General features: G+C 41.8%; 2 protein-coding genes across 2 annotated transcripts in view; both read left to right on the top strand.

The window, feature by feature from the left end:
• Nucleotides 1-20,961: 20,961 nt before the first annotated feature.
• On the top strand, nt 20,962-50,794 carry NR1H4 (nuclear receptor subfamily 1 group H member 4). The gene is made up of 9 exons (XM_075274622.1): nt 20,962-21,046; nt 26,513-26,878; nt 34,503-34,643; nt 35,187-35,320; nt 37,417-37,518; nt 40,761-40,854; nt 42,119-42,265; nt 49,180-49,293; nt 50,555-50,794. The coding sequence occupies exons 1-9, from the start codon at nt 20,962-20,964 to the stop codon at nt 50,791-50,793; spliced, it is 1,422 nt and encodes a 473-aa protein (XP_075130723.1). The 3' UTR covers nt 50,794.
• Nucleotides 50,795-60,554: 9,760 nt separating this feature from the next.
• Nucleotides 60,555-72,089, top strand: part of GAS2L3 (growth arrest specific 2 like 3) — a 19,153-nt gene continuing 7,618 nt past the window's right edge. Inside the window, exons 1-5 of the mRNA XM_075276348.1 lie at nt 60,555-60,620; nt 68,485-68,544; nt 69,317-69,360; nt 70,620-70,788; nt 71,550-71,668. Coding sequence (XP_075132449.1) covers nt 69,343-69,360; nt 70,620-70,788; nt 71,550-71,668 — 306 coding nt within the window. The 5' untranslated portion in view covers nt 60,555-60,620; nt 68,485-68,544; nt 69,317-69,342. The remainder of the gene's footprint in view (nt 60,621-68,484; nt 68,545-69,316; nt 69,361-70,619; nt 70,789-71,549; nt 71,669-72,089) is intronic.

The following is a 72,089-nucleotide window of genomic DNA, read 5'->3' as shown; positions in this document are numbered from 1 at the left end:
GGAGAACTCCTTTAATCCTTCTGAAAGCCACCAATTGACAATGACACCTTGTTTGTTTTGTTTTAAATTCTCATTTTATTGAAATGTTTTGAACAATTTTAAACATCCAAAGTACAAAGGTAAAAAAGCATCCGTTATAATCATACATCAAAAACAATTGAAAAATTGTAAAGAACAGTTACAAATAACATCCTGAAAACAAAGGCATCAGGTATATAGGGGCCTATCGTCCAGGCGGCCCTAGCGTCACATTATGCCAAATATAGCAATAAAAGGAAATAAACTGTCTAATGACATATAAAGAGTTTTTTTTATAAGAGTGAGTGGGATTAAACAACCAAAAAAAAAAAAAGGTAAATAGGGGAGGGGGGGAACAGGTATATTGGAGTGGGGAGGGTGAGGAGATCAGTAGACAATGACACCTGTTGAAGAAATGGGATATACAGTATATAGTCACTTCTTGAATTGGTAATTTTAAGGATCTGAACAATTGTTACAAGGATCAAATTATGAATACAGAACAAATGGAGCACAAATTGTTAAAAAAAAGTAAATTCTGGTTAAGATTGAAAGGTGTCAAAGCACCCTGGGGGGGGGGGGGGTTATATTATTCAGCAGCAGGTCTATGGTGTAGAGGGATGATATTTAGGCACATGTTTTATACAAGGTCCTTTCCTGCACCATATATATGCTATAAGCCCCGATCTGTGAGCTAGAATGGAAATGAATGATGTTAGTTACAATGAAAATCTACACCAGTTCTATGCCACAGCCACTTCATAAATCTCTGCTCCCCTGCACCAGTCAAGCCATTGATTAAGACTGGTGTGCAGTACGCCAGTCTTAATAAATTTACCCCATAGTGTAAGACAGCTGTCAGCATATGGAGCACATGAGGATACAGTATGGAATAATAGGCAGAGGCAGGTGATTTTAATTGTATGACCTATAGGTGTACATCAGTTGTAAAGATAAAAACTGTAGGATTTCTTAGTGAGTCTATCAGGTCCATCTGATCAAACCCCCAATAATGCTGTGTAGAGTCCTTTACTAGGAGAAAAACATGCCGTGAGTGGCCACAAACTGATGAATCAATGAAGAAATATTCGAAGAATATATCGAAGAATATTTTCCATAGCTCCTTGGTCACTTTTATGCTCTGTCATTCATTTCAAAGTCTATGGGACTGACATTACAGCATTGTCAGGTTGTATTTAGCTATCTCCATCAGTCCCATAGAAATTGAATGTAACAGCAAATACATCCAGAATGCAGGACCCCTACCCCATTCTATTGATCATGGGGGGCACATCAGTCAGATCCCACCTCTGCAGAGGTGCTAAATGTTTATAGTAGGATAACCCCTTTTAGGGCCAAGGAACTTAGACTTGACCCTAAAATATACAACAAACTATATTCCTAGAAATTGCACTGAACACGAGATGAAAGTGCAAAGTATTTCCACATTCAGGAACTGGTATTTGTAGAAGGGTTTGCTGACGTCACATTAATATTACTGTGAACTACCTTTGTGGAAAAGGTCAAGTTATCATATTAGTCCGCTCACAAAAAAAGTTGTATAGATTGTGTAAACATAGAAGTAAGAATCTTTATCTATTCTATATAATATTATATGACAAGTCTGTCAGTCACTCGGATGTGCTCCAAGTCTCAGACTAGATGAAGGTGGATATTCTTGTTATTGTTACATGTAAATGTCAAAGCTGATTTTACTATGTGAGTGACATTGTACAATGGTTATTTTAGGGATGAAATGTGTTTTATTCATTTATAAATAATTGGGCTTATGTATTTATTATGGAAGTTTATCTAGCACACACACAAGCAAATGCAAAACCTTATCAAACGCATAAAATGGCTACAGGTAGCGTGGGCAACAATAACTGTTAAAGCCTATGTGTTTCATACCTCAGGATTAGGGTTGAGTGATCGTGTTCAGCAAAGATCGGATTCCGATCGGCGATCGAGAAAATTTCACGATCGCGATCGGAATTCCGAACACAATCTTTTTAGCTGGGAACGAGATCAGTACTATTTCCCACAATGCTTTGCTTAGCCTTCACACTGAGTATACGCTCCGCTCATTCTGAGCAGAGTGTATACTCAGTGTGAAGGCTCCGCTGCGGTTCATTAGGAATGAATGGAAGCAGCTGGCACACAGCCTTAATCTCCTGCGCGCCAGCTGCCTCCATTCATTCTAATGGGAGACTAAACTAACATCTCTAGTAGCTACTTACCTGCAGAGATGGCTGCTCCAGTGCCCGGTGTTCTTCTTCGCCTCGCTGCCGCTCCACGCTGCTCTTCTCACCTCACTGCCGCCGCCTCCCAGGTTAATGTTTAAAGAGCTAGGAAGGCGGGGCTTGTGGCTTAGGAGAGTGTGGGCGCACTCCCCGCCCACACTCTCCTAACCCGCCCACACTCTCCTAACCTGGGAGGCAGGGGGCAGTGAGGCGAGAAGAGAAGCGTGGAGCGGCAGCAAGGTAAAGAAGAACATCGGGCACTGGAGCAGCCATCTCTGCAGGTAAGTGGACACCAGGGGGGACTAAGTAGCCAGAGGATTAAAAAAAAAAAATCCTCTTGCTACTTCATGATTCACTACACAGCGTGGATTATAACAATTAAAGCGTTCATGCTGTATAGTGAATAGGATTGCTTTTAAAATCCGATTTCCGATTAATAAAAAAATCCCATTGACTTGCATTGGGATCGGAATTGGGATCGAGATCGAGTTCGAATGAAAAATGATCGGAAATTGGATTTTAAAATCGATCCTGAAAAGTCAAGATCGGTTCAACCCCACTCAGGATTGTCCTTGGTTATGATTATAAATGCAGAATAAAACCATTCAAAATGTATAAAGACACATCAATGCAGTGTACAAAATGCATCATAAGTAAAACCTGCACTGGATCAATATCAAAATGACATCAACACAAAATCATGGAAAAAACAGCAGTCATTGTTACCAAATTATAATAGAACATGATATATCTCATGATACAGGAAAGAGGCTGCAGATCCAAAAACACAAATGTAACATTACTCAAACAGAAGCATTTATAATGTAACATTAACCCCCTCCATCCTTCGCCTTCAAGTTAATCCCATTGGACATTCCAGTATCTGGAGAATCCAGAATGCTTCAGGGTTAAGTAAGACATGTTGGATATTTTCCCCATGGGTCAACATCCTCACTTTTCAATACCCATGAGTTGCAAAAATTGTGTATTACCCCCATGTTTCACTATATTGGAAATATTACGTGTGCTGGGGTTGGTGATATAACTCACACGCTCTAGAAATCAAGTTTTTAGTTTGTAAGAGATACATCCAACTTATATTTTGGGAAAATTGAACATGTAACCATATAAACGACACCCTCGATGTTACAGTTAATATACCCCCTGGTGGGAAAAAGATGAGCTCTAGAGGAATTAAAGAATGTATTAGAATGGTTCACATATTTACATGTTCAACACAGAGTATCTGTATTGTTCATTTGTCCATGTGCTAGATCAGAGTTTCCCAAACTGTGCTCCGCGAACCATCTACAGGTGCTCCGCGATATGGCGATAATAAAGGGTTAACAATAAAAAAATAGATAAAGGTGAAGGGTTTCAAAATTAAAATACTCGTTCACATGCATTCCTAATATCCTACCGGCGCAGTACTACGGTCTGTTCAGTGAATATACAAGGCCGACGGATTAACGCTTCACAGTCAGGCGGCACTTACAAACTGGTCTCGGACCGCCCATTCTAGCTTAATACATTGTCTTGTATATTCGCCGAACAAAGTGTACCTACGGACGGAAGTGCTTTAGTCATCTTTTACGCTCATATTGCGCGGTCACTCGATCCTTGCTGTGTCAGGGTTTTTCTGTCCGCTTGAGAAGTCGGACATCTTCTCTTGCGGACAGGAAAGGACGGGCACGGAGTGCAAAAGAACGCACCCGATGCCCATTCAAGTGAATGACAGGTGTCACGGACACATCTAGTGTCCGCTCTTAGTGTCCGTGACAGATTTTGAGCGGACACTAGGAGCGGACACTACGTGTCGGACACCGACGGTACTGTGAACGCCCCCTTAGTAACGGCAAATGCACCAGAAGTGCTCAACAAACGAAAATGCAATACCTAATATCAATTTGTTAGAAATCCCCCCCCCATCGCTAATATCATGCGTTATCTTTGGCATCTATGTAGGTTTTAGGTAAAATATATTAAGTGCTCCCTACAGAATTTCTGTCCTGAATAGTGGGAAACGCTGTGCTAGATGAAAATTTCTTTGTGGATTTGTCACTGGACGGTGGAGTTGAGCACTGGTTATGTACACCGGAATTTGGTGGTGTGATGTCTGAGCTGGTCATTTCTCTTTACTCTAGAACGAAACAGAGAGGGCATATATAGGGGGCAAATATATACCAATAAACTATGCAGGGAGTTAATAGCATACAGAATTATATGATAAACAAAAATTCAGTTTGAAGTCTAATATCTGTAAAATATGTGCAAACATTCGTTTAACATGTTCATGGTTTAAATTTCTTGGCTGTGGACTTCCGCTTATACTGAATAGTTGACAAATCATGCTGAAGCGTCCAACAGTAGTCTGCCAACATCGCTGCACTCCCCAGACCCTGATAGCGTGACTGCATCACCAAAATATGTGGAATGAAATGGAATGAAAATACGTGCCTTTCTTTGTGCATCACCAAAATGTCCTGGTGGAAGCGCTCGCCATGTTCATCGCTGACTGCGCCTAGGTTTTCTGGGAAGAAGTCCAGATGCGAGTCAAGTAAATTAATTTTCAGAGACATATTGCGGCCAAGATGTTTGTACGCACTAATGCATTTTTGTACAACATTCACGTAGTCAGCACTTTCTTTTACCTGGGGACTTGTTGCGCAGGTACCGAAATGCATCAGTGTCGCTGTCTAATTACTTGAAAAAATTTTTCATAAGTCCCAACTTTATATGAGGCGTGAGAATCTTGTCACGATCAACCAACGGTGGATGAAGAACGTTTTAATTTCCTGGCTGCATTCTGTCTCTGATTGGCCAATTCTTCTTGATGTAGTGTTACTTCCTATCTCTGCTGTCTCAATCGCATATGAAGCAGCAGTACTTTTAATTATTATTATAATTATTATTGTTTATTTATATAGCACCATTAATTCCATGCTGCTTTACATTTGGGGGTTCATATACGGTACACAAAAGGTACAAACAGATATAATACTAACAATGACTGACTGGCACAGTGGGGTAGAGGGCCCTGCCCGCGAGGGCTTACAATCTATGAGGGAAGAGGGGTAGAGACAGAAGGTGATGTGGTGACAGTAGCGTTATTGGGGGTTGTAGGCCTTCCTGAATAGGTGAGTCTTCAGGGCCTTCTTGAAGCCTGTGATTGTGGAGGTCAGTCTTATGTGTCTTGGTAAGGAGTTCCAGAGTGTGGGTGATGCATGAGAGAAGTCTTGGAGATGGTTGTGTGAGAAGCCTGTCTGCATTCCCGTTAGAATAGCTACTACTTTTAAGTCACCACAAATACTCCAGTTGTACGCCGCGATAACATAATTTTTCCAGAAGTAGCTAAATGTTTTTGCGCAATTCATAACGCAACTGCCAACTAAACCTGCATCATAAAATGTTACATCATCTCATAATAAATTATTATAATGCAATATTCTATACTGTCAGACGCTTGTAGGTCCTATTTAAGCAAAACAAAAACATTTATTCAATATCTTAATAGAGATGAGCGAACAGTGTTCTATCGAACACATGTTCGATCGGATATCAGGGTGTTCGCCATGTTCGAATCGAATCGAACACCACGTGGTAAAGTGCGCCAAAATTCGATTCCCCTCCCACCTTCCCTGGCGCCTTTTTTGCACCAATAACAGCGCAGGGGAGGTGGGACAGGAACTACGACACCGGGGGCATTGAAAAAAATTGGAAAAAGTCATTGGCTGCCGAAATCAGGTGACCTCCATTTTAGACGAATAGTGGATTTCAAATCCGGGTCATATGAGAATGTGAACTTTGTGACTATGAGACAGGGATAGCTGTACAGGCAGGGATAGCTAGGGATAACCTTTATTTAGGGGGGAATGTTATTAAAAATAACTTTTTGGGGCTCTATCGGGTGTGTAATTGTGATTTTTGTGAGATAAACTTTTTCCCATAGGGATGCATTGGCCAGCGCTGATTGGCCGAATTCCGTACTCTGGCCAATCAGTGCTGGCCAATGCATTCTATTAGCTTGATGAAGCAGAGTGTGCACAAGGGTTCAAGCGCACCCTCGGCTCTGATGTAGCAGAGCCGAGGCTGCACAAGGGTTCAAGCGCACCCTCGGCTCTGATGTAGGAGAGCCGAGGGTGCACTTGAACCCTTGTGCACCCTCAGCTCTGCTACATCAGAGCCGAGGGTGCGCTTGAACCCTTGTGCACACTCTGCTTCATCAAGCTAATAGAATGCATTGGCCAGCGCTGATTGGCCAATGCATTCTATTAGCCCGATGAAGTAGAGCTGAATGTGTGTGCTAAGCACACACATTCAGCACTGCTTCATCACGCCAATACAATGCATTAGCCAGTGCTGATTGGCCAGAGTACGGAATTCGGCCAATCAGCGCTGGCTCTGCTGGAGGAGGCGGAGTCTAAGATCGCTCCACACCAGTCTCCATTCAGGTCCGACCTTAGACTCCGCCTCCTCCAGCAGAGCCAGCGCTGATTGGCCGAATTCCGTACTCTGGCCAATCAGCACTGGCTAATGCATTGTATTGGCTTGATGAAGCAGTGCTGAATGTGTGTGCTTAGCACACACATTCAGCTCTACTTCATCGGGCTAATAGAATGCATTGGCCAATCAGCGCTGGCCAATGCATTCTATTAGCGTGAACTGAGTTTGCACAGGGGTTCTAGTGCACCCTCGGCTCTGCTACATCAGATTGCTACATCTGATGTAGCAGTGCCGAGTGTACATCAGATGTGTAGTTGAGCAAAACTGACTCAGCACTGCTAAGTCTGCATTCGCATAGGAATGCATTGGCCAGCCTTCGGCCAATCAGCGCTGGCTCTGCCGGAGGAGGCGGAGTCTAAGGTCGGACCTGAATGGAGACTGGTGTGGAGCGATCTTAGACTCCGCCTCCTCCAGCAGAGCCAGCGCTGATTGGCCGAATTCCGTACTCTGGCCAATCAGCACTGGCTAATGCATTGTATTGGCTTGATGAAGCAGTGCTGAATGTGTGTGCTTAGCACACACATTCAGCTCTACTTCATCGGGCTAATAGAATGCATTGGCCAGCGCTGATTGGCCGAATTCCGTACTCTGGCCAATCAGCACTGGCTAATGCATTGTATTGGCTTGATGAAGCAGTGCTGAATGTGTGTGCTTAGCACACACATTCAGCTCTACTTCATCGGGCTAATAGAATGCATTGGCCAGCGCTGATTGGCCGAATTCCGTACTCTGGCCAATCAGCACTGGCTAATGCATTGTATTGGCTTGATGAAGCAGTGCTGAATGTGTGTGCTTAGCACACACATTCAGCTCTACTTCATCGGGCTAATAGAATGCATTGGCCAATCAGCGCTGGCCAATGCATTCTATTAGCGTGAACTGAGTTTGCACAGGGGTTCTAGTGCACCCTCGGCTCTGCTACATCAGATTGCTACATCTGATGTAGCAGTGCCGAGTGTGCATCAGATGTGTAGTTGAGCAAAACTGACTCAGCACTGCTAAGTCTGCATTCGCATAGGAATGCATTGGCCAGCCTTCGGCCAATCAGCGCTGGCTCTGCCGGAGGAGGCGGAGTCTAAGGTCGGACCTGAATGGAGACTGGTGTGGAGCGATCTTAGACTCCGCCTCCTCCAGCAGAGCCAGCGCTGATTGGTCGAGTTCCGTACTCTGGCCAATCAGCACTGGCCAATGCATTTCTATGGGGAAAAGTTAGCTTGCGAAAATCGCAAACTGACAGGGATTTCCATGAAATAAAGTGACTTTTATGCCCCCAGACATGCTTCCCCTGCTGTCCCAGTGTCATTCCAGGGTGTTGGTATCATTTCCTGGGGTGTCATAGTGGACTTGGTGACCCTCCAGACACGAATTTGGGTTTCCCCCTTAACGAGTTTATGTTCCCCATAGACTATAATGGGGTTCGAAACCCATTCGAACACTCGAACAGTGAGCGGCTGTTCGAATCGAATTTCGAACCTCGAACATTTTAGTGTTCGCTCATCTCTATATCTTAACAATTTGACCTGATAGAGCAAAACTGTTTTCAGATTTGAAATCAGCATAAAAAAACTACTTAAGAAACACTTAATGACATTCAAGATATCCACAGCATGTTTTCCAGTGTTATACTTACAGAAACACTGGCATTTTCCATTAGGTATAATAGAGGCAGAAAGTCTGCAGGGGAAATCTCTGCGAAATGGCAATGAAAAACACTGTGGAAAAAACCATGTTGCATTTCCTCTGCAGTTTTCCCTGCAGTGTTATTTTGCTGCACTTCGCTATGTGGGGCTTTTTTTTTTTTTTTACAGATAGATAAAAAATGTGCTGATATACATCATTCTAATTGAGACCAAAGAAAAATGTCCTATCCTTTTGCAGATTTAGCTAACTGACACATTCTCTGTTACAATCACTTCCTTACTTGTCCTGATCATGTGCCATTCATTGTGCACATGACTTCAGTTGAAGCCACACCTATCATGGCGTGATGTCATCACCGATGAAACAATGTTTTTCTAAACTTTAATGACTGCCAGAGCAGCCAGGGGGTCACCAGACAGGCCAGCACCTGATTCACAAATCTAGTTTATCACAGCAATGATTTACACTTCAGCAAGGTAGACAAACACATTTTGTTTTTAAACTATTCTAGCCTCTCCCCTGTCTTGAACTAAATCAGGAAATATTACATGAGCCTCAAGACTTGGTAAATATGGTCCAAATACACATAAAGGTACTCAGTTATGTTTATTCATTCATATAACAAAGATTTCCTGCTGTTAATCACATTTTATTAGTCCAGGAAAACCCCTTTAAGTTTTAGTGATTTTGTTGAGCTGATATGTGTATATGTTTCATAGGATGTAACATAGACATATTTGGTATTGCCATAACAATTGCAAGCAACACAATAATGTCAAAACAATATTTAATATAATCACTAAATGGCATCTATTTGAAGAGATTTTCCCATCTCCCTCTCTCAGCAGCTTTGCCTGCTGTGTCCTCTTCTTACTTCCTGTATTCTTCAACAAGCTGGTGGGCGGGCTTTGACTGTTTGGTGGACACCGTGCACAATAAGTATACTTTGCATATATGTTTTTATGGTTTTATTTTAAAATAGTGGTGGTGGTGGTGGGGTTTAAAATAACATTAGCAGTGCCTGAATAGCCTTTTTAAAGCCTATTCATGCATATGTAGGGCTCATACAGCATAATTTTGCTGATAGAGCCCCTTTAATGTGCTCCATTATACTATACAATGGGTAGACCACAGTTGTGATGGGCATAAGAAAAAGTTAAAAGAGCCACCCTATAGCACCTTATCCTGGGGAAAAGTGGCATTCCCTGCTACCAATATATCAACAATTCTAAGAGTACCAAAACCTTATGTTTTGCTGTAGTATATACAGTATGTTTTCTAGTAGAAACAAGGGGCATACAGGCAGCTCACTGTGATTTTTGCCAGGGTAGATGATAAATCTCCATCTGTTTATGTAGTTTTATCATTAACAACTAAATACATACTATTTGTAATATGCATTTTTACAGAAATGAAGCCAAGCGCTAACTTGGCAGGACTTATTGCTTAGTAAATTCTGTGCTCTCCCAGCTCATTATGGGAATAATGATCGTACAGAATGCTTTCACTGTATGACTGGATTCAGGGTTTGAAGTTAATGGGAAAATAAACAATGGATAATAATAGTTGTAAATGTTATCAAGTTTTTGCTGGATTTAAGATAACATGTATGTGGTAGAAAAGGCAATGATAGAAAGTATGACATGCAACCTCTTCTGCTGGTTAAGAACAGGATATTATAATTGAGATTATGTAAACATATATCTTAGAAATGTGCAACTTGTAACATTCTTAGTGAAAGTTTGCAAATTAGGAATCCAATACTAGAGCTGTAATATCTTACTGTAGAAAGGAAGATCCAAAACTACTTATCTTTGTGTGGGAGACACAAATTCCCTTTGTCCTACTGTCAGAATACTAGTCTAATTCCTGGTAGTTTGTAATCAATAGCCCTTATGCAGATTACATTTACGCAAGGTTCACAGTCTCAAAGGGTTCAGGTCTCAAAAGACAGAGACTCTGCCCGCTTAAAAAGACGTTACCATAAACCAAGGGTAGGCAACCTTTTTTGTTCGGTGTGCTGATTTAAATGATAAAAAAAAATGATGAGGTCCTCGGAGTGCTGCGCAATAATTTTAATATTGGTAACACGTGCTCCCAGCCTCATGCATTTACCACTATTTGGCTTGATACGCCTGTACTTTTCCATTAGAAGCCATATAAGTACAGGTGTGACCCACAATTAGTAGTATGTCTATATAGCTGATAGCAGAGTGAGGTAACACTTGTAGAGCGGTGGCACACTAATATATCTGGATGCTGCATACAGTCCCCGGCTGCCAGTATTTCACTTGTCTGTAAACGCGGATTAATTTCAGCCACATTTAATTCCTGGCGGTGCAGTAACAGCAAAACCCAGCCAGGAATTAATAAGTGTCACACGTACCCCAAAGTGACAGCACTGGTGCCCGAGAACTGGATTTGGCAATAGCCGCACCTTTGGTACACAGTGTGTCACCACCTGAAAAGAAACGCCCTGAGGGTCCATTCACACGGAGGAAAATGGTGAGGAATTTGGTGTCGAATTTTCCATGCTGAAAATAAAGCCTCCCATTGACTTCAATGGGTGCTGCTAGCTTTTTTTCCCACTAGCAGAATTTTCCACTAGTGGAAAAATAAGCTAGTGGAACCCACTGAAATCAATGGGAGGCTTTATTTTCAGCGTGGAAAATTCCACACCAACTTCCTCACCATTTTCTATGTGTGAATGGACCCTGAAGGTTCATTCACACTGAGTTTTTTGGCGCTGATTTTGATGCTGAATACTCGTCAGAATCCACGTGGAAAAAAATGGGTTCCTTTTTCTTCCAGAAAACTCAGTGTGAATGGACCCTAAGGCTGAGGAAAGTCAGCTTTTTTTTTTTTTTTTTTTTTGCAGATTTTGCTGCATTGTTTTTTTTTTTTTTCAACCAAAGCCAAGAATGGCTACAAAAAAGAATGGGAAATATATAGGAAGCTCTTAGGCGGGGGCTCCATGGGCCGGAAACGCCGCAATTTGCCCACGGCGGAAATGCCATGGGAAAAATCGCACTGTTTTACAATACTTACAAAGTGGATGGGATTCATGTGAATCCCATCCCCACTTTGCGGAAAAAATCGCAGCACGGACACTGTGCAATTTCCAAAACCATTGCAGTTTTGAAAATCGCAGCATGTCAATTATATTTACGGAAACGCTGGCGGCTTCCCCATAGTTATAATTGTAACAGAAAGTCCATGGAGCAAAATTCCGTGAACTTTCTGTTCAAAGCACTGCGGGAAGAACAGTAATGCGATCATGGCACGGTTGTTCCCGCAGCACTTTAGCGCAGCGTTTCCGGCCCGTGGGACCTTAGCCTTCTACTTCTATTTTCTGCTCAATCCAATCCTGGCTTTAGCTCAAAATACTGCAAGAAATTCTGTAGTAAAAAAAAGCTGTGTTTCCACAAGTTGGGGCCTTAGCCTAAGGCTGATGCCCCACGTTGTAGAAATGCAGCTTTTTTGTTGCATATTTTGCTGCATTTTTCTGAGTGTAAACCAGCAGTGGATTGAGCAGAGGATAGAAGTACAAGAACTTCTTATATATTTCCCATTCCTTTTGTAGCCATTCTCTGCTTTCGCTCAAAAAAACGCGACAAAATCTACAACAAAGACGTTGCGTTTCTGCAATGTGGGGCTTTAGTCTTAGGCTTCCTGCACACAAATGGCACAGATGTGGTTTTCACTGATTTATACATTAAAAATGAATTGACAGGGCCACAAATGTAGACAGATAGTGGGCCTGCTCCATAACTTGCAGCTCTTCAATTTGGCAAAAATTTCTGCTAAAAGAATGGCCCTGTGTACGGGTCCATTGAAATGTACAGGTCCATACTTTTACCCTCAGTTGAGAATAAAAAGTACAGCCATGTGCATTACAGTTTAGTAACTCCATTTGCCTCATATTAATAGCAGTTAAACCCATCATGCCCCTCACATTAACCCTTGTGCTTTACATAAGGGATACTGATATGTGAGATATATGGAGGTAATAATTAAGTATCTTCATCATTGAGGTCCTTTATTTGTACCCTCATATGTCTCACATATTAGTAACCCTTATGTGAGGTACACAGGGGTTAATGTGAGGGACATGATGGGGTTAATTGCTATTAAGGCACATGGAGTTACTAAAACCCCAAATGCCTACCATTAATAGGAATAGTAATCCTAGTATGTACCTGATGGCTTTTCTTTTTTACTTTCACTTTGCTGTAAGAGCTCTCCTCCTCCTTCTCCTCCTCCTCTTCTTACTTCTCCTCCTCCTCCTGGGGGAGACTTTGCAGGATGCAAATGGCATGAGCAGGGTCCAGGCAGGATCCTTGTGCTATGTTGATTAGCTCCACCTCCATGGCTTTACTCACCCCTTCTCATTGGTGGGCAGGTTGGGCTCTAGCAGAGCACTACAGGGATGCCCCATCTTCATTTACTACATGAAAGTCCCATGCTGGCTGCTGCGCCAGCAAAGTATTCCGTGCATACCACTCTTGGCATACGTGCCGACCCATGCCATAGACAATAATAGGGTCAGCCAGGTTTCCACTGGTTTCATTATAGTCCTTGTAGGACTTTTCTCTCTGCCGATTTTAAGTGGAGCGTGTGGTGAAGTCTCCTTCTGATGGTCCCCACCACTAGGTTATTCTACTGCAACGTCCAATGAGCATTACAGCATTCTGTACCCACTGGCATAATGTCTCTCTTGGAGGGCATGTAGATCTAGGTGCCTCTATTTTCTGCCCCAAGCCTTCTTCCATCTGCTCTTTCTTACAAACCTGTCCCTAGTTCATAGAATAGGCATTCTAAATCTTTCCCAACTAGTCAGTTATCTAGAACATAATTAAGCTTGCTCCATGGTGAACTTCATGCCAAAGCAATATAGTTTCTGACGCTGGGTTCACACCTGTGTCTGGGGTCTCCGTTCTATGGTTTCCGTCTTCTGCATGCCAGAAGACGGAAACCATAGACCGGGTCCGGCCGTGCGCGGCGGTGAGCGTTTTGCGCTCTCCGCCGCGAAACCAGATTTTTTTATCCGGACACAGAGTACTGCATGTCCGACTCTGTGTCCGGATTATAAAACCCGGTTTCGCGGCGGAGAGCGCAAAACGCTCACCGCCACGCACGGCCAGACAGCTTTCTCACCCATTCAAATGAATGGGTGAGAAAGTCTCCTGCAGGTTTCCGTATCCTGCCTGTGTTTTAGGCAGGAAACGGAAACCTAAGTATGGAGACCGGGCCGCAGATGTGAACGAGCCCTGAGCTTGCTAATTTCTGCAAACTGCTACAATGGTTTGATTGTCTCTGTATTTTTACCTTGACTTTTTCCTGACTCTGTGTTTGATTCTGGCCGAGTTCTGCTGATCTACTGTGTTTGACACCAGTTGCCTCTGAGCCCTGAACCTGCCTGTTTTGATCATCTTCCTGTCTATGACTCTGGAAGAAATTTGTCTGTCTTTGATCAGGGCCTGTGTTTCGACTGCTCTGGTCTGCTCTCCTTCTAGACTGGTCTGCACAAAGTCCTGAACTCAACCCCTTTGAACATCTCTTCAATTAATGGAAATGTAGCTTATTATTACCCATGTATATTATATACAACAAGTTAATATACTGGAGGATTCATGGTGAAATTTCCACATCCTTTTTACCATATGGTGTATATTAGTAAGAGTCCCTTTCACACTTTGGAAAATAAATATGAATTTGAGGCCCCTCGAAATTCCACCGCTGGTTAGGCTTAGATGAGTGGGTCTGATCAGGCGGACATCTTGAGTTCTGGACTCTGTTTACAGCATTAGCGTCCTGTTTTTTTTTCTGTATTTCCTTTGGTACACAACACAGTAGATAAATGGGTAGGTAGGACATTCAACCAAACAGTTTCATAGGCACATGCCACTTAGCTCCCTTGTTTGGCACTTGTATATTATAGTTCCATCTTGGCTATGACTAGTTTTGTATAATTTGCTCTAGAATTGATGGGTAGCACGGTGGCTCAGTGATTAGCACTGAAGCCTTGCAGCGCTGGAGTCCTAGGTTCAAATCCTGTCATGGGCAACATCTGCAAGGAGTTTGTATGTTCTCCCCGTGTTTGCGTGGGTTTCCTCCGGGTACTCCGGTTTCCTCCCACACACCAAAGACATACTGATAAGGGAACGTAGATTGTGAGCCCTATATGGGACAGTGACTGATGACTGACAATGTCTGTAAAGCGCTGCGGAATATGATGGCGCTATATAAGTAAGCATAATAAATAAATGAGCTTTCAATTTTTACTATGCAGATCCTTTTTAGTGTTTATCAGTTCAGAACCAATGCCAATGTTTGTGATCAAGGGTCACACAGATATGTTCCAGAGGTGCAAGCTGTGACCTTAAAGGGGTTGTCCCATTACAAGGATCCTATCTATACTGCTAGTTTATGTGGATTTAAGACTTTTCCTAAATGCATTGCTTTATCAAAACTGCTTTGTTTGGCCGCTATCTAATTTATTCACTCCATTGTTTATACTCCATCTCTATGGCCCTTGGGATTATCTGCTCATTTGTCAAGTGATGTAGATGCCTGCTCTTAGGGAGAGAGGGAGGGGCTGGGAGCAGCTCTGAGCTGTTTGTGACTTTTAAGTAGCGAAGCTTTGAGGTGAGAGCTCCGGGATTTCTGAGCTCTTATCAGTCGGTTTAATTGAATTTGGCTGATAAGGGCTGAGATAGGGAGTCCGTTACCTCTTTATGTAATGCAAGCTGACTCAAATCCAACTCTGCTTCATCAGCTTCACACTGTGGTAATTCATTTACAACCAATGCCGTGCAAGTGAAACCCCGCCCACCTATGTGCCGAGAAAAGCAGAAAGTGAAGAGAGCACAACAGCCTGCAGGTTAGTGAACAAGCGTCATGGGAATACCCTTTTAACAGGTGATATTTCAGTATGACTCGACATGGGAATAGAAATACCCGGAACAGCGACTCATGTTATAACTAGAGATGAGCGAACAGTGTTCTATCGAACACATGTTCGATCGGATATCAGGGTGTTCGCCATGTTCGAATCGAATCGAACACCGCGTGGTAAAGTGCGCCAAAATTCGATTCCCCTCCCACCTTCCCTGGCGCCTTTTTTTTTCAGCGCAGGGGAGGTGGGACAGGAACTACGACACCGGGGGCATTGAAAAAAATTGGAAAAAGTCATTGGCTGCCGAAATCAGGTGACCTCCATTTTAGACGAATAGTGGATTTCAAATCCGGGTCATATGAGAATGTGAACTTTGTGACTAAGAGACAGGGATAGCTGTACAGGCAGGGATAGATAGGGATAACCTTTATTTAGGGGGGAATGTTATTAAAAATAACTTTTTGGGGCTCTATCGGGTGTTTAATTGTGATTTTTGTGAGATAAACTTTTTCCCATAGGGATGCATTGGCCAGCGCTGATTGGCCGAATTCCGTACTCTGGCCAATCAGTGCTGGCCAATGCATTCTATTGGCGTGATGAAGCAGTGCTGAATGTGTGTGTTTAGCTCAACTACACCGGTGGAGTAGTTGAGCTAAGCACACAGATTCAGCTCTGCTTCAATCAGCGCTGGCCAATGCATTCTATTAGCTTGATGAAGCAGAGTGTGCACAAGGGTTCAAGCGCACCCTCGGCTCTGATGTAGCAGAGCCGAGGCTGCACAAGGGTTCAAGCGCACCCTCGGCTCTGATGTAGCAGAGCCGAGGGTGCACAAGGGTTCAAGCGCACCCTCGGCTCTACTACATCAGAGCCGAGGGTGCGCTTGAACCCTTGTGCAGCCTCGGCTCTGCTACATCAGAGCCGAGGGTGCGCTTGAACCCTTGTGCACACTCTGCTTCATCAAGCTAATAGAATGCATTGGCCAGCGCTGATTGAAGCAGAGCTGAATCTGTGTGCTTAGCTCAACTACTCCACCGGTGTAGTTGAGCTAAACACACACATTCAGCACTTCTTCATCACGCCAATACAATGCATTAGCCAGTGCTGATTGGCCAGAGTACGGAATTCGGCCAATCAGCGCTGGCTCTGCTGGAGGAGGCGGAGTCTAAGGTCGGACCTGAATGGAGACTGGTGTGGAGCGATCTTAGACTCCGCCTCCTCCAGCAGAGCCAGCGCTGATTGGTCGAGTTCCGTACTCTGGCCAATCAGCACTGGCCAATGCATTTCTATGGGGAAAAGTTAGCTTGCGAAAATCGCAAACTGACAGGGATTTCCATGAAATAAAGTGACTTTTATGCCCCCAGACATGCTTCCCCTGCTGTCCCAGTGTCATTCCAGGGTGTTGGTATCATTTCCTGGGGTGTCATAGTGGACTTGGTGACCCTCCAGACACGAATTTGGGTTTCCCCCTTAACGAGTTTATGTTCCCCATAGACTATAATGGGGTTCGAAACACATTCGAACACTCGAACAGTGAGCGGCTGTTCGAATCGAATTTCGAACCTCGAACATTTTAGTGTTCGCTCATCTCTAGTTATAACCAATCTGATCATTATCTGACTATATGAAGTATTCTGGATAAATGGAAGTTCACATGTCATTTGTTGCTATGGCATTTTTTTGCGCACCAATTCCTATACATCAGGCCCAAAAATCAGTAAGTTTTGTTGCATTCTGTGAGGTGAACCTGAAACTCTAAACTCTACTTAAAGGGGATGTGCAGGACTTGAAAACATGGCTGATTTCTACTTCTTAGGAAGCGACCTCAGTCACGTCCATTGGTCACATGGCAAAGCCCAGACAAGTAAACTCACCTGGGATTCCCGGGGGTCTCATGGTTTTCATGTCCTCTCACCCGCTCACCAGATGAATAGCCTCTTTCACCCAACTGCCGACTCATTAGTATTCACTGAGACCTCACCTCAGGGCAGTGCATATTAATGCAGAGGATGCCAGAAATCCTCCATCAATTTAGAGTTTATTCTTATTTGTTTATTTCATTAAAAAACTCAGTAATTAGTTTTAATAGGAGAATTTTTTTCTTATATCAAGCTGTAATAGTATTGTACTGTCCTATATATTGTATTGTAGACATATCTCTATATGCCAGTACATTGTATAAATAAATATATTATATAATATTATATTAAAAATATATTTTCTAAGCAACCAATGTACTATCATATAGAGATATTTCTCTATCTATCTATCTATCTATCTATCTATCTATCTATCTATCTATCTATCTAATCTCTATATATACTTCTATATAGACTCCGTCTGCGTGTTGTTGGCGTAGATGATCCTCCTATATTCAGCAAATTTCTGCCGTCGATGGTTGTTGTTGTTGATGGTTGATTGCTGCCTGCTCTGGCGTTCTGCCAGCACTCAATCTTTCCTGATGCTGAACTTGTTCCACTAACAGAAAAAGGAACCCATTTAAGTCAATGGGAGGCTTTTTTCCACTGTGATTTTCAGCGCCAAAATCCTCGCCAAACAACTCAGTGTGAATGAACCCTTAGGCTGAAGCCGCACATTGCGAAAACGCAGTGTTTTGGGTGTGGTCGACACGCAGTGGCAAAAAATGCTGCGTTTTACAGTACTTGCAAAGTAAGAGGGATGCTGGCTAATCCCATCCACATATTGCAGAAAAAAATCTGCAGCATAAAAGCTGCTTTTTCAAAAAGCCTGAATTTTTTTTTTTCCAATTGCTGAATGTCAATTATACCTGCAGAAAGGCCGGCATTTTATGTATAGGTATAATAAGGGCGGAACGTCCACAGGGAAAAACTGAAAACAAATAAATGAATGATGTGCATTAATAAACTTGACTATATTGTTCTAGAAACAACTTAGTCCCTAACTGTATATTAGACCCCGTTTATATAATGTGTCATAATTTGATGCCTTTTAGACCTTCAAATGTCTATAATCAGGTATTTTTTGTGCTAATATTTTACTAAAATTCTATTCAAGGATATAGATATGCAAACAAATGTTAAACTTTCACCCTGGAATCAATATGTATTCTTCTGTTGCAGTCCAAAATGTATGGAGATATGAGTGAATGTTGTATTAATGACTATCCTATTAATATTATAAATGTGAAAGTTTGTGAGTTTGGATGTTTGTGGGTTTGTGTGTTTGGATGTTTGGATGTTTGTTCCTCAATCACGCAAAACCCGCTCGACCGATTTGGCTGAAATTTTCCACAAACATAGTCACTACACTCGATTGCGCAATAGGCTACTTTTCGTCACAAGAGCGCACATACGTTTATGCCAGGACCCCCACAAAACCCAAACTCACACCACCATCTCTGCAATCTCACACAGTTTGGACCATAGCAAGCCACAAAATTCATATTGCCCTCTGCAGCCTCGCCCCTAACCCCACAAAATCACATATACATATACTTTACCACTTTGCCCCTCCCCTTAACGATACTCCAGGAGGCTCTCTTTAACGCTCCGGAGCAGCCATGTTTGCCAACCCCCACCGCTCTGACAATCCGCGACACCGCCCACCCATGTCAATACCCCTAGGAAGTCTAATAAATGCAAAAAAAAAGTTTAAAAAAAATTAAAAAAAATATAAAAACAAATAAAAAGGATTAAAAATTCAAATCACCCCCCTTTCCCTAGAACACATATAAAAGTAGTTAAAAACTGTGAAACATATACATGTTAGGTATCCCCGCGTCCGAAATCGCCCGCTGTACAAAGCTATACAAATATTTTTCCTGTTCGGTAAACGCCGTAGCGGTAAAAATGGTCAAAAGTGCCAAACCGCCGTTTTTTCACTCTTTTGATTCTGATAAAAATTTGAATAAAAAGTGATCAAACCAATAACATTTCCCAAAAATGGTAGAACTAAAAAGTACACCCGACCCCGCAAAAAAAGACGCCCTATACATCCCCGTACACGGACGTATAAAAAAGTTACGGCTGTCGGAATATGACGACTTTTCAAAAAAAAATGTTTTAACACAGTTTTGGATTTTTTTAAGGGGTCAAAATGTAACTAAAACCATATAAATTTGGTATCCCCGGAATCGTAACGAAACACAGAATACAGGGGACATGTCATTTTGGTTGCACAGTGAACGCCGTAAAACCAAAGCCTCTAAGAAAGTCGCAGAAATGCATTTTTTTGGTCAAATCCACCCCATTCAGAATTTTTTTTACCTGCTTCCCAGTACATTATATAGAATAATTAATGGCGGCATCATGAAGAAAAATTTGTCCCAAGAAAAATTAAGACCTCATATGACTCTGGGAGCGGAGAAATAAAAAAGTTATGGGGTTTAGAAGGAGGGGAGTCAAAAATGAAAAACCAAAATCAAAAAATGCCATCGACGGGAAGGGATTAACTTCAAATACCTCTGTCCCAAAGTCACTATGTAAAGTTTCTCACAACACCGTATATAGAGCAGCTCAAATACAAAGTAACTTCAACACAAAAGTCTCACGTATTCTCTGAATTATAGCAAAAACAAGATACAAAGTTACATTTCATATCCCATACCTTATACACAGTACGAAAACCTTACCCGCACCTGTATATACCCACTTCTACAATCACCGCAGACGAAGTCGCGGGTACCAGCTAGTAGTATATAAAATCCTTTGATAACATCTGATAACAGAGAACAGCAGTGAACAATCCCTCTATATATGTATATACACAATCCTCTGATAATGGTTGATAACAGAAACCAAGAGTGAGCTAGTGCTAGATATATGTATATTTACAATCCTCTGATAATGACTGATAACAGAGGACAATAGTGAGTGAGTACTGCAATTTTATAATAATGGTGTTTGGTAGGTATTAGAATGGAGTGGATAAAATAAGGTGCTGCCAGGTATGCTGTGGATCCAGTATGTAGCAGTTCCTTCTGTGACTATGAGTAGGAGGAGGCACCACCTGACATATGTCCATGTCAAACCATGTTGTGGGTTAAGGTTGCATATAGGTTAGGTATAGTTAGCCTCTGCTTCAACCATGCAATTCTTGAAAAATGGCAGAGGCTCCGGCTCACACAGCTAACACTCCTGAAGCTAAGGCAGCGTCAGCTACTAGATCCATAACACAACTTATTTCAAAGACTCCATTGTAGACTCAACCAATGGTGTATGTCAATGAGGCAGAATGAAAGATCTGCAAGCTTCTATTGGTTCATGCAGGTCATGTGATGTGATATGAGTAAGGCCACTGATGTGGGAGCCAATGATGCTATATATGCTTTGGTGAATACATTGAGAACAGTAGGTCCTAGAGACCTGAATCCAGGTCTACAATCTTTGGAAGAGCCTGATTTATCCAAGTGCATTTAATCGTGCATAAAAAATAGACATCAGGCAGCAAAAATTCATATATATATATATATATATATATATATATATATATATATATATATATTTTACAATAAGTTAGAACATAGAAGGGATAGAAGGGTAATTTTAATATACTTGTGAAATACAATGATTAAAACTTGTAACATTGGATGTTTTATCTTTCATCCTTAGCTTTATATGTTTAGGACTGTATCAGAAATATTTCTGAAGAGAAGAAAACAGAGAATAAAAATACTTCTGGATGGAATCAGAAATTGATATTGCGGGGTACTGCCATCATCCAGTGGACACAGGAATTTCTTTCTTAGACAGCCAGCAATTTGTTGGTAAGTCCATCTAGATAACAATAGCAGAAGTATCTTTAGTAATGGCTAGGGACTATTGTGCGGGTTACTGGTTGTTACTTCCATTGGCCCCATGCTGATTGTAGGGGTGACATTCTTCCCTAACAGAACCACAGAACAAGAACGTCAGCAATTGGATGACCAGTGAATATTTTGAGCTGACCGCTAACAGAGTACAGTAGAATACAATATTGCTACAAGTTTACTCTCAGCCTGCACTGTGAACAAGCAGACACCGGGGATCCCTGGCTGCGTCCCACGATCGACCCATACGTCCATTGTGATCGACCGGTAGATCGCGATCGATGTATTGGGCACCCCTGATTTAGAGCATTTAGATCTTTCTTATTTACTCCAATAACTTAGTGTTACTTATTGATGTTTGCAGATAAAAGGCATTCTCTGACACTATGATAATAATAGTCTTTCTTTAGGATAGGCCACAGTTCTTTCGCCAGTGTTGGGGTCCATCATCCATTAACTTTGCCAGTTAGCTCAAGTGATACTATATGCACATAAGTGATGAAGGTGGTGGGTCTGCCTTTTATGAATGGCTGAAGGTAGCTTCTATTCTACTAAATTGACATCAATATATTATATATGGTAACTACCTAATCTAAGCATTACATTACTAAATGTCACAGTATTACGACATACGTACGCAATAGGAAATGACAACTGGAAATGTCACAAACTCAAATATGTGCAAACCATTACATCTTAGTTTTTCATTCACAAATGAACCATGAGTCACAATGCTGGATCTCCAGCAAAGTAATATAACAAACACTGCTGCCGACAGTCAGAGACTCCATGTCAGAAAGTCATGGAGTCCACAAGTCATAGAGTCCATGTGTGCTACCTTTATCTTACTTACCTGAAGAAAAGTTTGTGTTACTCAAGTATAAGAAAAAGTTCAACCTCATGTCATTGGAGTTGATGTGTATGATGTACATACTGTAGGCGCTCCATGTTCTGCTGTATGCTGCAATGCTTCTAAGGTGGAATATCTCCACTGCAAGTGTTAGGTTGCCACTATTTTTCTCATGAATTCCTTATTAATCTATGGGGCTATTGGTGCTTTACCAAGGATGCATATAACACCGGCAAGTCTGCACTATGTAGATTACAAGTAGGTGTCGATCTTACAGTATAAGTCTCTCAAGCTCCCAGAATGTGGCTCCCAGACTTTTGGCAGTTGTAGATCCCAGGAAGCACGAGAACCATGGCGGCAAATTATTAAAGAATTTAGGCCAAATTTATGGCATATAAAAGATGCCATTTTAGTGCACATGGGTTTGCTCTAAAAATTGTAACTTTTGTATTTTTTAGGCTAAGGCCCCACATTGCAGAGATGTTGCATTATACAGCACTAGCAAAGTGGATGAGAGTTTGGTTAATCTTATCCATACATTGCAGAAAAAAAATGTGATAATGTGAACATTTTCCCTATTGATTTATTGGTTTCCCAGCAAAAAAAATTTAAATTTTCAAAAAAGGTCTATTAGTTCTATTACTAGGTTAATAAGTGCAACCAAATACCATTAGCAGTGTTTTCAGTATTTTCTGGGTTTCTTTGTGAGCTCCTGGCACCTTCCGCATTTGTTTACAAGGACATCTTTTTGTTCTATTTCCTACAACTCCCATGATACTTTGGGCCAATCACAGCTGATTCGCCCCACCTCCCTCTCTCCCTCCCTCTCTTTCTCACTCCCCCCTTCCTTTCTTAATCACACCCCCTCCCTGCTTCCCTAGCTAGCCATCCACTACTATCCCTTCCTAACTAACTCAACCTCCCGACCCCATCGTACTTACCTGTCTTCTGACCTGGACTTTCTGGGTACAAGACGTCACTTCTTCTAAGCATCCAGCACCTCCTCTTCTTGACATCTGCTGGCCTCCCACGCCTGTGCAAAAAAAGCCAGTGTGCCTGCAACTACACATGCCGGCGCTCCAGCTCTATTGCACAGGTGTTGGCAGCTGGCACCTCTTCTTCTTGATGTCTGCCAAGAAGAAGTGACATCCCATGCCCAGAAGGTCTGGACCAAAGACAGGCAAGTATGATGAGGTGGGTTAGTAAAGGTGACGTTCCTTTCCCCCATCCGGAAATGGAACATCACCTGAAAGTTGGAAAATGTGACTGGGGGAATTTTTTGTAACCTAGGTAATTTAGAAGGTAGGCTGGGGTAACTTAGATGAGAAAGATCGGTTTATCCAAGACGACTCCTTAAATAATGGAAGAGACAATGATGAGAAAGGTACAGCAAATACACAATAAAAAGAAGTTTTTTTGCTGCAGAGTTTTTAGCTTCATTTCGCTATGTGGAACATTAGCCTTATTCTGCTCTTTTCACTTTTAGTGGAAGCAGGGAGTGCCTAGGTGGCATAGATTTCAGTTTCTGGCATACAGGATGGCCCAAAATGTGCCACAAGTATTAAGAGGAGTGTATCTCTTATAGGTTATAACTGGTGTACGAAATGCCAGTCTCAATAAATCCCCCCCTCCCCCACTAAAATCAGTATGACTTCTACTAATCTCTTAGCACTTCTGGAAAACAAGACCATTTTTATCTTTGCCATTTGCTATATAATTTATGACAAAATGAAGCTGATATAAGAAATCACTTCGATCAATTAAAGTAATCACAGCTAAATCTTTAAGGACATTTGGTTTTGCAGGTCAAATGGAAGATATTCCCAGTAATATATACACATTACCTGTATGTATCAGTTATATAAGATATGATCATAAATAGTTATCAATGCAGTGGTATCTGAGCATCCGCTGTTATGTAACAACCATCTACTCGACTGCTCTTTTAAAACAAATATCTATTATTTTATTAAATATTATATCTATAATCAGGTATATATACCAATCTGGCCATAATTCTTGACAACTTATCAAAAATCATGGAATGCCAACAATTTTATCGATACTAAATTAAAACTGGATATACAGTAATGCTATTTGGATGAGATTATCACTATATACACCAAACTCGGTGATGAATAAAGAAATTTGGATACAGCACTTGTGAGTGTGAAGCCTCATATATAATCTCATCCTCTTAATACTTACTAGCAAACTAGTTCCAGGTACTGTAGTGTCTCAGCGCTTCTAATATGTTCTGTGACAGAGTCAAATTCTATATATTTCATGGAGAACTCCAGTTAAAAGAACAGAAATAAAGTCCTGAACATTGTGTTTCTTTCTATCCATAGAAGCATTTATGATTTTCTGGAGTTCAGGTGGGTTAATAAGTAATCTCCATTTAACCTCTGTTCTGTCACACCTTAGCATGTGAGATATAGAAGGAAACTCTCATTTTCAGTGTAATATAGAATGCAAGGGCACCGTTCTCCATATTTAGAGGCCCTGATCTGTGAATAATAAGAGATTTTCTGAGTCTACAATGGAAACGCTGAGGATCAGCAAGACAAAAGGTAGGTCTGGTTTATAGGCATTTGTATAGTCCTTGTTGGTTATAATACAACTTAGGACACAATGTACAGGGACATCCGTAAGAAATAGCAAGAGGCGGATACAGTATATACTACTCATGCTCTGCAATCTGTATGTGGATAAAGTCTTGGATCACAAGTATAGTAAGATATTGATACTCAGTACATTTCTTCTTCATGATGCTATATATATAATCGGGTTACATAGCAGTCTAATATACATTGCAGGAAAACTTTGTCTTATGTAGAAATATTTTCTTAAGGGATTAATATATAACTGATCCTTTATGTGGCCAATATGCAAACTAAGGACACAAAGATGTCTCCAAGTTGTCATGACCTGAGTATATGAGGTCTCTTTGTTACTCTTTATATTGACCTTATCATAACCTATAGATCATGTGGCATTTACACAATCCATATGTTTTATTATATCATTGATGAAAGAGTACATGAATTTTGTGTATATGTTCCCAGGTCCAACAGTATGTGCAAAACCAATAATAACTACTGTCTGCTTAGAATATAAAGAGGCAGGAAAGTTGTCTCAAGCTTTGGTGCTATAGCTCGGGACTGCTCTTTACATATCTGGACCCTGAAACATTATAATCCCAAGGGTTACCTGATAGAGGACATGTTGCCCACTTTACCTACCTTGTACAGAATCTTTGTTTATATATATATTAGTTAGTGCTCCAATCATTCTAGCTAACGTTAATATTGTATTTCAACATTACATCTATTTTTAGACAATACCATAGTGGTCTCCCATGAATAAGTCCCAGCATGCCCTGTCAGACAGAGGTCGCAGGCTATCAGGGCATGATGGGAATTGTAGTATTGTAATAGTTGGAGAGCCAAAGATTGGAGACTGCTGCCCTACCATATACAATGAAAAATTAGAGTATTACCAAGTTTTAATGGAAAACAAAATGTACTGGTATATAGAATAAAATATTATTATTATTTTATTATGCTTACTTATATAGCGCCATCATATTCCGCAGCGTTTTACAGATATTGTCAGTCACTGTCCCATATAGGCCTCACAATCTATATTCCCTATCAGTATGTCTTTGGTGTGTGGGAGGAAACTGGAGTACCCAGAGGAAACCCACGCAAACACGGGGAGAACATACAAACTCCTTGCAGATGTTGTCCTTGGCAGGATTTGAACCTAGGACTCAGCGCTGCAAGGCTGCAGTGTTAACCACTGAGTCACCGTGCTGCCCCACGGTGCCCCCAATATACAGTTTGGTACTATTTATTGGTTGACCCTAACAGTACACATCAATTGTTCCATCCAATATACTGTACTATAATGTCAATATTCTATCAATTCACAACTGTGTATCTTTTTTACCCGTTTTTGTTTCTTTTTACACTAAGTGGTGGTAAACATTATGCTAATCATTCTCATCGGATTTATTTTGGCTGGGTCTGCCCCACTAGTGGGCCCTGTCCTATTCTTGCATGAAAAATGATGATGGTTAAAAAAAGGATTGAGCTTGTCAATAGAAGTGTCAGCAACTTATTCCTCTCACCCCATTAGAAACAAACGCATGTTTATCTCAGCACGTGTGCATGTGTATAGAGGGGTAGGCTCAGCTTTTGTCGCTATTATCTGGATACATATGTCTTGTATTTGGCAAGTGTTGATAAAAGGACAGGTGTTCTAAAACATGGTTTCTTTCTTCTCAGGAAGTGATATAATCTCTGTTGATCACATGGCTATGCTGCAGGCCGGTCCCATTCATTTTAATGGGATAGAGATGTGGTATTACTATGTGGCTAACAGACATGATGTCACTTCCTGAGAAAAAGAAAACAGCCATATTTTAGAAATCCTGCCCAACCCCCTTAACTACAATGGAGAGCCCATCATCCCATCCCATTTTGCCTTAAGCATATATTTTATCCTAGAGAATGACTAATATGTTGTGTATGGTATTACTTAATTTGCTATATTTTTTATTCTGCTAGGCCTACATTCAGTGCATACTCATTCACCAGACCATGACTCACAAGGACCTTCATATACCACTTCCTACAACCACATGCAATTTCCTTCAGTTCATCAACCACTTACATCTTCCCCATACCATGTTAATTCTGGATATTACCCACAACAAGCTGAAGACTGGTGTCCCAGTGGAATGTATGAGTTAAAACGGATTCCTTCTGAGAGCCTGTTTTCTATAGACACTGAAATAGTGGATTTGCCTCCAACTAAGAAGACCAGGGTTAGTCCTTATGGCTGTAGAGTAAAAGGCGATGAATTGTGTGTTGTTTGCGGGGACAAAGCTTCTGGCTATCATTACAATGCCCTAACCTGTGAAGGATGCAAAGGTAAGTAGGACCAAGCCTATGTTATATATTGTAAAATAGCATACTTTTGGATGAACCAGGGGACCAGAGATCCTATGTTATCCAAAGCATTGTGAAGCTGTTGTGTTATACGTTTATGCCATCATCTATCCGACATATTAATCCTAATCCTATGAAGCACCGCTGTCTTCTTTAAGTATGTCTTGTCTTTGTTTCACTATTGTATCTAATCTGCATTTATTTCCTTACAATTGTATTATTGTCTCTTTGTTCTGGGGCAAAGGTTTTTCCTGAATATATCAGCCCATCAGGAGAATTATTATCAGAGCTGTGGTTGGTTAAGTCTAAATATGGCTTGAAGAAAATGCATTTTATTTATAATTTCTCTTAATTCAAGGACCATAATACTATGAGTACAAATCACACTGACAATAAGAAATTTCCACACCCACTGATTAGTAATATACACAAAGCATCGGATTAAGTGTTTGATTTGAGAGCATCATCTGTAAGATAAAATAAAATAATCCTTTAATAGTCCCACATTGGGGAAATTTCAGTGTGTTACAGCAGCATAGTAATACAGATACAGGATAATACACAGTAATATATTACAGAAGTAGGCACGCATATACTGAGAAGAGAAGATATACTAGGAGTCCATAGCAGCTTAGGAAGAGAAGAAAGAAAGAAGGAAGACTTCATAATCATACTCATTTAGTTTTCTGTGCGGGGTGATTTTTGTTTGGTCTGATGTAGATTATACAGCCTTGTCGCGGTTGGAAGGAAGGACTTGCGATAGCGCTCCTTCTCACACTTGGGGTGAAGCAGTCGGTCACTTACAGTGCTGCCAAGTCCATAAAGGTCCCATACATGGGGTGGGATTTATTGTCCTGCATGGAGGTCACCACGGACAGTATCCTTCTGTTACCCGCCACCTGTACTGGGTCCAGGAGGCTCCCCAGGACAGAGCTGGCCCTCCTGATCAGCCTGTCAAGTCTATTTCTGTCCCTGGTCGATATACTGCTCCCCCACACTGAAAAAGATGGCTGAAGCAACCACAGAGTTGAGAAAGGCCTTAAGAAGTGGCCCCTGGACTCCAAAGGCCTCCTGAGCAGGTAGAGCCTGCTGTGGCCCTATCTGTGCAGCGCCTCCAAGTGATCAGCCCAGTCTAGTTTATTATTGAGGAGCACACCAAGGTACTTATAGGTCTTGATTGTCTCAATGCATCTATATCAGGGGCCTCAAGCATGTGGCCCTTGAGGCTATAATCTGCAGCACATGGTCTTCTCCCTGGTTCTTCCTATTCAGCTGGATAGGCCAAACTAGGAAGAAAAGATCCCCGACCCTTTTTTTTAAAAAAAGAAGTAGATTGTGAACCCCATATAGGGCTCACAATGTACATTTTTCCCTACCAGTATGTCTTTGCAGTATGGGAGGAAATCCATGTAAACATGGGGAGAACATACAAACTCCTTGCAGATGTCATTCCTGGCAGGATTCGAACCCAGGACTCCAGCTACAGTGCTAACCACTGAGCCACTATGCTGTCCCTATCCGTGACCCTTTTTTAAAGCTTCCCAAGCTCTGGGCATATTCCCTGTAAATATTTACCTCTTTATTCCCTATTAGAGATGAGCGAGTAGTGAAATATTCGAGATTCGATATTAGTTTCGAGTAGAGCCTCAATATTCGACTACTCGATCAAATATCGAATCCCTTTATAATCTATGGTAAAAAATGCTCGTCTCAGGGGAAATCACTATTCGACTAAAGGAGAGTCACCAAGTCCACGAGTAGCAGGAGGAGAGTGGTTTAGGAGGAGCGAAGTGCAGTTAAAGCGCACGGACCCCATAGACTATAATGGGTCCGTGTGCTTGCAGCGCAATGCCCGCACAAATGATTCGTGCGGGCAGTGCGTGGCAAACACACAGGCCCCATGATAGTCTATGGGGTCCGTGCGCTTTAACTGCACAGCGCTTGCACTTGTGCTGATATTCCATTCGGGGGGGGGTCCTCCTGCGGACTGCTTCCAGACGGGAGGCAAGCGCTAATGTTAACCGGCCCTTACTCGTCCTGCAGAACAATCAATGCTGATAGCATTCGGCATATCAATGCTGGTTCTGCAGCAGGCTCGTCCTTGCTAGTCGAGAGAGCTGGCAGCTTGCGGTTATGCGGGAGCTGACTTTTTCTCATAGGAATGCATTGACCAGCGTTGATTGGCCGAATGCTAAACAGTGTACAGCATTCGGACAATCAACACTGGTTCTGCCAGAGGCTCGTCTGTGAGGAGGCGGAGTCTAAGATCGGACCACAGCAGTCTCCATTGTGGTCCGATCTAAGACTCTGCCTCGTCACAGACGAGCCTCCGGCAGAACGAGCGTTGATTGGCTGAATGCTGTACACTGTATAGCATTCGGCCAATCAACGCTGGTTCTGAATCGAATCTTTACTGCGAATAGTGAGTAGTATTTGAACAAGTACGAGTATTTCGAATACTGTAGTATTCTATCCAATACCTACTCGATCGAATACTACTCACTCATCTCTACTCCCTATCACCTCCCACTTTCTTCCCTTTCTCTGGGGCACACTGCTGTGATGTCTTTGCGCCCAGAGCAAGGGAATAGAGTGCACCCGGGTACTGACTGGGGAGGCACTGAAGGTAGACAATAAACTATATGGGGGGGGGGACTTATTAACATTTTGGGGCCACTGATAGTGGAGACATTAAACTATATGGAGCCACTGTTGGGGGCCATTATATTATTTGTGGCCACTGCTGGGGGTCATTAAATTACCATATTACTTTTTTTTTTCTTCTTTGTAGATTTTTTTTTTCTTCAATGTACATTTTTCCCTATCAGTATGTCTTTGGAGTATGGAAGGAAATCCACACAGACACATACAAACTCCTTGTAGATATTTTGTCCTTGGCAGGATTTGAACCCAGGAAACAGTGCTAGACACTGAGCCACCATTTTGCCCCAACATTAAATTATTTGAGGCCACTGTTGGGGTACAATAAACTGTATGGGGCCACTGCTGGGGTTATTTAACAATAAATTTGTATTATATGAAAATTGAAAAGAACATAGCCCATCAACTTCAAATAATTTATTTCTGCAGCCCATTTGCCTGGCCAAGTTTGAGACCCCTGGTCAGTATGGACACAAATTTAGTACTTTCCAACAATATTACTGAATTATAAAAAATATATTCAGCTGTATAAGTAACCTTGCATTCTGTTCTTTCATTGGCATATAGGGTACTGTTATATCAGAGTTATTTCCCAGAAATCCACCATAATATATTGTGCAGTTTGTAAAGTGGGGGTTAAAACATCTACCCCTTCCCCTAGGTCAACAATACTACTGCTCTCCTGTGGGAGGGTTGAGAAGGATACCTGTCCTTGGGGCCCTGCAGATAGCTACAGTGAGTTCTGCTTGTAATGCAGGTCTAAAATGTGGCCTTCTAGTACAGTCATGACAGTAGACAAACATTTACAGAGAATGTGTATTTTAGCTTCATATATATTTGTACTTTAACATAACTAGTGACCTTCAGAATTATTTCTGGACCGAGGACTGTTTTTGATACTAACTCTCAGCATCAGGTCATAAGTATCAGATCAGTAGGTGACAACACCCAGAATGGGATTTCAGTTGAATGGGAGCAGAGCTGCAGAACTTCTGCATGACTACCGCAGAAGCAGCGGAGGCAGCTGCCACAGGGCCCGGGACATTAGGGGGCCCGGTGACAGCCGCATTTTTTTTCTTTTTTCTTAATAGGCCGTTACTGGCTGCAGTTATTCCAGCTGGTAACGGGCCCTATTTACTTACCGATCCTGGCTATTATTGGCTTTGCAGACCCCCGAGTATAATGATCAGAGGCCTGGGAGACATAAGAAACATAAAAAAACTGTGTTACTTACCTCTCCAGGCTCCAGGCAGGCTTTGGCCTAGTTGTCTGACATCTCTGACGTCACATGAACCCAGCCCACGTCCTGGGTCATGTGACGTCTAACTAAATTGAAGAAGGCCGACAGGGGAGAGGTAACAGTGTTTTTATGTTTTTATTACCCTGGGTCTCTGATTATTATACTCTGGGGTCTGAAAAGACCCCAGAGGATCATAATTGTTTATGGGTGTCCACAGTGTGACATGATACTGTGTGCAGGGGACACTAAGGGATATGATACTGTGTGCAGGGGCCACTAAGGGACATAATACTGTGTGCAGGGGCCACTATGGGGGATAATACTGTGTGCAGGGGCCACTAAGGGACATAATACTGTGTGCAGGGGCCACTAAGGGACATAATACTGTGTGCAGGGGCCACTAAGGGACATAATACTGTGTGCAGGGGACACTATGGGGGATAATACTGTGTGCAGGGGCCACTAAGGGACATAATACTGTGTGCAGGGGCCACTAAGGGACATAATACTGTGTGCAGGGGCCACTAAGGGACATAACACTGTGTGCAGGAGCCACTAAGGGACATAACACTGTGTGCAGGGGCCACTAAGGGACATAATAGAGCGCGCAGGAATGCGGAGGAGGGGTCAGTCGAGGTCGTCAGTGTCGGGGCGGGAGCATGTCAAAAGTTTGCCACGGGGCCCCGCCATTCCTAATTACGCCACTGGATAGAGCATTCTGTTTCCAGCTCCATCCTCTGTATAGGTCTCAGCTCCAGAATCCACCTGGAGCAGTTGTTTGGTGCTGTGTCTGGGTGTTGGACCATCACCTATCTGATACTGATCACCTATCATGAGGTCTCTGTAGACATCAGTATAAGAACTGTAAGTCTAAGGCCCCACATAGCATCCCACAGCAAAAAAGTGCTGTGATAAAAACTGTGGCGGCAACGCATCACGGTTTCTCTCACAGTGGTTTTCACAGAAATTTCGCAGAGGTTTCCTCTGTGGAATTTCTGCTTCACTTATACCTATGGAGAAACTGCCATCGTTTCTGATAATTGACATGCTCTGATTTATAAAACTGCGTCGGTTTGCAGTGTCCACTGTGGCTAAACCATTTAGGGCAGGAAAGATGAGTTCAATTAAATAAAACAAAAAAACATTTACTCACCTTTCCTTGGCTCGACTGGAACATACATCAGTACTTAGTTTTCTTCCTGTTCCGCTCACCATGTTATTCAGAAACCTAGGCCACATGTGGGACAAGAACGTCATTGCGCTTTCACAATGAACAGTATTTACTCTTGAAGTGTTAAATGAACAATATATGTCATTTTAGCTTCCATGATCTATACTGTGTTTTCTTACATTAGTAAATATTTGAACTATGAAATAGTTTCTATGAATAGTATGTTTGCTCAGTTCTTTGGGCAAAATGTTCCTGTACAGCAGATAAGAATGGTTGCTTATATCCAAGAAAGAGAAGTAGAACAGTACAGCGGATCTGAGTTTGCTTCTGAATTTTTTTTTTGTTATTTTGTAAACTCATTACACCGCGTGGGTATGAATTCTTAGTGCAAATTATGTACAATATCAGGTGTCAAATTCAGGTGCAAGATATCAATCCAGCGTTAATATTGGTATTCTACTTGGATCTATAATCGGTGCCTGGAATGTTGTATTGATATTGGTATTGATAAAGAAGTAAATTGCTGAAGAACTGCTACCTGTCACCTGCCAATAGGGGGTGGCCCTACATAGTTTAATACTGTGAGAATTGGTTAAATACTGTCGAAGTGTAGGGACATGCTCCAAAGACAAGAAAAATGGTGTTACCCATTTCTCAATTTATTGATATATGTCCAGGAGGAATAACAGTGTCAATGCACAATGCACATTAAAGGGGTTGTACCAATAGGGTAGGATAGGGCATACCTTCATGACTCCCACTGATCCAAAGAATGAGGCTCTGGACTCCCATACTCATGGAGTATGCGTTTCAATAGCTAAGTACTGGACAATGATAAACACAATACATCATTACTTGGTAGACCACTTTAGGCTAAGACCCCACTTAGTGAAACGCAACAAAAAAAATTGCAAACGGAAACGCAGCAGAAACACATTGCGCTTTTTCTGCAGCGTTTTTTATTGCATTTTTGTAGAGTTTTCCATTGCAGACTCTCTGCCCCTATTATAGCTATATGGAATGTCAGCGTTTCCGTATAACTGACATACTGTGATTTTCAAATATATGAGTGTTTTTGAAAACACAGCATTTCTTTAGCGAATTTTTTTCTGCAATGTGTGGATGAGATTAGTCAGAATCCCATCCACTTTACCAGTATGTTATAACGCAGCATTTTTTGCTGCAGCAGTTTGCAACGTGAGGTTTCCACCTTCAGTCAAGTTACATCATTAGAAATAGATATATTTATTATAACAGGCATTGTAGCAGACCTGACAGGTTCTCTAGATACCAGAAGGAAACCAATTTCTAAATTCTGGAAATCTTATTGGTTAGTTATTGATAGAGACAAACGTTATGGTTGTGGAGTTTGCTTTGTTACTGGCTGAGAGGGGTCCTTGTAAGGTAATGAAAACAGATGATGTAGACCATTATATATGAAGAATTTGTGGGAAGAATCTATAACAATGACAAAAATAAATTAAAGGGGTTGGCCACTTTCAGACCAATATTGACAAACAAATGTACAATAGAAAGATATACAATTTTCCAAAATACTTTCTGTATCAATTCCTCGCGGTTTTCTAGATCTCTGCTTGCTGTCATTCATTCAGTTACTTCTAGTGGATAAAAGTCTGACCATGGTCATGTGATTTACGGTCCATGGTCATGTGATGAGCACACAGGTGCATAGATGATTACCAGGCAGATGTCTGATTACTGTGCTGTGACTGTAATGAACAGCACCTGTGTGCTCATCACATGACCATGGACCGTAAATCACATGACCGTGGACCGTAAATCACATGACCATGGACCGGAAATCACATGACCATGGACAGACTTTTATCCTCTAGAAGTAACAGAATGAATGACAGCAAGCAGAGATCTAGAAAACTGTGAGGAATTGATAGAGAAAGTATATTGGAAAATTGTATATCTTTTTATTGTACATTTGTTTGTCAATATTGGTCTGAAAGTGGCCAACCCCTTTAAGGCTAAGTTCATAATTTCGTTGGCTGCTCCTCTATAAAACATTGTGGATGAAAATGTCCTGCACGTATTTTGTCTAGCAAAATGACATACACTGGAATGGAAGACCAATGGACCCCATTACAGACAATTGGATCTTTTGGACTCTCTTAGTGTCCATAAAAAATGTATTGTTTCCATTGTTCGACAGTTATTGACAAATCAACTCAATAGAAAAAACACCATGTGAGGATCCTCAGGATTCCCAGGAATCAGAAAACTGATTATTCTACAAGTTCACTTATTTTTATAACAAAGTTAGATAAAGGGGCTCTATCAGCAAAATTATGCTGTATGAGCCCTACATCTTAGACTATAAGGGGGTCCACTGGGTGTTTCCATTTTTATACTGAAACTGGCGGAGAGAAAAGTCCTCTGTGCAGGACTTTTCTTTCTATTGCTTTTTGGTGGTTTCCAACAGAGACTCCGCTGCAGATGTGAACCTATTGTGCAAAAGTTAAAAAACTTACTTTCAGTGGCCCCGCTCTGCTTTGAATCTGCAGGATTTTTCAGAAGAAGTATTACTAAAAATGCTATTTACAAATGCAAAAATGGAGGCAACTGTGAAATGGATATGTATATGAGGAGGAAGTGCCAGGAATGCCGCCTGCGGAAATGTAAAGAGAAAGGCATGCTTGCAGAATGTAAGTAAATTAGTAAACTGCGTGTTATTTTCATCCTTTGTACTTATAGTCACCTCTGTGTGACATTGACATGTATGACATGTTTACAGTATATAGCTTACTATATGTGTCACTAGAGTAGTAATAGATAGATATTAGAAGGGTTATTAAAGGGACCAACAGAAAGTAAAAAAAACTAAAAAGTGAAAAAGAAGTACCAAACAAACTAAAACTAATTTATAAAAGCTACTCCCCACTTTTCAATCCCGCACCCCCACCAATCCAGCATAGATGACATGACCACTGCAGTCACATGCCATAGGTATTACTGTTATTGCTTGGTGAGCATTCATGTGCATGCATAATTGTTTCCATAACTCTCATAGTAATGAATGTGGTGGACAGCTCAAAGGTGCAAATCTCCAAAGTGGCATATCATAAGTTTTTAAAGTAAGAATACCCCTTTAAGCTTTTTCCAGAGAACTCCTTTTAGTTATAAACAGGAAAAATACAGAACGCCTTCTTATAGTATATAGCTGAATAATGTTCTGATCAACATCTTAGGTTTACTGACAGAGATACAATGCAAGTCAAAGAGGCTACGAAAAAATGTCAAACATCCGTCTGAAACCTTCTTTAGTGAAGAGAATGATGGAATTGAGATAAAGCAAGTGACATCCACCACAAAGATAACCCAGGTATGCTCTATCGCTCTATCTATCTATCTATCTATCTATCTATCTATCTATCTCCTATCTATCTCTCTATCCATCCATCCATCCATCCATCCATATATCATGAGACCATAGTACTTTAGTAGTAGTAGTTTAGTACTTACACAAAGCCAGAACAATAAGAAAGATGAGCTGTCTATTCAATGGATGAACAGCTAGAATTCCTTTACATAAGGTCAAAGACATTGCAGAAATATGGAAAAAAAAAAATTTTGTGAGTGGGGAAATTTAGTGTCAGTAACGGATTTTTACTATGAGTATTCCCATCTGCCACATTTATGGCATATCCAAGGGAAGTTTCCGGACCCCTGTCTCTCAGAAAGGAGACCAGATGTATTACCCCATGGCTGTATATTTACCTGCCCATCTCCAAACTGAAGACTGTGATCATAACATAATACTATCAGCTGGTGCGGGAATTTTCCATTTATCATATACTGTTCAGGTTTTACATAAATAAAAATATGAATTAAAAATACATTCTGCAGTGAATACAAGAGAAAGCTTTTCCTTTATACGTTTCTATTTTTGGATCCACAAATGACTTTGGATCAAAAACATGCACCCTGTTGTGTAGACTATAGGAACTATCATTCAATTTAGATTCTGACCAGCCCTGTTGTAAAGCCTGCTGGCCAACCCATTTGGTATTCAGGGGTATTTCCCTTCATGAAGAAATTCTATTTAATGTATATGTAATTAATATGTCATTTCTATTATTCACCAATATCCAGTTCATCCTAACTGGCTATTTGTTGATACGTCTTGTGCGTACAAAGAGTGCATATGTTTTGTGTAAGGAGTAGACACCGGCAGCTGAGGGCACTTATACAAGAATGATAACTAGAATCCCAAGTGCTACATTGTAGAAAGTTCAGGACTTGTCATAAAGCAATGACTATTTTGTTTGAAGGGTCTCTATGTGTAGCTTGTAGGATGGACTTTCGTAAACATTTCCCTTGGTGGGTCCAAGTTTTCCATATCCAAGACTGAGTTAATACATAATTCAATAACTACGTATGAACTTATGCACAAATAGATAATAAAATAGCATGATATAAGTACATACCAATCTCTTAATGAGAGTTTTACTGATAATGGTTCAAGCCTTCAATCCTTGAGCAAATATAAGGGTCAAACTTTCCATGTTCCCTTCAGAACTAATATTTGCCTTTTGTCTACTTTCCTTCCAACAAGTTAAAGTACATATATTATAATCTGTTTTACAGAATGCCGATTGATCATCACTATATGTTAATACATTGCCCATCCAGCATATTGAATGTTACCAATAAGTAAAGTTAAATAGATAATCCTCTGTGCTATGACCATACCTGAAACAAATCGTTCCTTAGATATGCCATAACCTAAAGTCAAGATAAATTCCATAGGATGTCTTCACAAGTGGGAGCTTGATGTCAGAAATTTTTGAGGCGAGATGACAAAAAAATCATTACTTTTGGCATTTTTTTCATCACATTCAACATGGAGGTTAACCAAAGGTTTAGTTATATTGTACGGTTTGTTATGGACATGGTGATACCAAATGTGTGCTGTTTTATACTGTGTTTGGTGTTTCAATATTATATATGAAAAAAGGGGCATTTTTTTGTTCCAATAGGGGACATGAACTAGTGATCTTATTTTTTTTATTTTTTTTTAAATGTAGATTGTGAGCCCCATATAGGGATCACAATGTACATTTTTTTTTCCTATCAGTATGTCCTTGTAGAATGGGAGGAAATCCATTCAAACACGGGTAGAACATACAAACTCCTTGCAGATGATATTCCTGGTGGGATTCGAACTCAGGACTCCAGTTCCACAAGGCTGCAGTGCTAACCACTGAGCCACCGTGTTGCCCCTGAACTAGTGATCTTATGATCACTGGTTTAGTACTATACACTCCAGGTCTTCTGTATTGGAGTTGGAGTCTTTATTAAGTAAGACTGACATACTTATTAGATCAGCACCAAAGTGCATATATTTCCATATATTTCCTTATTTCTTTATTGAGTTAATAAATACATTTTCTTACCACCTAGTTCATATTAAAACAGGTCAAAGCAGAACTCACACAAGACCAGATGCAACTGCTCCAGTATGTGATGGATGCTTATAACAAGCACAGACTGCCTCAAGACCTGGCTACAAAACTGATAGTAAGTCATGTCATGTAACTCTTGGCATAATCTTTTTCTATTGGTCTTCCCAAATGAATTAAGTATTTTAATCTTTACTGATTGCATACATGAGAATGTGTTATTATGACTATAGCAGGTTTATAGTTACACTGTTGTATGGAAAAATATTAAAATAAACTCGTATTTCTTCCACTATAATAGTCTTAGTTTCAACACAATTGGTCAAAGTTCTGCTTTGCTTTAGCCTTTTAGAAGGATGCCCTGATATGTCCTGCATGTCCGACTAAAAAAAAAGCATTTCCCGCAGACAGGCACAAGGTGCACACAAGTGAATGGGTTTTAAAACTGACCGCTGAGTTTCCATCCCCTGTCCAGTTATGCCGGTGGTGAAGACGGAAACCCGGCGGAATGCACAAACCGGAGTATAAGCGCAGATGTGAAAGGACCCTGAGTTGATAATATTGCAGAAGATATAATAATCTCTTTCCTTCAAAAATGAAATAATTCAGATAAGGCTAGTTTCACATCTGCGTTTTAATCGCCGTTTGGGGATTCCGTCTCCCGTTCCACTTGAAAAATATGGAGAGAAAAGTCCTGCATGAATTTTTCAGGCGGAAACCAGGCTAAACCCATTATATATAATGAAGAAAGAAGTACGTATCCACAACCCGGCTTCTAAAATTTAACTTTTAATCCATGGTTTTTTAAAAAAAATATAAGGTGAAAAAAGTAGGAAAAAACATACAAAGTGGAAAAGTATAGAAAGCTGGTAAAATACGCAACTCATACTTTGTATGTTTTTTCCTACTTTTTTCACCTTATATTTTTTTAAAAAAAACATGGATTAAAAGTTAAATTTTAGAAGCCGGGTTGTGGATACGTACTTCTTTCTTCATTATATGTTACCCAGCTCCGTTGAGTCCCGGAGCACGGATCGCACACCCCGAAGTCTTCCCAGGTGTATATGGTGAGTGGCAACTGATTTTTCTATTCTTTTAAACCCATTATAGTCCATGGGATCTGCTGGTTTCCACAAGTAACCGCTTTATAAATGGATTGGGATTATGTTTTTTGTGTCCCCAAGTAGACCCGAAGAATGGAAACGCAGGTGTGAGCCTAGCGTCATATGTAATCTATCCAGTTAGAAAACTGTCAAGAATCGCCATACTTACATATGGTTTACCTACAGGAAGCGTGATGAGAAGGCTGGGTAAAAACTTTTATGATGTTCAACCCTCTGATACATTTTCTGTAGTACATACAGATTTTCCAACATGCTACCTGCTGCCTTCCAGAGAAAGAGCAGATGCTTTTTCTGAGCTTCTGAGTTAGCAAACACAGACTTGAAGTATCAGATGCTGGTGACATGTCTGCTCAGCTTCGGCCAGGTTACCAGATTTCACAAATGTGCACAATGTCACCTGAACACCTGTCTCTTGTGCAAACCCAAGCCCAAGCCAGACAAAAAAATAGGCCTGACAGCACAGCAGGATTACAACAAGAGGTATCATGTTAATCCTCTAACGTGTCTTAGTCACTCATCTTTATAGATGTTTATATCAATGGGAAATCTCCATAGAAATGAATGACCTCATATTGTATTGGAACAAGGAAGCAACTATGTGCACACCTTGCTTTGTCTGAATAGATGTCAACAACTATATTAGTACGAATGTTTACCTATGAAATTGTAATATTAGCCCATACAATATACTGACAGTCAAAGGTTAGGTTTATAGTTTCCAAAAAGAAGATAGATATGGGTAATATATGACATTATATATATAGAGAGAGAGACAGACAGACAGACACCGATCTATATGACAATTATGATATTATGACTTTATGACACTGCACCCATTTCCATGAAGACCGGGCTCTATTGCTCATTAACCATTTCTATTAAAACATTGCTTTTAAATCATGTTATTTGTATCTTGTAAATTATCATAAAAATATCTGAGAGATTAAAACAACCAATAAAGAATGGGAATGATATAATAAAATGATAATCCAGTGCTCAGATTGTGGCGACAACTGTTATTTCGGTCCTTGAGGTCTCAGTGACTTTAATAATCCTGGCACAAGTATAAAATCTTATCTTATGCCTATATCTGATTTGGTTTTATTACCCATCATATTATTTTCATATAAACCATTGGATAGGCTCTACTTGTCCAGTCCATGGAGTGAATACGATGAACTACATCATGTATAGATCAGTATTTAAATCATGCTATAGCACATCGTACATTAATCCAGAGTTGGTAAATGGCTTGTACAGACATAGAATATTGTATTGTTTTCTCCCAAATACCGCTTCACATCTATCCGTAGCTTGTGTGTTGTATTGTAGATCAGTTACTTTTACTTCAAAGGAATACAGCTGCAATAACACGTAGAAGCCATGGACATGTAGGTTGCTGTTTTTGGAAGTGAGTGGCAACCCCATCATTGCTCCAGAGTGCTCATTTGAATATTGATAAAAACTACAATAAAACTTGACAACAAAGGCGCTGATTCAGGGGAAAACACCATTTGATTAAAGGGAATTGGTAATTTTCTTACCTGTCCAAGGTTACTGCAGATGGGGTTCTGGCCACGTTACAACCCCCAGGTCATGTGATCTGAAGCAGCGTTCAGCTCCCAGGGTCGCTCCACCCCCTTCTCCACCAATCCACAGGTATTTAAATGAATTATTCAGGAATTACAGTTTTCTGCAAAGAGGCTGGAGAAGGTAAAAAATAAAAACCACTCACCTGTCCCCACTGCTGTTGTGCCCCCCACTCCGGTCTAGCAGCGTTGCTGGTTTGTTGTGGCGGAAGTCTTCTCCTCACATGACCGCTAGTTTGGTTTCTCTACAGATTCATGTACTGCGTTGTAATTACACATATGTATATCTACGTGTGTTATGCATCGCCTTTAAATTCCACATGCTTTTTAAGATGTGTCGCAACATTTCATGAAGGTCACAAAGATAATGATCAAAGATAAGTCCATAAACTAGATGCATATCAGACATGGTGCACTTAGGGAAGGGACACAGTAAATGTGTCACTTAGGCATAAATGTTGGTCTGTGATAAGATCTGCAATCATAGTGAAATCTACAGATAACACGTCTTTAAAGGAATCCCATTTCAAGGTTTTCGAAGCTTTCAAAAAAAATCATTGCAACCAAACAGACATATTGGCAGATATTTCTCAGTTCAAGATGATATGGACTGTAATTCACTAAATAAATGTTTTCTTTTCTCATAGGAAAACCTTAGCACTGATGACAACTTTGTCTTCCTCACAACTATGGCTACAAGTCATGTCCAGATCTTGGTAGAGTTTACAAAAAAGATACCAGGTATTAACATGTAGAATTAACCTAAATTAATTCAGTATTATTGTATATAGTAGAATTTTGTTAGAGTGTCTGTCATTAGGAAAATCAGTATCAACCTAATGTCAGGACCCTGTAGGTCTGCTTCTTTACTTTCCAAAGATGCCTTTCTTATTCTGCATTGCGGCTCCATTTTTAAGAAAATCTGAATTTTATTCATGTGCAAATTAGCTGAAATGGGCTTTAGGGGTATTTCTTCTCCTGCTGAGACTTCGCTGTCTGCTCTAGATAACCACTCGCTAACTGCAGACAAATTGTGGCAAGGTGGGAGATGTCATTCAGACAATGAGGATGGAGCTAGACGGCAGTTGGACCCCAGATGACATTTGGAGTGACATCCGAGGGCATTGTGTTATGCATTTACATCTATGTGTCATCAGACCAGACTGGATTGGAAGCCCAATAGATGTGAATGCCCAATGGATGCACTTGGATAGCACTCAGATGTCACTGTGACTGTCAGCGGAGTGAATTCCACTACAAACTCATCCCCAAATTGGAAGCACACTTGGTTATATGCTTGGAGCCTTACGGATGATTATCTAGAGCACATAGTTAAGGCCCCTTTTCAACTAATCCGGATAAGAATAAAACACAGATTTTCATGAAAATGGAGCTGCAGCGCAGAATAAGAAAGTAATCTTTGGAAAGGGTAGAAGCAGCCCTACAAAGTTCTGTCATTAGTTTGATACCGATTTTCCTGCTGACAGGTTCCCTTTAAAGAAATTATGCATTTTTGATGATCATTTCTTTTTAAAGGGGACTCTGATGATAAGCATATCAGAGGGTGTCCCACTGACCCCACAGGCAGAGGACTTCACAAATGTACTCTTTGTAGATGCTCCATCTAATCTCAAGAAAATACAACTGCACTGTCCCCTTCTACTGAAAGAAGTATTTGCCATTCTCCTACTCTCCTCACTGAGTGAACTAGCTTGATAATATTTCCCGTGGACAGGCCACAAGCGGACACTGGCGGTCACATTTACAAACCCATTCAAGTGAATGGGTTTTAAAACTGACTGACGAGTTTCCGTCCCCTGCCCAGTTTCATAAACCGGACACAGGGCACAAGTGTGAATGCCCCCTTACCTGAATACAGTCCACTTACGACATCACAGAAACCCTAATAGGATATTTGGCAAGTGTTTGTCTAGATGAGACAACCCTATAAGTTTGGAAACATGCAGAGAAGAAACAGTGACTTATTAATGTCTCACTTTTTTAGGTTTTCAGACATTAGATCATGAAGATCAGATTGCTCTGCTGAAAGGCTCTGCAGTTGAAGCAATGTTTCTCCGCTCAGCTGAGCTTTTCAACAAGAAGCTCCTTGATGGACACACGGACATCCTTGAAGAGAAAATTCGAAATAGTGGTAAGTTTATCTTACAAACATCTCTGTTCATGGACAGTTCACAATGTTCTGCTCCAGTCGCCAGAGTTGTCCTTTAGTTTACATTGATACAGTGGATTGTTGCGATAATGAATCAGTAAAGCAATGGGTTCTGTTTTCCTGCCGTTTATCTGTAGATGATATTATTGTGTTTGTTGCTATTCCTGTTTATGAAACATACATTGTTTTATTTGCATAATAATATCCTGGGATTTGTGCTTCAGATCTTTTTACGATTTTGATGCTTTCATATATTTGCTAATTAACCTAATTATAATTTCAAGGATGATGAATGTAAATGAATTCAGTTTGGATAATTATTAATGTAGAAAGAAGCAGAATTATTTAACACTTTAGTTACATTTCTAGGAATCCATCCCTAGAAAATGACCTATTGCCTGTTCATATATCCTTTTTTTGAGGAACCATTTTTCATGGCCATCAAAAAAACCTGACATGCTCTAGCTTTGTCCTTTTCAATGATTATAGACATAGTCATGTGAATATATTCAGACATTCATGGGCTATAAAATGGCCAAGTGATGGAGTAGCGTCATTGACACAGAGCACAGAATCTTATGGCACCTCACTATCCTCTGTAAATCAATAATTGGGGATGATGGGGACTTGCATACATATTAGTAAGCTTATCCAATGCAAGAATGTACTGATAATGTTTTTTAGTTCCCTGAATAATCCATTTATCAGCGTGTATTGGTTATTTTCTACTAATGCCTACTCAATGTAACATTGGTAGAGATGGCTTGTTGCTAGTGCTATGTGCACTGGAGGCAGGGTCAGTAGTCATCTTATCATCTTATGACATCAATGAAACATAATGCCTCTATGACAGGCATGCTCACAACACAAAAGCAGCTTATATTGTGACTTTCCTAATGTCCAGGCATAGTAGCTGCAGCAGCCCAGATAAGTAACTCCACCTACCCAGACAAGAGAGCTGACTCCATCATCATGTTAAAGAGGACCTTACATGTCCTCGGGCACATGCGGTTTTGTATACCGCTAGAAAGCCAACAGTATGCTGAATTCAACTTTCCCGTTATATGCCCCTGGTGAAGAGCTATTGGTGCCGTTACCGTAGCACTTCAGTCTCAGAAGAGCGTTTGTGAGGAACGCCCCTCCTGACAGTAGAGTCCATAGCACCGTACTGTCAGAGGGGGCGTTCCTTACCGCTCAGCCATGACGCTGAGCAGTCAGGAATGCTCCTCCCAGTACTGTTCTATGGACGAGTAATGTGAGGAGACGGGGGAAGGGGGGAGGAGTGCATTCCTCACCACTCAGTGTCATGGCTGGGCGGTAAGGAAACCCCCTCTGACAGTACAGGGCTATGGACTCTACTGTCAGGAGGGGCGTTCCTCACAGACTAGCAGAAAAACTGTTCTGACACTGAAGAGCTACAGGAATGGCACCGATAGCTCTTCACCAGGGGCACATAACGGGAAAGACGATAATGCACTTCATTCAGCGCACTGTCTGCTTTCTAGTGGTATATAAAACCGCAGGTGCCCAAAGACATGAAAGGTTTTCTTTAAGTGTCTGCTTGGTGACAATGTTGTGTCTTTCCGCAGCAAAATCAGCTGTTTGTGAAGAGTTCTGGGACAGGGATGAGACAACCCCCTTAAGTTTCATAAAAGTGATTTGCAAATTACTTTTTAATAGAAAGCTAAGAAAAGTCCTCATTGTCTTCACTATACAGATGTTCGATTCCCTATAGCTAATGCAGTTTTAGACAAAGCAGCTCTGGGGATTAATTAAAGCAGCTGAAATGGGATATGATGGTGTGAATACATTGTTCATCCTGCCATGGAAATATTGATCATTCTGTCATACTGTATTTTACCTACTTGTTCTAGAACTTACAAGAAAATAAAGTGTTAGCGCAAACTCCAACAGCATCATTTGACTATAGGAAAGTAGACCTGTGGTCAGGTCTATATAGTTCAATTGAGTCACAAGCAGGCCAGGAAATAAACCAAACATAGCTGTCTAACTGGGTTCTGAGTCTTCGGTAAACCTACATTATAGCAGTCAGTGGAGTAAATTGCAATTCCATATTCTACTCCTATCACAATAAAGCCTGTGGACCTTTCTACAGACTACTGGCTTCTGAAGCTAGCTCCATAGTCTCTATGGACACAATATAGGTTGCTATAAATGTTAGTATGTTAGTCTATATTCTGCTGACAGACTGACCTGGTGATTATTGGTCGCTTGCATTTCTCTCTTACCTACAGCACAAGTTACACATTAACTGCATTGGCGTCTGCATGACACTGATGCAGTTGAAGTGCATAGTAGAGGAGGAGGCTTCTCACTTTCTTTTCTGCAAATAAGGCCTGTGGTCTACGAGCTACCCTAAGACATCTGTGTCATGCCGCAGATGTCAGCGCGATAGGTACAGACTTCTCCAGAGAGCAGCGGCTTTGGTAGCGGTGGAGGCAGGTGAGTATCATGTTTTGTTTTGTTTTTTCATTTTTACACACTTTGGGGCATTTGTATAGTGGGTGGGATAATACATATAAGAAGGAAATGGGGGCTTTATATTTAAGAAAGGACCTTTGAGTATTAAAGGGCCTTAATAAAAGGGAGTATAATTTATAAAGAAGGTCAGAGGGGCAGTATGAATATAAGGGGGCACTGGGACAGCGTTAAACAGGTGTTCCAGGAAATATTTAAATTTACAGATAAGCTTTAATATTCTTTAGATAACCCCCTTAAAGTATACATTGCAGAGGAGGACAGGGATGGTGAAACATCAAACAAAAAAATTATGCTCAAATGTCCCGAGCACTCCGACGTCCACTGCCTGTGTCAAGCAACGTGCGGTGCCTTCCCCACCGTAAACCCCTGTATGTGATCTCCGTGATGGCTGGGAAGGACTTGCTGATGTCACTCATATACAGCACTGGGTCTTTTCCTGCCACCACTGAAGCTACTGATTGGCCTCAGCAGTCACATGTGGCACAGGCCTTACAGCGGGAAAGGCAAGGAATACTTCAAACGGGCAACAGCAGCGGACACCAGAGCACAGGGAACAGGCGAGTATGATATATATTTTTTTTTTCACTTACCCCAGCCACCTCTGTGGTTTGTCCAATTATTTATGGGAGTAATATTTATATAAGATGGAATCAGGGGCATAAGTTACACAAGGAGATGTATGAGGGTATAACTAATAATTGGTCAAAATTAAAGGGTTGTTTTTTATATGAGGTTGTGGAAGGTGAGAAGAAAAAAAAAAAAACATACCTACCTTTCCCGGGTGCTCTGGTGTCTCCCAGGGCAGTCTGGTCCTACTGCTCCAGTGGTTTCTTCTGGTGGAAGTCTCTGCGACACTGTGATGTCCTGTTTCCCTTTCCATAAGCAGCTGATTGATGTCAGCAGTCATGTGCGGCAGGGACTTCTGCCAGAAGAAAACACCAGAGCAGCAGGACACTGGAGCATCGGGGACAGGTGAGTATGATTTTTTTTTTTATTAACCAAAAAATCCCAGACAACCCCTTTAATTTTAGGAGGCACTCATTAATTAATGATTTAAGGGGGTACACATTATTCATTGAGGTCCACTATTATTTAAAGGGGGCACACGGGGGTATTATTCATTTCCAGGGCATTTTTATATTACATATTTTATAATTGGAGGAAGCAGCAGGACAGGGCCTTTGTGTACAGTAGGTGAGGACAATATGGGTCAGGTGCCTAGAAAACCAAGGAACCAAAGATGTCTGTGCTGCAAACTTCACAGAGACAAGTCACATCTGGAAGAAGTCATGGCAGTCCAGATGGGACAGACGAGAAATGTGACGTCACCTATAAGTCACTACATTGTTCTTGTATTTTATTTACCTAAACGGTCATTGTATAGTAATTATATGAGTATACTTGTGTTGGAGGCCCACTTGTTCGCCCCACCTGTGCTGAGCCCCTAGCTATGCCTTTGATAATTATCGTCAGAAAAGTCTTACTTGTGAAGGTAGCATAGTTATACTATCTATTATGAAATCCCCACCACTCTGGGAAACAATGATAACATCACTATAAAGAATAAAAATAAAAACGGTACATATAGTAAATTATACATTATATGCCAGGTTGAAGCCGATGTTAAGTTTTGAGACTTATCCACCCACTTGCCTGGCATTAATATAAGTCTTCTTATCCATTCCACTGTGTATATTATATCATACAAAGTACTAGAGTAGTAAGGTGACTGTGCATATAGTGCCACCTAGTGGAGCATCATGACATGACTCATTTGTGAAATACTAAGCAATTTAGATAGCAAAACAGTTTAACATATTGTGTTAGAAATAAAGTATGCATTTACACATGTACTGTAACATCTGAGATCCTAAGGATTCCGTATACCACTGTTTCCCAGCCTCTTCAGGCTCAAGTAACCCCTGTGATAAAACCCCTACCAAATACACTCAGTGGCCAAAAGTCACGGGAAGGCGTGTGCCAGTGCTGGTTGTGTCAGATATGACGCTCAAACAGTGTGATGCAATGCAGTTATGGCGCTCATGTCGCCAGGATATCTGAGCAGTCTGATGCAGACAGGTCTTGTGAACATGGCAGCACGTCGTGAGTTAAGTGACTTTGAACTTGGGATGATAATTGGTGCAAGACGCATGGGGCATAGCATTTTGGAGATTACCCGGGAATTTGGGTTTCCAAGGTGAACAGCGTCTCAGGTGGACCTGCAATATCGCAGAGACAACGTTGGCGGTCGCAAAAAACTAGCACACCGGTCGACAACAAGTGTGCGATGAACGGACATCACATCACCTCCGCAAAGTCGTATGAGGCTCTCAAATGGTATACAGTGGGTCAAATTGCTACCGATTTGAATGTGGGGCACCAGGACCCCATTTCCACCACGACTGTACGCTGAGAACTGCACTGCATAGGCTTCAATAATTGCCCGACTCGTGTCCCTTTGCTGATGCCTCAACACAAAGCTCGAAGGCTGGCATGGGCCCGTGACCGTCATTGGACCATGAACAGTGGCGGCACGTGGCATGGTCTGATGAATCCCAGACTGAATGAATCTGATGGTTCCAGCTGTACAGAGCCGATAGGTGTGTGAGAGTGTGGCGTATGCCCCATGAAGCCATGGATCCTGCACGCCAACAGGGACGTGTCCAGGCGAGAGGTGGCTCCGTCATGGTCTGGGTCGTGTTCACATGGTTGCAATTGGGCCCCATTGTCCAGGTGCAGGGATCAATGACCAGTGCTTGATATGTGAAACTTATGGCAGACCATCTGCACCCCTTTCTGGTATTGGAGTTCCCTGATGGTGATGCTGTGTACCAACATGACAACGCAACATGTTATCGCTCGTTGGTGGCATGGGACTGGCTTAATGAACACACCAGTGATCTCACGAGCCTCGATTGGCCTGCCTGCTCGCCCAACCTCAATCCCATAAAGCATTTATGGGATGCTGTGGATACCAGTGCCCGCTCCATGGACCCAGCGCCAACTACACAGGACCAATTGTGGACTGCAGTGCAGACTGCATGGATCAATATCCCTCCAGAACTCTTACAACACCTCGCGGAGTCCATGCTTCGTCGTCTTGCTGCAGTTATGAGATCTTGCGGAGGGGCAACCTGCTATTAACGACGCATCTGGTACCTTCCCATGACTTTTGGCCACAGTGTATTTTTTACCAAAAACTATCTTGAGCATGTGGATAATATTGCATGAAGACATGCAGTCATCTTCCCAACCAAAGCGTCGTGGCCCCCTGGCAGGTTTACAAAGCACCCCTGTTGGGAATCGCTATATGGTATTCTATTGAATGTTAAATTCCACCATATCATACAGGTGTTTATGTAAAAATAAGTGATACAGCAGCACAGATTTGGGAACAGACATTTGTTCTGAAAATTTCCATATGTGACATGCATGATAACTATGATTATCATACAAGTGTATTTTATCGGAGACCCAAGACACTTTTGTAGGCTATGAATACAGGCATTTTGTATGCCTATAGTTAATATAAGTTTCCCTAGAGGCTTTAAATGTTGAAAAAACAGATGTTAAAAACTGATGCAGTGCAATTTTTATGCTTGATTTGCATCTGCAGACTTGAATTTATTGATGAATCTGTGAAAACAGACAAAAATGTGAATACAGTCTGCAAACGTACCCAAAGTGGTTTTTACTTGTAAAAATATTTCTATCATATTAGATAGTTCTATAATATTATTGAATAATATATAGTGGAAAATATAGTATATAAGTACAAGTATATCAGTAGAAAATACTGCACACTATATTAGCAATAGGCTGTATTATAAGCACAATATTACAGGAACTATTTTTTTGCTAAAAAAAAATATTGTTTAGCCCATGTTTAGTTTATGTTATTAGTCCAAACTAAGGCTACATTCACATGACTGTGAATGAACATCATATGGCAGCGTTAAATTCACTGTCAGTGAATGGGGGCTATTCTCATATATTTGAGTGTACGGAGGGATCCGTGACCTATATTTTAATATGCCAGCATAATATCAGGCAAGTGACTAGCCCCTATTTGCATGAATGAATTTTAATGCAGCCGTGTGATGGCTGGTAAGAATATGGTCATCACGCTGCCGGGTATGACATCCACACGAATATAGGTTAATGCAAGAAATCCACAATATAGCTACACAGGCATAAAACTAAATTCCTGTATTCCTATGTATTCATACAAGACTGCGATTAGTGATCATTTTTAAAGAAAATAGCAATTTGTTGTAATTTTTCGATTTTTAATGTAACCGTTAAGTTATCATCAACATAGGAGAAAAGTAGTTGAATAAGCAATAGGTAAATAGTTTTTTTTTCGTGTCTGATTGGGATTTGCTCTTTTCTAGGAATATCCCCGGAATACATTATCCCAATGTTTAATTTTTATAAAAGTCTTGGAGAATTGAAAATGATTGAGGAAGAATATGCTCTTTTGGCAGCAATAGTTATTCTTACACCAGGTATGTTGTCTGCATATATAAAAAATATATTATATTGTTATTTTTAGTGTACAAATGTCAGCCACACATCAAGCCTGCTGATTATGCCATGACTGATGACACATTCAACCTATGTTAGGGAAAAAAAAATTGGACATTTTGGAATGGATATGATGAATTTTAACATGTCGATGCTTTGTTCTGAAAAGAGAGAAGCTGCCACTGGAAATGCTTGGAAGTAGTTTACTTCCCTCTCCTCATACAGAACACATGCACACTTTGTATGTTCCATTTTAGTAACTGAGATATATCAGCCATACTAGCAGGTGAAGTGAATAACATTGCTTATCTTGTCACAATGACACCTGTCAAGGGATATTAGGCAGTAAGCTTTCAGAAGCAAGAAAAAGCAGCAAACCTAAGGATTATAAATACACCCCTTCATGGCAAATATACTTCCTAGTGGCAGTGGTTTGTATGTAGTTGCATAGAAATATCCCTATCCCAACTCTATTTTCAACTATTGATATGTCTGGAAATCATACAAGTAAAACACTGTCATGTGAAAGATAGATTCTACTCTTCCATATGGCACCAAAAGAAAGTTTCTACGATTTATAATACCTGAGATATAGCCATTTGAAGTGACTCTCCCCTACCCTCATTTTCTCTTCACTTTACACAAACTTAACTGAACTTGAATTGTTTTGTGAAGAGGAATGATCCAAAATCCCTTCATCCAGGATCCAGGAACTGATTAAAAGCTACAGGAAGCGACTAGAGGCTGTTATCTTTGCAAAAGGAGGATCTACTAAATATTAATGTCACTTTTCTGTTGAGGTGCCTATACTTTTGCACCGGTCAAATTTTGGTTTAATGCATATTGCACATTTTCTGTTAGTACAATAAACCTCATTTCAATCCTGAAATATTACTGTGTACATCAGTTATTAGATATATCAAACCGAAATGGCTGCTGCAAATACCAAAATATTTAGAACTAAAAATGGTTAAGATTAATAGGGGTGTCCAAACTTTTTCATAGGACTGTACCATGATGACGACAGGTTGGACAGAATTTTTCATGCGATAGGTTCCCTTTAGGTGTCCATTAGGGTTCCTGTATTTTTGACTTCGAGAACAGTGCTGAAGACATTTGTTTATTCTCTCACTCACAAACACTCAAATGAAGGATGAATGATACACTGTACCACGTTTATAACATTTCAGCTGGCTGTTTGGTGACATTTACGAGTTTGTTTTTTTTCACCATTCATTGCAGATCGACAATACATCAAAGACAAAGAGTCTGTTGAAAAACTTCAAGAGAACTTCCTGCATATTCTAGAAATACTGTGCAAGCAACATCACCCTAACAACCCTCAACAGTTTGCTCGACTTTTGGGGAGACTTACTGAGTTACGGACATTTAGCCACCACCATACAGATATGGTAATGTCATGGAGAGTCAGAGATCACAAGTTTACACCCCTCCTGTGTGAAATCTGGGATGTTCAATAATGGAGACCGTTCTATCCAAAAACTGCAATGTCACCTGGATTTTTTTACGCCATGTGTCACCTATAAACTAGACTTGATCATCATTCTAATAGGATATAAATATATTTAAGTACATAAGAATAATTACCATTTAGTTTGTATGTATTTGTAAATAGAATGTTTTTGTCTTTCTACAATGTTTTTTTTTTCTGCTAAAGCAATATTTGAAATGATGAAATAGAATATTAGGATTAGAGATAAGCGAGTAGTGAAATATTCGAGATTCGTTTCGAGTAGAGCCTCAATCCCGCTCATCTCTAATAAGGATATATTCACCTCAGTGATATAATTTACATTATGAATAATTATACTTGTACAAGTTATGAGACCTGCCTACACGGACTATTCCAGCAGTATACAAGCAGTTGATGTCCATAAACTTGGGTTGTACTTCACTTTGGTATCGGGATTTCTCTATGAGAGCAAAAATGTATATCCGGTACAACTTATTATGTTCTATGCATTATGTTACATCATGGCTGCCACACATATACACCAATGTTTTGCAGAGACCCTTTTGTAAAACTGTTGAGGAAGGAACAAAAATGTAATAAACTTGCTTCACACCATATTTTCAATGTTATATTGAATTATATTCAACTAGCATCTGCCCACGAATTTGTCTGCGGGTCTGTGGTAGCGCTGATCTGGTAATATATAGGCATGCACCATTGGCTTGGACCTGCCGTGCGCCGCTACGTCCACCCCTGCGTGCCCCCACCACATATGCTCCTCGCCTGGCCCCACGGCCTCTCTATCTACCGACTGCCCTCATGCTGCTTCCTGCCCCGGCGCCCTCTCTGTTCCCCATGGCCCTGGCTCCCCCCCTTTGGCAAGCCGTGCGTCCCTATTCCATCCGTGGGCACCGTGGCGCCCCTGTCCCCTCCCAGATCTACCTCCCCAGCCCTCCCTTCCCTTGTCCCCCCACTGGACCGGCAACCCCCCCACCCCTCTCCCTTCTCAAAGTCCCCTAACTCACCTGCCGTCACATCACCTCTCCCGTGGCCAAATGACACGGCGGACTGACGACAGCTTGTGACTTGACACTGTGTGGGACCGCAAACATAGGCGACATCCCCGACTGACATGCAGACTCCATAGGCTGCAGCCGCTGCGGGACAGCAGGCTGAACCGGAGTTCCAGAGAGAGGTGCAGGCGACCCCCTGTCCGGCCACGGCAGAGCACTGCGGTCCCGTGGTGAGCCCACACAGGCAGGGCAGCCGATGCACTTCTTGCTGCCCCAGAGTACAGCCACTTGTTCCGGACGCTCCGGACCTCTCAGAGACGCCATGTTCTTCTGCATGCTGGCCGGCCGAATGTTCCGCCCACAGAGAAGCGGCAGCCAACCTGGTGAGCGGCTGAAAGGGCTGGCATGATGTCATTCCAGGTCCTACAGTGTCCCAGGTCCTGCAGCGAATTCCAAAGTGAAAATCACCGGTCACGGGAATGAATTCCGGTGGTGTACGGGAATCTTTCAATCTGGGACCCAAGGTATGTATGTGCGCAATTTCAGCCAAATCCGTTTTCCTGTTTAGGTGTCATTGAGGAACAAGCATCCAAACACACAAACTTTCACATTTATAATATTAGTAGGATGATCAATATAAAGGGGTTGCCCTGTTGGAATGGCACCTTTTTATTCGTCATATTAGGGCTCATGGATATGGTAGAGGGAAGTTTCCTGCTCGAGAATCCATCTATAGGCCAAATCACAGACTTGAAAAGACTATGTATGTATGTTATGTGTGGCTATCCACAAAATGTGTGACAGATTTAGTAACAATTTCTAAGTTATAGAAAACTAATATAAAAATGGTTGGATACAGAAAATGGCATAAAATAACCAAAAAAGCCATACTCAGCTGTTTGATCCTCTACCATTGATACCGATATGCTCAAGTGACCACTGTAGCCAATCACAACCCTCAGTAGTATATGGGCACATTATCACAGCAGCCAAGTAAACAAAAGCTGGTAGGGTGGAGCATTGGGGGATCGAGTGCTCCCGATTCACAGGGTATGTGATATGTTCCTGATTGCAGATGCCACTCAAGTGAATGGGCTGAGCTCCTGTAGAGGATGCCAGCTTGTGCCCATTCTCCATCTTACATTCCTTTTTCGGGCGCTGCCTAGAGCTCATCCGTTGCAGAAAACTGTTATCTATAATGGTATGAAACTTCTTCTGTGACTTATCCAATAGCTATGTGCCAAAACATATAGACAACTTCATACCCAGGCTTGTAATGTTAATTATGCTAATCACACTTTATCTTTGTTTATGCAATGTATAACCACACCTACAATGTATAAAAACCTCACCATCTACCATTAAAGACCAGCATCCATTTAATATATATTTACATATATATATATTTACATAATTGCACCTTGTTATTGTGTGTATTTCCCTGAGGCAGCACATATACCAATTGTACTAATTTGGACTTCAATACAGTGATACTTAAAACCGATTGCGTTCATAGAAAAAGGAACCCATGATGTGCGCTGGAGGTGGTGTGCTATTCCTCCATACAAGTGGACACAGGGGCAACCTGTGCTAGATGTAGACAGTAAAATCTGTTGCATAGTGTTTTTTTCTGTCATAATCCATACCCCAATAAACCTGTGCTGTTCCTCACTGTAGAAAGATTTACAGGGAGACCCAGAGAAATGAACAAGGTGCCCCTGTCACAAATTTGTGTACGTGTATGTTGTAGTAATCAAAAGGAGACCTAGTTCAGACTCTCATGTAACAATGTTTGTAGAAGAAAACAAAACGAGAAAAAATATTTTGTTTCAGTGCTGACTAGGTGAATCAGAAGTCACTCACATATCTGTTTTGTAATGTCTTTATGTTTACAATTTATGTTGCGGTGAGAGTTCAAAGGTTTTCATGTGTGTCTCGTTCACACGGGGGGGGGGGCGCATTTTGACACAGAGAGTGATGCGGGAGCCCACCTGCCACAACCATCGCGGTCGCGGCTTTCCCCTCCGTAGCTGGCTCAAATGAATGAGTCGACAACGGAGGGTGCTGCCGCGGCTTCCGCCTGAGGAAAGGTCATGTCGCTTCTTTTTTGCTAGCAGAAAAAAAAAAAAAAAAAAAGCAATCTCCATAGACCACTGTTGTAAAGGGGCGGATTTTGAAGCGAAATCCGCTGTCAAAATCCGCCCCTTTGTTCACGTGTGAACTAGCCCAAAGCGACAAGGGGATCGACTTAATCCCTTATTTAATGCTCTCGCATTTCTTCTGACTGCTATGTTGATCGAAACTATTTTGTATATATACTAACCTCATTGAATTGTTTGTAATTCGGGAGTGTGTAGAAGTTCTAGAGTATTGAATTTACTTGTAAGGGGTTGTATGAACAAGCTGGTACCATTTCAAAAACTATTAAAGGTTTTTCGTTGCAGGTCCATATTGTTCCACAGGACAGTATGAGAAACAGGGGGAAGAGAATTGTTGATTATGTAGGTAATTTGTTTTCCTTTAGTCCCAACAGCAGCACAACCCTATCCTCAAAAAAGGAGATGTAAAGCTCTTCAGAAGAGAAAGCCTGAAGTTTGCCTACCTTTTGGTGGAAGTAACGGCCAAAACAAAGGTGGTTTTGAAGGCCAGGAATTTCAAATTCACATCCTCCAAGGGTTCGAATGGGGCATCACAAAGGGCCGACAGGACAGAGGCCAGATCCCGCTGAGGCACTGAAGCAGAGTATGATGGTTTAAGCCTCATAGCTCCCTTGAGGAAACTGCTCACCAGGAAAGTTGAGACAAATGCCTCACCAGACAAGCGAACAAAGAGGCAACATGCAACTTTAGAGTTGCAGGAGACAGACCTTGTCCAAACCGCCCTGAAGAATATTCAGGATCACCCCGACAGCGGGATCTACAGAATCAATCCCATGAGAAGAATACCAGGACTTGAAGATATTCCCAATTCTGAGAAAGTTCTTGTTGGTGGTCTCTGCCCTGTCACAGGAAAGGGTCTTCAGAACGGCTTCTAACAGTCCACTAGATCTCAGATTCTGGCACTTCTGAGCTCCTTGAAAAACCAGGTTCTGGGTGGGGGGAAGCCTCCAATATGTCCCTCGACTCATGAGCATGAACTGGACAAACCAAGTCCTCTTTGGCCACAATGGGATAATGGATATCACAGAGACTTGGTTCTGTCTGATTTTCATCAATACCAGTGGTATCATCAAAAGTGGAGGGAATATACTGTATAAGCCAGCCTGGACCTCCAAGGGATGGACAAGGCATCCACAGCCAAGGGATTGACCTCCTGGTATGGTGAACAGAACATCTCCACCTTGGTGTTGAGTTGAGTCACCCTGAGGTCAGTTCTCCCATAGCAGTAGATATCAGCGCATTTAGTTTCTGCACTGATCACAGAGGGAAAGCTGAAAGAGGACCCACCTAAATTTCTAAATTTGCTGCAGGGCAGTGTGATGAGCTGCAGCACAGCTGAAGAAATGTCAGTAACAATCCGTAAAAAGCAGGTAAAAAAAACAGAGGCAGACCACAAGAGTCTGTACTATAAGCATAGATTCAGAAAGAAGAGAAAAAGAAGGCTGGAAAACCAGACTTTAAAAGTAAAAAACACCTTCTTCCAAACCAAATAGGAGGCCACTGAGCCTCCTCCACCTGTCCCATCAAACAGGACAGAAAAAAACACGCGGGGGGAGGTCTCTGTGCCCTCTTATAGGGTTGTATTCATACATATTCAATTTATGTTGATTAAAAGTTCCACCTGTCCTACCAGCACACAGGGGCAGAAATACCCCGCATTGTGCTGCTGGTGGGACATAAGTAAAAGCGCAGTTATTTGGGGGAGTAAAACAGAAAGGAATCCATGTCCTTGAGTTGTCTGCAGGTTTTTTACTCTCACTATATTCGACAAGGGGATAGTAATAGCATTTCTGCTGTCTGCAAAATGCAGAGTAATTTAATATGATACATGAATATAATTGTTTATAACTAAAACCATTGAAAAATGAGGTTTAGAAATGTAGAAAACAATGATCCCATTGTTGATGCAGATTTTGAGTTCATTCTTGTGAGCTCATGAGGAACTCGGAATATTCATTTGACTTTTTGAAAGTGTCCAAGGAACCTGGGAAGTCACTGGTACAAGGGGTTATAGAAATAGCATCGAAAGTGTGAATGGGAAAATCTATGTATTCGGACCTGTCAGAAAACAGAGAAGGAAAAGAAGCCATCAAAGGATGTACATGGTATATTGTTACAGGTCCAGCCTAAGCGCATTTCAATGGCTGGACAACTCAGACTACAGTGTGCATTACACACGCCCCCTAATGTCACCTTTCCACGCTGCACATCACTCAATCCTTTTCACTCAATCTGCACACGGGGAGGATGAACAGTCCAACATCCTATACAAACAAGTATTTTCTGATGACGATATAGAACAACATGATTGTATACAACAAAAAACTGTAGGATTTGGTACTACTGCTAACCTTGATTTTGAGTTCTTGATGGCTCTCAATTTGTCAAGGATGGCAAATTCTGCACTGGACATGCCATTGTCACTGCATACAAGGTAAAACAATCAGAATCATTACCCCCACATGCTTCAGCTTAAAAAGCTTAACTGAAAGCACTCACTGAAAGAGGGTAATGTTTGGTTGACACATCAGTATGCCATCCGTCCGTTTCAATTCAGTTTTTTTTTTTTTTAAATGTAGATTGTGAGCCCCACATAGAGCTCACAATGTACATTTTTCCCTATCAGTATGTCTTTGGAATATAGGAAGGAAATCCATGCAAACACAGGGAGAACATACAAACTCCTTGCAGATGGTTTTTTGCCCTTGGTGGGATTTGAACACCAGGACCCAGCGCTGTAAGGCAGCAGTGCTAACCACTGAGCCACTATGTGGCCCCCTCCGTTTCAATTCAGTTTGAGACTAAAAACGGACTGATGCACATACTGATTGTATACTGACACCTTTTTATGCTGATAGCAAACGCTGTCCATCCCCTAGAGGACAAATAAGAGGATTAAAAGTAGCAATTGTAAACAGAGTAGAGATAATGATATATAATAAATGTCCTTATCTCATATAATAAATGTCCTTACAGTGTTGGCCAAAAGTATTGGCACCCCTGCAATTCTGTCAGATAATACTCATTTTCTTCCAAAAAATGATTGCAATCACAAATTCTTTGGTATTATTATCTTCATTTAATTTGTCTTCAATGGAAAACCACAAAAAGAATTGTCAAAAAGCCAAATTGGATATAATTCCACACCAAACATAAAAAAGGGGGTGGACAAAGGTATTGGCGCTGTTTGAAAAATCATGTATTGCTTCTCTAATTTGTGTAATTAACAGGACCTGTTACTTACCTGAGGCACCTAACAGGTGGTGGCAATAACTAATTCACACTTGCAGCCAGTTGAAATGGATTAAAGTTGACTCAACCTCTGTCCTGTGTCCTTGTGTTACCACATTGAGCATGGAGAAAACAAAGAAGACCAAAGAACTGTCTGAGGACTTCAGAAGCAAAATTGTGAGGAAGCATGAGCAATCTCAAGGCTACAAGTCCATCTCCAAAGACTTGAATGTTCCTGTGTCTACCGTGTGCAGTGTCATCAAGAAGTTTAAAGCCCATGGCACTGTGGCTAACCTCCCTAGATGTGGACGGAAAAGAAAAATTGACGAGAGATTTCAACGCAAGATTGTGCAGATGGTGGAAAAAGAACCTCGACTAACATCCAAACAAGTTCAAGCTGCCCTGCAGTCCGAGGGTACAACAGTGTCAACCCATACTATCCGTCAGCGTCTGAATGAAAAGGGACTGTATGGTAGGATACCCAGGAAGACCCCACTTCTTACCCAGAGACATAAAAAAGCCAGGTTGGAGTTTGCCAAAACTTACCTGAGAAAGCCAAAAACGTTTTGGAAGACTGTTCTTTGGTCAGATGAGACAAAAGTAGAGCTTTTTGGGAAAAGGCATCAACATAGAGTTTACAGGGGAAAAAGAGGCCTTCAAAGAAAAGAACACGGTCCCTACAGTCAAACATGGCGGAGGTTCCCTGATGTTTTGGGGTTGCTTTGCGGCCTCTGGCACTGGACTGCTTGACCATGTGCATGGCATTATGAAGTCTGAAGACTACCAACAAATTTTTCAGCATAATGTAGGGCCCAGTGTGAGAAAGCTGGGTCTCCCTCAGAGGTCATGGGTCTTCCAGCAGAACAATGACCCAAAACACACTTCAAAAAGCACTAGAAAATGGTTTGAGAGAAAGCACTGGAGACTTCTAAAGTGGCAGCAATGAGTCCAGACCTGAATCCCATAGAACACCTGTGGAGAGATCTCTTGATGGCAGTTTGGAGAAGGCCCCCTTCAAATCTCAGGGACCTGGAGCAGTTTGCCAAAGAAGAACGGTCTAAAATTCCAGCAGAGCCTTGTAAGAAACTCATTGATGGTTACCAGAAGCGGTTGTTTGCAGTTATCGTGTCTAAAGGTTGTGCTACCAAGTTCTAGGCTGAGGGTGCCAATACTTTTGTCCGGCCCATTTTTGGAGTTTTGTGTAAAATGATCGATGATTTGATTTTTTTTTTCATTGCAATCAAAATAATTAAAGCTATTAATACCAAAGAGTTTGTGCTTGCAATCATTTTCTGGAAGAAACTGAGTATTAGCTGACAGAATTGCAGGGGAGCCAATACTTTTGGCCAACACTGTGTCTCTACTCTGTTTACAATTTTCTACTTTTAATCCCCTTATCTGTCCTCTAGGGGACGGACAGTGTTTGCTATCAGCATAAAAAGCTGATGGATGGCATACTAACCAAGTCTTAGCCTGCTATGTATTTGGTATAGATTAGAACATGATAAGGTAAGCTTAAAAAGGATTTTCAGACTGTTCAGGTGCTGCTATTAGTTTGTAAAAAGACCCCCCCGTTTTTGTTAATTACCATGGAAATCAATATGCAAATGAGCTCCATCATGCACGGTGGGCGTCCTGTGCACCCCTTAGCGTCATAGCTTCTGCACGCTCACCGCTCTTCCATGTGCCTCCAATCCCTCCTCCTCCTGCTTATTTACTGCCTCCATCGTCGGCGGTTTCTATTGAAATCACGTGCTACTGTGCATGTTCCAGCACCAGCTCACAATGTACAGGAAAATGGCGCTGAAGCGTGCGCAGTAGCACGCCGGAGAGAGCGCTATTGCAACGCGCATGAGGACGCAGATCTGAGTTGAATACATACGCAAGTTGAATGCATCCACTAGCCCCTGCGCTCCGGCTAGTGGATGTGTAGGCGCGATGTGATGACGTCACACCGCGCCTATAACTCCGTTACTGAAACTGTGGAGAAAGCTACGGGGGAGCGTTGGAAGGGTGAGTATAAGTGTTTTTTTGTGTTAAACATTGAGGTAGAACATAATGAAGGGGGCCATGAAACTGGGGGCAGATAAAGGGGGGGGAGAGAACGGCATGAAACTGTGGGCAGAGATGGGGGACATGAAACTGTGGGCAGAGATGGGGGGGGACATGAATCTAGGGGCAGAGATTGGGGACATGAAACTGGGGGCAGAGATGGGGGGGAGATAAAACGGGGGGGGGGGCAGATGAAGGGGGTATATGAAACTGGGGGAGAGATGGAGGGGGGGACATATAATTTACGGGTGACTGTAGGAGGATTATACTGTGTGGGGGCACATGAAAAAAAAAATGAATGTGAATGGGCGGAGTCAACATAAAAGTGGGTGGAGTTCAAATTGCCACAGCACACCGCACATTTTGTCCCTCTTTCGGTTCTTCAAAAGTTGGGAGGTATGACAAAGGGATACAGTCTAGAAAGGGTGGAGCCAAAGTAGGAATGGTGGAGATGGAGGCATAGCTTACAATACAGACTTTGTCCCTATTCCAGTCTGTTGGGAGTTTGGCTATATGTCTCTAGAACATAAAGTATAGAAGCTCTATGGGCTACCATGTATCTTCTGCAGATCTTGAAGAACAGGGCACTCTCCTGATCAGTAGATCCAGAAGTGGGAAGCCATCCTATCATATATTTGTGCTATGCTATAATGGTTTATAGCTGGAATACTCCCCACTTACTCATGATATAGATTCCTGGCACAATACAGGCTTCATGTTCTATGCCCACAATTTGCTCAGGTACAAGAACCAATGTAGAGGTGACCCTTCCTCAACCAGATCCCCCTGATCTCCTCCTCCTGCTGTGCCAGACCTCCTCAGAATACAGTTGATTAACCCCTGCTGTGCAGGGAACCCCTCACCCTATTTGTATCCAACTCTTCTCCCAACAGCCCAATACCTCCTGGGGAATAATTCCTGCATCACATTACAGCACAGCTCTGCACAGCACCCGGCAGCCTGCAGCACCTGCTCACAAGCTCCCCCTCCCCACATTACATTCCCCAGCACAGCAGGCAGCCTGCCAGCTGTAAGTGCTGATACTCGTCCCCCCACCCTATACAGGCAGCAGCAGCAACACATTACTATGGGAATCTCCATCCTCCAGCTGCTGCTCCAGGACAGTACGCAGGCCGCCCCCTCCTCTTCCCCTCACACCTCTGCCCGGGGCCGGGACATAGTAACACCCAGAGCCTCATAGGACAGTTCGAAGCAGGGCAGAGAGAAGGCGCCAATGACGGCGAGGAACGAGGAGAAGGGCGGGGCGGGCGGTTTGTCTGAACTGGGGAGTGTGTGGGAGCTGCGCGGTGTACGGAGGGAGCAGAGAGCAGTGTCCGGGGATAGCGCGCACTACACGGACGTACCCAGTGCTACACACGGTCAGTATGAGAACCCTGTATATACAATGCAGCAGGCGCACGGGTTAGCGGAGCTGTGATTTATAAAGCAGTGGACCAGCAGGGGGCGCAGTGACTGACTGTGCTCATTGCTGGCTTCAGCTGTCACTTCACTTGTCTGCTGGGATCTTTATGTTCTATGTATTTGCTTTATGTGTAGCCTGCAGCTGTCAGGTCTTGTGTGTTATGTGACGTCATTGTGTGACGTCATTACGTGAGCCAGTCTTTGCTAGAGTTCTGCCAGTGAACCGTCTCCCTGGAGGACAAGAACACTTCACACTAGGAATGGGATAGTTGTGTGTGGTATTGATGGTAGTCTAATGGTGTTAGTCACTGTTCACGTATTCATTTTATAAGAGGAAAGTGCTGCAGTGTCAGATCTGCTAACAGGAGTCCTATCACTAGATCAGAACCTCTCACCCCATGTGAATAGAGCCTTAGAGATTAGTGCTGGAGCCTATAAAGGGAGCTTGTCACATGGAAAGTCTATTCTGTAGCTGAGGGGGGAGATTTTTCAATCCCTCGCACTAGTACTCGGGTGGACCTGGCAGTCAGACCCCATAGATGTGACGTGTATCAGACCCCATAGATGTCACACGTATCAGACCCCATAGATGTCACACGTATCGGACCCCATAGATGTGACATGTATCGGACCCCATAGATGTGACATGTATCGGACCCCATAGATGTCACATGTATCGGACCCCATAGATGTCACATGTATCGGACCCCATAGATGTGACACGTATCGGACCCCATAGATGTGACACGTATCGGACCCCATAGATGTGACACGTATCAGACCCCATAGATGTGACACGTATCAGACCCCATAGATGTGACACGTATCAGACCCCATAGATGTGACACGTATCAGACCCCATAGATGTGACACGTATCAGACCCCATAGATGTGACACGTATCAGACCCCATAGATGTGACACGTATCAGACCCCATAGATGTGACACGTATCAGACCCCATAGATGTGACACGTATCAGACCCCATAGATGTCACACGTATCGGACCCCATAGATGTCACACGTATCGGACCCCATAGATGTCACACGTATCGGACCCCATAGATGTCACACGTATCGGACCCCATAGATGTGACATGTATCGGACCCCATAGATGTGACATGTATCGGACCCCATAGATGTCACATGTATCGGACCCCATAGATGTCACATGTATCGGACCCCATAGATGTGACGCGTATCGGACCCCATAGATGTGACGCGTATCAGACCCCATAGATGTGACGCGTATCAGACCCCATAGATGTGACGCGTATCAGACCCCATAGATGTGACATGTATCGGACCCCATAGATGTGACGCGTATCGGACCCCATAGATGTGACATGTATCCTCTATCCTGTGGATAAGTGTCTATAATGATAAGATGCAGGGATCTCCCAAACCGCACTGAACACGCCTGTACCAAACCCACAGCTCTATGTTACTTCAGTACAGTGGTGCTCTGGCCATTTGGGCACTGCAATGTCGGTCTGAAACCCGCAGCCAGACAGACTCCATTATAGTTATAGGGGCCCATCAGGCTCTGTAGGTAACTACTGTTTTAGCAGTCCACCTTTCCATTGATCTGGTCCTCAGATGGACCAGAACAATGGACATCCCAACGCAGATGTGAACTTGGCCTTAAAGAGGATTTTTCCCATCCTCTAGGCACCCATTATATACCGCTAGGAAGCGAACACTGTGATGAATCCAGTGCACTGTCATCTTTACCTATGTGTGCCCAGGTGCAGGAGATGCTGGTGCTGTTAGTTTTGGCACCAATATTTCTCCACTGTCCTGACCGTACTCTTCCATAGCATTGTACTGACACATGGCGCGTTCCTTACCAGCCAGTGATGGCGCTGAGCGTTAAGGCCCACCCTTCTGACAGTGAAGGGATATTGGTGCTGAAACTAACTGCACCAATATCTATGGCACCCGGGAGCGTACCCTCAGCTTTCCGGTCATACAGCTCAATTGAGGCAAAGTGTAGCTTTATATGGTGGCTATCCAGATACATGACTAGCCATGTACTACATGAGCAGCTCTTTGCTACTGGCTATCTTTTCAGTGGTCACTGTTCTATGGCATCACTATGTCTGATGTGACATAGAAAGGGTTTGTTCAGATGAGATAATTCCCATCTCAGAGGTTTATAACATAGAAAATGCAACAAAAATGGCCTCTTTATCCAGACCAGATTCCCTGTGACAGGAAGAACCCTGCCTCCCTCCTAGAATACACCTGGGAAGCAAGCCTCTAACATATTCACTGTCCAGGCGTACAGTGGCATACTTCATGCATAGGCTACCAGGTTAAAAGAAAGTACCCTGCGGTATAATTCTTACCCCTCCCCATTTTATGGAATGCCAATGTCTAATCTAGTGCAGCCAACTATGCTATTCCATACAGCTGATACAAGGTATGCTTAGGCTTGCTGGCACTGCATGTGTTGTACTTCTGGCAGCTGTTTGGTGAATTGTGCGGGTGGGATAATGTTTGATAGCCATCTTTGTATGCACAATGATTTGGGGGATCGCTGTTAGTCACTGAGTAAGTCCGCCCTCTGGACTACTAAGCATCGCATTAGATATTAATGGCAATTTAGACTGAAGTTTTTCCTACAGAATCTATATATCAATCCACTCAGCTTCTGTCCTGTAACACACTGCCCTCTGCCTGAAAGGGTGACAAAACTTCAAGGTGCATCTTCAGCGTTAAAGACAATGGTGTGTATTAGGAGACGGCATGCTTTCCCTTGACCCATTAGAGAGCTGGTAATACTATTAGATGATGTCAACAAATCTATGGTGTACTTTTGTAGTAACATCTAATATAATGGAGCTTTATGGTTTCCTGTGTCGAGTTCCCTCTTTCCTTACTCTTCATCCAGTTTGAGGATCACAGATGTGACTGGTTATTGTCTTGAAAAATAGAATTGGCTCTTGTGATCTCGCCCCTAACATCCGAAGGTTGTAGCTATTTACAGCTTTATTGTGTGATATTTCTACCCTGAGCAGATGAGGATTATATGTTACAAGAACAATACCCAAAATATGTCCCACCGGTGTGTTTCTTTGTGAGTACTAGTACACTCATGAGAACGTATGACAGCTTCTTACTATTTACGTCACATCACTTTTGTTTACGAGCGGCTTCTGAGACGAGGATCCCCTCTAAGACCTCTATATGCTCTAATAGGGACGATGGAAGGGATTGATGAGATGACCCCTTTAAAGACTATCTTGATATGTGTCCCACCTCACTCTGACTCTCTCCAGTCACAGGTGTTGTGTCATGTATACTGGATACTCCCCTTTGACAATATGAAGGGTAATGCCAGTTGGCAATATCTTCCCACATAAAAATCAAAGTGGGAAAAAGTCTTCGGGGTCTTACTGTCTGATCAGATCCACTTTTAACATAGTGAGAGTTTCTCTGTACTGCTCTTTGCGCCCATCAATGACAACAATATCCATGTAAGTTTTAGGCTAGGGCTACACAATGATTTTTTTGCTGTGATTCCTTTTGCACATCCAAAGACTGCCAGATGGTCCTGCGACTCCTTCAGTAATGTTAGTGCTGTGACTGCGACTTTAAAGGGGTTGTCCCATAACAAGGATCCTATCTATACTGCTAGTTTATGTGGATTTAAGACTTTTTCTAAATACATTGCTTTATCAAAACTGCTTTGTTTCGCCACTATCTTAATTTATTCACTTCATTGTTGACACTGCGTTTCTATGGCCACTGGCTTATCTGCTCAGTCCCTCAGTGACTTAGCTGCCTGCTCTCAGGGGGGGAGGGAGGGGCTGAGTGCTGGAAGCAGCTCTGAGCTGTGTATGTCTGACAAGTAACAGAGCTCCTCAGATAGGGGAGGGGGGAGGTGAGAGCGCCGGGATTTCTAAACTCTTTATCTTCAGCTCTCTGTCACAAAACAGTCAACAAATGTTCGACTTGCAGTTGCAGTGTGACTCCATTCACTGACATAACATTAGTGAAGGAGTTGTAGGCGACCTGGTGATCTTTGGTCACACGATAAGAGTCGTGGTTTACATCACTGTGTAGCTTTAGACTGACTAAACTTCTCACTTCTGGTAGGCCTAGTGGTGACTATCTCTCACTGATAGAGGACTTTACTTCTGCTTACTCTCCAGAAGTCGGTCCCTAATTTCTCCATCTTCAGGGCTTCACTGCAAGGACTGTGTAACTATATGAGATTCTTTCCCTATTTTACTATCAGATTAGTTTCTTATAGTCCGGTGGAGGAATTGCTGGCACTTAGAGTGCCTCTGGAGTACATTAATAAGCTGGCCCACATCTGCTACACTGGTGGGTGCCTGACTGCCGGGGTTCCAGATCATCTTGAAAACAGGTTTCCTGAGTCCTTTCTTGGAATGAAGCATTAGGATGGAATGGCAGCTTGCGTGTATGACCATCGCTCCTTTCAAAGAGGAGTTCTCAGGACCAATATTCTTTATATAGTCTGATCGCTAGGACCCCCACTAATCTTGCAGTTATCCCCTATATATTGCTCCTACCATAACCTATACATCTATTTTCAGCACTTTATTACAGTTCTGATGCGATGTTGGCATTTCCCAGTTGTGACAAAGAGATCTCTGTTGTAAAATGTCATAGCGGAGATTTCTGGTCAGGCATTTGCTGTGCTGGTAGTGGTATTCACAATGTACATTCCTACATTCATTGGCAGTGCCCATGTGGGCAGTAGCACTGAATGTACAATACTATTGCCTGAGGGTCTGGCTTCACACTTAGCCCCTTGCCTACATTTTGAAGCCCAATATCTGACATTGTTTGATCGGTATCACTATCTTTATTGATAGCAAGTTAGTTATTGATTTTTATCATACTCCAGCATAGGCTTATGTTCATATCTGCATCACACGGAGTCTGGTTAGGGGTTTTTCCATCTAGTTACAATGTCATACTACTTCTATCATGGTGCGGCACTAAGCAGAGATGTCAGGCTTGTGACTGCTGCAGACACTGTTCAAGTACAGTAGTCATGAAGCCTGGGAAATTGCATTACTCATGAGTCACAATATATACGGTAATATATAGTATATTTTCAATTCCCATCCAACTTTGTGGATCACATCGTACTCCTGCCTGTTCAGAAATTGAGCATTATTTACACCAGGCAGAATATAGTCACGTTGCATGGGATTTCTTATGTGCCATAAGAACGGAGAATGCGGCGCTGAGTTATTGTACAGTAATACAGTAAGCCACAATGGGCATTTTATGTATTTACAGATTTCCCTGCTAATAGTAGATATGATATCTGTATACACAGTATTTTATTTAATATGTCTCTACCCTTTAAGTTTTTGGCTGCTGCTACTGGCTGTTATCCCACCTCTTGCCCAATATACTGCAAGCTCTATAAATCAGTCTTGTGTGAACTTATACACCGTATTTTCAGCTGGTCATTCTTTTGTAGTGAAATGATGTAGCATGTGCATAGAGGCATGGAAATTGTGCTGCCAGAACAGATGTGGTATTATATTCAGCGCTCCATTCCTGAATATCTGACCCTGCGTTTCTCTGATTTCATCCGCTTGCTTGAGTGGGTGTAGTGACATGCATGTTTCCAGTCCAGCATGGGGCTGGGAAAGGGTACACACTTCTTACACAAGGATTTCTAGTGTTTACTACAAGATGCATGAATGGTGGGATTGTTTCACAGAAAGAGGGGAAAAAGAGACTCTGGAAAAATATAAAAAGCTCTCAAATGGAACATAATTGTCCAATGTAGATGAGAAAACACCGCCTCAGTCAGCTTTATGTAATGTGGTCCAACCGAATGTGTCACGAGTGCAGATGGAAGAGGATCAGAGATGTGACACTAGAAGAGCACCTACTCCCCTTCTTCTAATGATCAGTGGTGGTCTCCGGGGCAGGCAGGGGTCTCTGAAATGTTACAGCGGTATGCTGTGCACACTTCATTGGTCCAAAACACTGATAGGCAGCATGTTATAGAGAAGAAGAGGAGTACAGATTGCTATGTTTTGTGGGAAAAAAAGAGTATATCTCATTTATTCAATGAATTATCTACTCTTTGTATGCTTAGATGTCAGAGGTGAACCATTTCAGGTTGACAGTCATAGAGGGGATGCTGTCAATAACCAATATGACCCTGTCTTTGACTTTTCAACACAGATTTCAGTGCTTAAATGTTAAGTTATACTGAATATTTTCTCATAAAGCTATGTATCAGAATGTGCAGATTGGACAGCGTTTTCATTGCATACCAGGCAGAGTGTCATACATTGTCTAGCAGCAACTTCCAGGTTAGGACTTTAGAAAGTTATTCTTTTCATTACGACTTGTGTGGACACTTGTGACAGAGAAATGGACTACAAAGGTGCACTTAATGTCACTGAAAGAAAGAGGTGAAGGATAAAGTAAGATACAGGTCCCAGCAAGATACTGATCATCTACAAAGTTATAGGGATGCCAGGCCTACGTGCACAATACTGGTGAACAGCCAAGGCTTCTGTAATGTGCCATTGGCAGCATGTTGGTCACACCCATAGTGTTAAGTGTGGCAGGCTGCCCATCACCTTCAAATACAGTAGTACATGAGAGTTACATTATCAGGGTTACTCTCTCTGTGCTCTGTATCTTACAGGCAGGGCTGTACAATTCAATTCATTTGAATAATTCGCCACTTTAAAAAACTTGTTGTTCTGCTTTTCACCAGAATTGTGAAATCATTGCTCGCCCTGCCACGGAGTCTGATATATTCCAGGCTTTGTCTTCTTTGCTGCATACAGTTTCTTCACTGTAGTCAGTAGTTGGTTGGTAGGGCGAGGAAGCCTGCATCAGATATAGATGACTATTTCTCCCAGAAGCTCATTGAACTTTTTTTTTATTTCTTTCTTTAAGCAAAAACAAGAAAAAAAAAATCAAGATTAAAATCGAGAATCGCCCTTTAGCTTAAAACAAGTTGAGATATTATTTTTAGGCAAAAACCCAGCCTTACGTAGAAGAAGTGTGCAGAGAGTCAGACATGGATGTGGACCTTGGCGTCCTGTGGTCATTTGTCTCCTGTCAGTTTTCCCCTCCACTTATGGTAATGGAGTATAATGGAGCTGGATGCTAATGTGTGGTCGCACATCACCTCTCAGATTCCTCTCTTGTGTATTGGTGAATTATCCTTAGGCAGTGACCTCCTCATGGTACAGATTTAGTATTGTGTATCTGTATTTTTAAGTGTACATGTTTCTATTTTAATGCCAAGGTCTCATCCTTAATTTCAGCTTTCTAATATGAGTGCACAATACTGGTCAGGTTTATTTTGTGTGAAAGTGTCTCTATCCCAATTCCGGCTGTTTAAAGCTATTTCTCTTCTATTAATAGACTAGTGCATGCTGGGTGTATAGTTAAAGGGGTTTTCTGGGTTAAAAATTTTGTTGACCTGTCCTAAAGATTAGTGTCTCTATCCCAATTCCGGGATAGAGATCTGAGGGGGAGGTCTTACAGCCGACACTTTCGATTGGCATTTCCCAGCGAATGATACACAGAGAATGGAGCAGGAAGCAGATAGCTCTCTGTACAGTAGCCAAACAAAGTCAATGAAGGGGAGCTAAGCTGCAATAACCTGGTCTGCTCACTAGCTAGAACTGTCTTTTTTTTTTTTTTTTTCCTTTCCCCTGCTTGATTCACTGTATCAGCCGCTGAGAATAGCTGATCAGTGGGGGCGCCGATCGGATAATCTTTGTTGATTATTTTGTATTATATGTTGTATATATCTCTGTACTGAATCTGCATTATTTTTTTGCTCTAAAGGTCATGGCAGCCACTATACAACTGTAACACCGCCCATGTTGGAAGATTCCTGAAGAGCAGGTTGGTTTTTCCAACTAATCTTAGCTATTTCAACGTTAAAGGGGTATTCTAGACTGATGTACAAGTTCTAGACAGATGATAAATGTTGGATTAATAGCCATCTGACAGCTGGGACCCCCACTGATCTCTAGCACTTTATTGACAAGCTGTGGTCTTGTGGCTGGAGGCACCGGAGGATCCCAGCAGCCATTCCACACCAATCTAACATGTGTCACCAATCCTGTAGGTAGATGATAAATGCTTATACCTAGGATACCTCTATTTTAGAAGAGAGACAAGACACCCTGATCTGCACATGTTATAAATAGTGATAACATGACATAACTCCGCCACCCCTATCTTTTTTTAGTAATACAGAAGATAAAAAGGTGAAATCTTTACACCAAAGGTCCCTCTACCACATAAAAACCACTATTCTAAATGCCTTTCCCAAGTAGGGGTCCCATTAGAGATTTTGCATTGGGGCCCAGGAGCGTCAATATACACCTGTTTATAAATGTAACACAGAATATAGTTTTCACTCCCAGTGACCACCATCTTCCAGCCCCAAAGGAATGCTAGAAGTCTCTGCACCCTTTGACATTAAATAATGACAATGACATTTAATGTCAAAGGGTGCAGAGACTTCTAGCATTCTCCCTCTGCCCCCTGTATATGCCTATATTGTGTTATTAAAGCACCAGGACGCCTATCAAAGGAAAATGTGATATCTGCATTCATTTAGATTGGCTGGTAATTGTGTATTTTTGTATCCTTTTTTTATTTATTTTAGATACTGGGCATAATCTTCAGGAAAATATGAATCCCGCAGTTCAGGTAAATATTGCCATCCTATCCTGTTACTTCTCCATACACATCATAGACACTTCTCTCATAGACCCCCTCTATTCCACTGCATGATACTAGAAAGGCTCAGCTAACCTTGGCCTACTTTTATCATTTTTCCACTGCAAAAAAGAACTAGAAACAATCTTGGAATGGATAATTTTTTGTACCAAACAAGCCAAATCGGTACTAGAAGGTCACATGTCCGAGCACTGCTCAGCTGATTGGTCTTTACAGCTACATGAAGTGGGTACGTTCTGCAGTGGAAACAAGGGATGTGTGAACTGAACTCAACTGAGCTGATCTGGTAACATGTAGTGCAAAAGTGGCTATTGTACCCTAGTGGCTATATACCTCAGTACAAGTTCCCTGTATTCCTGCATTGATGCCCTCCTTGGAATATATCTTGCATGTATTAGAATGAAGCGGCTTCCAATTTCAGATTTGGTAACAACCCCACTCCTCATTATAGTGGTTTCCAACCTATGACTTTTCCCACGGTCCCAAATCTACAATTCTAAGCATGTCCTGACACCTATAAGATCATTGGTCCCTGATTTATCAGGTCAAGAACCTGTTAACCTAATATTTAGCTTTAGCCCTCTGCACTCTCATTGTTGGCCTAAGCATCCATTGTATACAGTGTTGGACTGGGGTGTCTATGGCCCACCAGTAAAATTCATTCTGGGGACCCACAATACAGCTACATGTGAATATTACCTGACACTTGTTTCCATTCCCTAAAATGTTGCTCATATCCTTTTTTTTTTAGCAGTAGCTTGCTGTCTAGTCCTTGCCTCTGATAGTTTCTGTCCGGTTGTCCTGTCAGTAGTCTGCTCCTTGGGCCTTGCTTTGGTTTTAGGATCAGTTTAGCTCTGTGAACTGGGCGTATGTACCCACACAGCAGCATGTACCAACAAGATGTTTGGTGATTGGGGCCCATGCAATTATGATTGGGATGATGGGACCCAAGGAGAAAGGATACTGAATAGACTGACTGTGTGTGTCTACAATATATACAAGTAAATGGTAATAGTTTCTTATCTATCCAGTATATTATACCTGTACATAGCCTGATAGAGATGCTGTACAATGACTATCTATACAAAGAGTGAGCTAGGGTGAGCTAGGGGCCCACCTGGGGATTTATTTCTTCATCTTTGGTCCAGTCTGAGTCTGATCCCATAGTTATTTCCACTCAAACAGTTACTGTATACAACTACTTTAATTCTTTTTGTTTTACTCTCTAGGTTTGGTTTGGAGACGAACTTCCATTAAGCCCAAGAAGCCCCCTGACCCCAAGACATGGCCCTGGTCTTTCTGATGTTTCTCAGTATGATCAATGGTTGGCTGTCCGGCATGAAGCCTCCCTGATTCCTATGCAAGAAGATCTGGCAATATGGTTAAGTAGTTTATTAAGTAAGTATTAATTAATATATGCCGCTAATAGACCCTATGGTGCAGAAGTTTTAGGCATACATGCTGCAAACTAAAAATGCTTGTTCATAGTTTTTGAACGAACTTGGCTAGGAGGTTCTTTCAAACATCTTGTAGCCTTAAGCACAGATCTTCTGTGGATGGAGAACTGCTCAAATCCTTCTGTCTCTTCGTGTAATCCCAGACATGATGTGGAGGCCATAGCATAACATCCAGAACTTCTCCAAAAGGCGGTTACACCAAATGTTGCTGTGATTTAGATTTCTATTTTGTTCATTCATTTGTTCATTAAAATTTTTCCGGTTTTAAAAGCATTCTCATGTCACAGAATTTTTTCCACACCTGCCTAAAACTCATATAGTACTGCAAGTGATCAGTGTGACCATCTGCATTTGTAACTAATATTATTATTCTAAATATCGCATGTTGTGGAAGATACATAATAAAGATGTAGGCTAAAGCCCCACGTAGTTTTTGAAATTGTAGCAATTCAGATGCAGGTTTTTTTTTTTTTTCTCTTTGCAGTGTGTGGACCATATTAGCCAGACTGCCATTTTTTTTCTTCCCCCAGATACGGTAAAATGCTAAATCGCAGATTTTAAGCTACATGGGGCCCGGCCTCAAAGTGGTTATGGGCTTTTTTTTTTTTTTTTTTTTTTAACTTCCATCTTAGCATAAGTGTAACATGTGAATAAACCCTCACATGGTGAGACTTATATATCAAAGTGATTGTGCTTTCACAGGTGTAGAAGTTAGAGGGGAGCAATTTATGGACGATCTCGACAATGGAGTCCATCTCTGCCAGCTGATTCATGTTGTGCAACACACTATGAGACAATGCTGTACTGCTGAAGAGCTAGTGGTAAGTGTATTACTGTTACAGTTTACCTATCATTCCAGGTGAATGAGCTATTGTGTGAGTACCGGTATGAGAACTGTCCTTTTTATAACTGTCTGCAGATTTACTGGTAACTAGGTAGAAGGAGGGGGTAAGAGGCATCTGATTTAATTGGCAGCAAAATAAGTGCTAATAGTTTTTATTATCTTCTGTTAGTTTTTATTTCAAATACTGCCCTTTCCCTGTTGTTTATATAGGAAGCTTTTTAACATACATGTTTCCTATAGCTGCTGTTATATTCACAACATTTAACCTTTTGGTGGAAGATATGCATAGAGACGTAACTGGATGTTTAGAAGAGATTTAGCATGGGAGATTTTAAGATGTTCAGATCTGCTGCTTTGCATGTCAAAATTGTGCTGTGAAAGGGCACAATATGAATATT

This window comes from Leptodactylus fuscus, chromosome 5, assembly GCF_031893055.1.
Source record: "Leptodactylus fuscus isolate aLepFus1 chromosome 5, aLepFus1.hap2, whole genome shotgun sequence".
NCBI lineage: Eukaryota > Metazoa > Chordata > Amphibia > Anura > Leptodactylidae > Leptodactylus > Leptodactylus fuscus.
Note: the sequence above shows the minus strand (reverse complement) of the source record. Positions and strands in the feature narration are given on the sequence as shown.

Coding starts and splice junctions, on each gene's coding strand:
- NR1H4 (XM_075274622.1), top strand. CDS start 20,962: ATGGAATCAGAAATTGATATTGCGGGGTACTGCCATCATCCAGTGGAC. Junction 42,266..49,179: donor AGAGAAAATTCGAAATAGTG/GTAAGTTTATCT, acceptor GCTCTTTTCTAG/GAATATCCCCGGAATACATT. Junction 49,294..50,554: donor AATAGTTATTCTTACACCAG/GTATGTTGTCTG, acceptor CATTCATTGCAG/ATCGACAATACATCAAAGAC.